Source organism: Haliotis rufescens, unplaced genomic scaffold (genome assembly GCF_023055435.1).
Source record: "Haliotis rufescens isolate VD_foot unplaced genomic scaffold, xgHalRufe1.0.p SCAF_6, whole genome shotgun sequence".
Classification (NCBI taxonomy): domain Eukaryota; kingdom Metazoa; phylum Mollusca; class Gastropoda; order Lepetellida; family Haliotidae; genus Haliotis; species Haliotis rufescens.
Genome location: NW_025964334.1, coordinates 32,307,100 through 32,374,889, shown reverse-complemented (window position 1 = coordinate 32,374,889; position 67,790 = coordinate 32,307,100). Strand labels below are relative to the sequence as shown.

Below are 67,790 nucleotides of genomic sequence, written 5' to 3'. Positions count from 1 at the left end.
TGTGGAAGTAGTATGTGTATGTTAGTGGTGTGGAAGTAGTATGTGTATGTAGTGGTGTGCAAGTAGTATGTGTATGTAGTGGTGTGGAAGTAGTATGTGTATGTAGTGGTGTGTAAGTAGTATGTGTATGTAGTGGTGTGACAAGTAGTATGTGTATGTAGAGGTGTGCAAGTAGAATGTGTATGTAGTGGTGTGACAAGTAGTACATGTATGTAGTGGTGTGGAAGTAGTATGTGTATGTTAGTGGTGTGGAAGTAGTATGTGTATGTAGTGGTGTGCAAGTAGTATGTGTATGTAGTGGTGTGCAAGTAGTATGTGTATGTAGTGGTGTGCAAGTAGTATGTGTATGTAGTGGTGTGACAAGTAGTACATGTATGTAGTGGTGTGGAAGTAGTATGTGTATGTAGTGGTGTGCAAGTAGTATGTGTATGTAGTGGTGTGACAAGTAGCATGTGTATGTAGCGGTGTGCAAGTAGTATGTGTATGTAGTGGTGTGCAAGTAGTATGTGTATGTAGTGGTGTGGCAAGTAGTATGTGTATGTAGTGGTGTGCAAGTAGTATGTGTATGTAGTGGTGTGACAAGTAGTATGTGTATGTAGTGGTGTGCAAGTAGTATGTGTATCTAGTGATGTGACAACTAGTATGTGTATATATTGGTGTGTGTGTGTGTGCGAGTTTGGTTTAACGCCGCTTTTAACAGTATTCCAGTTATATCGCGGCGTGTCAGCTTAATGTAGGAGGAAAGCCCGAAGTGATGCAGGTCTAAGACGTTTACCACTTCGGTGAAACCCACGAGCACGGGTATGGTGCTGACAAACCTAGAAACATAATTGGGGCGAACCGGGATTCGAACCCACAATCATAGGTTTCTGGCGTGCCCAAGGGACGCAACTCTGCACAGCGAATCGCGGCGCCTTAGACGACTGGGCCACCCGTGCCCCCATATATTGGTGTGACTAGTAGTATGTGTATATATTGGTGTGACTAGTAGTATGTGTATGTAGTGGTGTGCAAGTAGTATGACCAGCAAACTAACCCAGGATGCCCACCAGGTACACTTACTGTAAACGTATGGCCGTGTGGCAGTGATCGAAATAGGATGTAACAGAAGGATGTATAAGATGTAACTGAAGAATGAGATTGTTTGACTTCCCCTGGCATAAGTAATGGCAGCAATACATGTACAATTATATATCCCATTGTCAATGCATATATCCCTCGGTTGTGATTGTGTGTCCACAGTGGTGATAGTGTGTCCATAATGTGTGTGTCCATAGTGGTGATTTGTGTGTCCATAGTGGCGATTGTGTGTCCTTAGTGGTGATTGTGTGTCCATAGTGGTGATTGTGTGTCCATAATGTGTGTGTCCATAGTGGTGATTTGTGTGTCCATAGTGGCGATTGTGTGTCCATAGTGGTGATTGTGTGTCCATAATTATGATTGTGTGTCCATGGTGGTGATTGTGTCCATAATGATGATTGTGTGTCCATATTTGTGATTGTGTGTCAAATAATGATGATTGTGTGTCCATAGTGGTGATTGTGTGTCCATACTGGTGATTGTGTGTTCATAGTGGTGATTGTGTGTCCATAGTGGTGATTGTGTGTCCATAATGGTGATTGTGTGTCCATTGTGGTGATTGTGTGTCCATAGTGGTGATTGTGTGTCCATAGTGGTGATTGTGTGTCCATTGTGGTGATTGTGCATCCATAGTGGTGATTGTGTGTCCATTGTGGTGATTGTGTGTCCATTGTGGTGATTGTGTGTCCATAGTGGTGATTGTGTGTCCATTGTGGTGATTGTGTCCATAGTGGTGTATAACACATTTAATCACAAGGCTGTTTTTTTCTCTTGTTTAAGTCTGTATTCAGATTGATGAGTGAGTGAGTGAGTGGTTTTATGTCGCTTTTAGCAATATTCAAGCAAAATCACAGCAGGCGACACCAGGAATGGGCTTCACACATTGTACCCATGTGGAGAATCGAACCCGACAGTGTGACGAGGGAATGCTTTAACCACTAGGCTACTAATCTAGTCACAGACAAACCACTGACTGATGTAATGACCAACAACCCACAACGTCTGGGTATGATGACTACGTTAAGAGCCTGACCAACCTACCATTTAGTTGCCTTGTGTGACAAGGACAGGTTCCTGAGAACAAGGTCAGTGTATATTCCAGTTTTTATTCAGATGTTAACCAAACAGAAACAAGAACACATCTAGGAACAGAATCACATTTAATTATCTTTACCGTAAAGGCAGCACAGTGCATACAAATACACAAGTAATTTCGGGCTAGTACAAGGCTAGTACAAGGCTAGTACAAGGCTAGAACAAGGCTAGTACAAGGCTAGAACAAGTCTAGCACAAGGCTAGTACAAGGCTAGAACAAGGCTAGCACAAGGCTAGAACAAGTCTAGCACAAGTCTAGCACAAGGCTAGCACAATGCTAGCACAAGGCTAGTACAATGTTAGAACAAGGCTAGCACAAGGCTAGGACAAGGCTAGTACAAGGCTAGAACAAGGCAAGCGGCTTCAGTTGTTACTGATGGGAAGAAATAAGGGAACCCTTGGAACTGGAAGCAACTTTATCTGCAGAAGTAGGCCTGACATAACCATTCTTCTCAGAGTAACTGTGTTGATATAAAGCATGAATACTATAAACAGCAGTAATCAGTACTTTGGAATATTGCTCTGTTCTCTTATTTTCAACTATCAGTATACATGTATAATCAATAATATATCATGCTACACATCTCTGAACAGAATAATTGCAAAATAGCGTACTGTAGTCAATATATGACACACATATAGCTCCACAAAAAGCCAAACAGGCACCCAGTGATGGAAAACAAACAGAAAAAGATAGTCTTGTACCACACTTTTGATAATGTGCAGTAGACAATGTGTCTATCATTTTTGTTGTTTGTTTTACAAATTCTGTGACTGGTGCCATGGTAACAAGGAATATTCCTTACTTCTGATTCTGAGCATCTCAGACAGTGTCCTGTCTCTTCAATGCTCTTTGTAAATGCTCATTGTAAAAAAACACAAAGGAATTCAAACACATCAGAAGAAAAGATCACTGTGGATTTTCTTGTCAAAATCTATATACAGAGAAAGTCAAGAACCAACTGGTCGACATTCCTTAAAACACTCAGGATAAAGTTTGTTTGTTTGTTGTTTAACACCACACTCAGCAATATTCCATCTATATGACGGTGGTCTGTAAATAATCAAGTCTAGACCAGATATTCCACTGATTGACAACCTAAGCATCGATCCACACAACTGGAATGTGATGACATGCATCAACCAAGTCAGCGAGCCTGACCACCCGATCCCGTTTGTCGCCTCTTACGACAAGCATAGTCGCCTTTTACGGCAAGCATGGTGAGTGAGTGAGTTGGGTTTAACACCGCTTTTAACAGTATTCCAGTTATATCGCGGCGTGTCAGCTTAATGTGGGAGGAAAGCTCCAAGTTATGCAGGTCACAGACGTTTACCAGTTCGGTGAAACCCACGAGCACAGGTATGGAGCTGACAAACCTAGAAACATGATCAGGGCGAATCGGGATTCGAACCCACAATCATAGGTTTCTGGCGTGCCAAGGGACGCAACTCTGAACAGCGAATCGCGGCGCCTAAGACGACTGGGCCACCCGTGCCCCCTACGGCAAGCATGACTCAAATTTCCAACTTCATTGTCTTGTATACATTAGTCCTCCATCACTCATGATGTATGGTCCCTATCGGCAAAGCATTTGTACTTCTACGATATTTGTAACCTATGATAAACTATACACTTATACACTTTTGATGTTACGACAGGTCATAATGCTACGAACGCTTTGTGGATTGGGACCGTGATCAGAGATCATCCATGATCCTTTTGCAGAGAAGAAACCCTAATTCAAGGCAATTAGGACTATCTGGGATACTTTGGGTCTGAATTGGTACACTGTAATTAAAACAGCAATCATCATAAGCTCATATTCCTGAGACAAAAGTGTCCACTATATCAAAAGCCTAGTTTCTACCATTGCAATTCCAAGTCTACTTTCTTGGCTTGATCGTGGTACAACGTTTGATTTATGAGATTTATGAGACTACACACTATCAAGTAACACTGCACATCATGGCAACATCAAACACTCTAAATAGCACAGTATCAGTCGTTTGAAATAAAAAACAATGCAGTTTGCATTCAAATATATGAAACTACTTGGGCAAGTTGATTGAAAACTTTGAATCACTTTGATTTTTTTTGCCTCAGCTTAATTTTTGGAATAATTTCAACACAAATTCGACAAGCTGTGGCCATAGCAGCGAACACGATTTCAGAACACGGACATTGATTTTGTAAAACATTCTCTGATTGGACTATCAATATGTGCGTTAATCCATTCCTATTTGAGCACACAAAAGTAGGAAGGTGAGTGAGTGAGTGAGTAAGTTTGGTTTTACGCCGCTTTTAGCATTATTCCAGCAATATCACGGCTGGGGGACACCAGAAATGGGATTCACACATTGTACCCATGTCGGGAATCGCCCCCGGGTCTTCGGCGTGACGAGCGAACGCTTTAACCACCAGGCTACCCACCGCCCCAAAAGTAGGAAGGAAATGTCAAGGGTGGAAACTTTGAAATAGGCTTATGGACACAAGCCATAATCATGACTGTATTTTTGTGTCAAAAATAAATAAACAATGGATTGCCTGAACACATCCCTGTAAATGTGACATGCTCAAATGATGTGACAATGGCTGTGATAATTCACGGTCACCATAATTCAATGGCTGAGGACAAAATCATTTTGTGATAAAAGTATCATATAGCTGACTTACAGACAGTCAACAGGTGCTCTATCATTTTTGAAACCACCGTGACAGATACTGAAACCATGGTGAAAGATAGTGAAACCATTGTGAAAGATAATGAAACCAATGTGAAAGATAGTGAAACCATCGTGAAAGATACTGAAACCATTGTGATAGTGAAACCATTGTGAAAGATAGTGAAACCATCATGAAAGATAGTGAAACCATTGTGGAAGATAGCAAAACCATAGTGAAAGTTAGTGAAACCATTGTGATAGAGAAACCATCGTGAAAAATAGTGAAACCATTGTGAAAGACAGTGAAACCATCATGAAAGTTAGTGAAACCAATGTGAAAGTAAGTGAAACCATCGTGAAAGTTAGTGAAACCATTGTGAAAGATAATGAAACCACTGTGAAAGTTAGTGAAACCATTGTGAAAAATAGTGAAACCATTGTGAAAGATAGTGAAACCATTGTGAAAGACAGTGAAACCACCTTTACAGATAGGAAATCACTGACTTATCAAAATCTCTGGTTTTTGCCATTACCTTCACTTTATTGTATTGGCAGAATCTGGCGCAAAACATCTTAACCCTGTTTTGGTTTTCATTTCTTCAGAGTAGATTTGTTGGTTAAATACAGCTTGTATTCATGGGTGATGAAGGAACACAGCATACACCAAAGAGAATAACCCCTCTTTAAGACTGGACATGTTTTATCAGACACCTACATTCAGCAATAAAGTCAGTAATCATGAAGTTTGAAAGTACTTGATTCTGACTGGTCAAATAGAAGTCTCAAATCACAGTTACTACCTACATTCTGCAATAAACAATCAGTAATCATGAAGTTTGAAAGTACTTGATTCTGACTGGTCAAATAGAAGTCTCAAATCACAGTTACTACCTACATTCTGCAATAAACAATCAGTAATCATGAAGTTTGAAAGTACTTGATTCTGACTGGTCAAATAGAAGTCTCAAATCACAGTTACTACCTACATTCTGCAATAAACAATCAGTAATCATGAAGTTTGAAAGTACTTGATTCTGACTGGTCAAATAGAAATCTCAAATCACAGTTACTACCTACTTTCTGCAATAAACAATCAGTAATCATGAAGTTTGAAAGTACTTGATTCTGACTGGTCAAATAGAAGTCTCAAATCACAGTTACTACCTACTTTCTGCAATAAACAATCAGTAATTCTATCATGCAGTTGGAAAATACACGTACTCGATTCAGATTCGTCAGAGGTCTCAAATCACAATAACAACCTACATTCTACAATAAACAATCAGTAAATAGCTTTAAACATAACAAATCAAATAAGCATGGAAGACAATATAAATACAGAGTAAAATTGATGCACACCACCCTCAATTATTTTACAGGCTTTGTTTTAATAACTTTGTTTAGACTGACATCCCAAAATTTCATGAAACAAAAGGTCTTTATTCTGATTGAGTCTGTTTGCCATCTGGAATGTGGTTATTTCTTCTTACTTTTTAAAAAAGAAGAAGTTAATTTTGAATTAGAATGCCATAATAAAAAAATTTATTCACGCACTATGACCGATTTTTGAATGGGGCTCAGGTGAACTTGGGTACTCGGGTCTGGTGGGTACTGAGTAGGACCGGGGTACCCACAGGACTACCCAGACCCGTGGTTAATCATGTGATATATTGTTTAATGACAAAAACTATCTAGAACGCAATGGCTACACTATAAGTGTCTAATATTGCATTACTTCTGACATCATATGTTTGCATAAAGATAAAACTTCAGTCAACTTCAGTGTATGCATGACCAGATCGTTATATACGTGTATCTAAATACATTTTGCCAGGGCTACGGTCAAACTATTCTCAGTCAGACATTTGGGCCTATCTCTTGAGACCTACAGTGGGAACCCGGGTAGGGTCGGGTAATAGAGGGGTGGGTCCCCGGGTAGTAAATTTGTACTCGTCCCAGCCCTAGGCTCAGACCCTTCAAGTGACAATCGTTACTCCCATACCATAACATAAATTTATGACAAACGTAGCACTAAGATCGCCCAAGGCCCCTTTACACTAAGTGATCCGACGCAAAGCAATCCTCCTATAGTTTAATAGAGACTTACGACCACTGCAGCCCTTTGACATCTTTGTGAAACGGGGCCCAGGACATTGAACAGAAAAACATTACTGCTTCATTGTTATTAACCCTACTTACTAACAGGGCACTAATTACAATGTAACTTTCACACAGGGCACTAATTACAATGTAACTTTCACACAGGACACTAATTACAACCTCAGTTTCACACAGGACACACAGAGTGGAAACATGCACAGACTGTTCAGCCTAGTTTCTTCCCTTCTTTGTTTTATTTGTTGTTGCCGAATGGTGCCGGCAATATTCCAGCTGAATGATGGCAGTCCACAAAGAAAGGATACTGGTCCATACAATCCAGTGATCAATATGAGCTACAATTCTTGTCATCGGGGTACAGTGCCACGCAATCAACTAAGTCACTGAGCCTGACCACCCGATACATTAAGTTCTCTCTCCAGACATATACCCCGCTGAGAAATCAATCGGACCACACGTTAGGTAACTTGCTCATCTCGCATAAGTATCGTTGAGCTGACATGAACCGATTTTTATCAGAATGCATTGGGTAAAGGGATGTGACTCAGTTGTTTGTTCCGCTAGCTTTCAAAATGGCTGAATCAAAGCATTTTACTCAGTGAAACTTTGGGTCCATATGAATGAATGTGGGAGAGATAAATTTGTTGTCAACCGATCCCTCGGGGCATATGGATTGATGTACCCCTCCAGATCGGTTGACAACTTATAAGGTAGCTGGGAACCAACTGAACCCGGAATCGGCTATAATTGATATAACACCCCATACTTGCATTCAGCTGGTTGCACAATAGCACCACATAATATCAGAATACTGTTTCTGCACAGATGGAGATATCTTGATGTGACAAAATGTTTTGACCTCTCCCTGTCAGTGGTCTCAAGTCCATGATTTACAGCCTACACATCTTACACCAATGTATCACCAACAGATGCTACACAAATGTAGACTTGACCTGTACATTCCGGAAGTGAATATTACAACATAACTACATGAAAAGAACAGCAACACAAAGGAAAGTCTTACCTTCCAAACACAAGTCCAGACGTTTGTAAATTAAGGGATTGTCTTGCACTGATATCAAAACGTCTGTTTCGGCACATATCCTTAGCAACAGTTGTGTTGTCATTATCAACAGTTGAGTAATCAATAGCAACAGCTGAGTAGTCATTAGCAACAGCTGAGTAGTCATTAGCAACAGCTGAGTAGTCATTAACAACAGCTGAATAGTCATTAGCAACAGCTGAATAGTCATTAGCAACAGCTGAATAGTCATTAACAACAGCTGAGTAGTCATTAACAACAGCTGAATAGTCATTAACAACCACTGAATAGTCATTAGCAACAGCTGAATAGTCATTAGCAACAGCTGATTATCATGAGCAACAATTGCATAATCAGTAACAATAGTCATTAGCCACAGCCATCAGTAATGTGTATATCAGGATTTGTGTAACAAAATGTTATGGATTTGGGCACATTTGACTAAAAAGGGAAAGATAACTCTACACACACATTTTCTTGTAATTTTTTAAACAGATATTGATATTTTTTCTTCAAACTATGAAATGGTTCATAAATCCAAAGGTAATTTATTTGAGATCGCGGACAGATAAAGAGAATTCAAGGCCTTTCAAGGCTTCTTATCCATTTTCAAAGCAGAATTTAAATTCAGGGACTGTTCAAGCTTGTGCAAAGGTTGAGGGCAGACTCAAACTACCATGTTGCCAGTGTTACCCGACAGAATGAGTCTGACTACTCACAGAAGGAGCAGCCTCCCGGGTAAAGAGAGAATCATCTTTATTTCAGGAGGTCAACCTCATCTTACATCTCCACACAAAGAAAACAGATAGTTTTTCTTTTCAAACATTTTTTTAACAACATTTGTGTTTTTTCCCAAAATCCAAAATAATTTGCTTCAATTTTCACATAATTTGAAAATAACAAAAGTGTTCATTGGACATGCTGAATGTCATTACAAATATGAGTTATGATGTGAACACCCCCACAAAATGTTTTCTGATGTAAAAACACCACAAAAATATGTGCTGTCAAAAAGACATAAAGTCCGGTCTCTAACAAAAAGGCCAAGCAACCCCCTTCAAACCCCCGGAACATCAGCATGTTAACCCACACACACTTTGGGGATTAATGAATGAGGGTATGTCAACAGGCACAAATATATTTTGATTATGTAAGGAATCAAAATTAGAAAGTAAGAAGGTATAGAATTACTTTCAAATGAGATATCAGAGAGCATGGTCTGACTTTAGTGCCTCTTAGTCATTATTGGCCATTAGAAAGTTAGGAAGGCAGAATTCTCCATATCTCTCCGTCAAAAGTCTGATTAACAAATATGATTCCCATGACAATTGTTTTGCCAATACATAAAAGGAATATTCAAGACATATGATGGCGGCCCATAAATAACTGAATCTGTAGCAGGCAATCCAGTGATTGATATTGTGAGCAACAATCAATGCCGTCAGGGTACGTCAATATGCAACAACCAAGTCACTAAGTTCAATTTGGTTGCTCCTTCGACCAGCATAGGTTGCTGGTGACATATTCCAACCAGGATTTCCATCCATGAATAAACACGTAGCCATGTTACATCCACAGGTTGGTGTCGTATTGAAAACTGGTCTTGCAACAATTATTTCTCACAGGACACTTTGGAGAATAACGTTTTGCGAACTTGCTAATGACCAATGACCATATGTGAAATACCAGTGTTGTCAGAAATGCAAAGTGTAATAGATTTTGAGAAATACCAATTTTGAGGGTCTATACATACATACATGTACATCAACCTCCATAAAATACAATAAATAGTAATAATAATGATAATATTGAAAGGTGTTGCAACAATGGAAACAGACTACCGACCCTTTCATTCCGAAATCACAAAGTCCGTCCTGATTTGAGCATCTCATTTAGATAAACTGACCTGTAACTAGTGGTGACCATGACATTAGGAAGAAAACTGAAGTGACCTTGACCTTTGACAGATATTAATCAGTACCTGATCAAAATTACAATCCTACAACAAATATTCAGATTTCTTGGGTAGAAGATTTCTTATTTAAATGGAATCAATACTGACCTTGACATTGGCATGAGCCTAGGTCATGTCAGACCCTCAAGGCATCACAGGATTATCAAATCATAAACTAACCTTGAAGTGAATGACACTGAAAGCAACCCATGACATGAATATCAAACAGTGGTACTCAAACCCCATTATCTTGATACATTGTCTCAGACAATGTTAAGTTCTGGCCCCAGCAGAAACTTTACTAACCTATGGCTTAACACTGGCACTCTGCTTGTCGCAAACTATGACTAACTCAACAAAGAACTTCAAAGAACTTGAGTCAACAATGCTGTACTTGTTTTTGCAGTCATGTGTTTTGATGCCAATACACTTGCAGTGACCTTAACCTTCAAAATGAGCCAATCACATGCCTGGATAGCTATATTCAGGAGGAGGTCAAGTAAGGAATAGGCTTGAGGTTGTCAGAATGAAAGTCTGCAGCGTCATTCCTAATACAAAGGTATTATGCAACTCTCCATTCCTCATACAGAGCTGTGCTTATGAAAGTACTGAAATCAACTTAATCAACACTCAAGACAGTGAAGTCAAACACTTAAGGGGTGTTTATTTCAACTTTCTACAGACACAACTTCAGCGATACTTTTAAAAATTGGTTTAAGGATCTGTTAACCTTTAAAAAAAAGAAAAAAATGTTTTGAAAGCAGTCTTTTATTCCAACTGTAATTCAACATATTTGCCACAATCACACTATGTATAACATATGTTGAACAATATGACTAAGGAGATGAGCTTAAAAAATACAAAGAATTAAGTGAGTGAGTGAGTGAGTGAGTGAGTGAGTATGGTTTTACGCCACTTTTAGCAATATTCCAGCAATATCATAGCAGGGGACACCAGAAATGGGCTTCACGTATTGTGCCCATGTCTGGAATCGAACCCAGGTCTTCGGTGTGACGAGTGAACGCTTTAACCACTAGGCTACCCGACCACCCCTCAAAGAATCAAGAGAAAAAAATGCAGTAATCCCTAATGCAGTAATGCCAGAGCGTATGTACATATCATCAGAAAATCATCATGTTTTTTTTTTTTATATCCTGTGTGTCCTTGTATATAAAGAGATTAATATATGAGCATGTATCATACTGATTTTATGAAATGAGTGTCAGAATTCTTGTAATTCCCAAGCAAGAGCGAGGGATACAAATGAATTCTTACACAAGTTTCATAAAATCAGTATGACGCACATGTAAGGGTAATAATTTCTTTAATTACCTATTTTTTCCTAATCCTTTTGAGCTCCCCTTTAGAAAAATTCACAAACATCTCTGTTTTAGAAAACCACAATTGTAGAATGACAGAAACAATCTTCAGCTATGACGTCGTTTCTAGCATGATGTAATTTCGACCTTATATCACAATATATAAAGTGATATTTGCACTGGTGCACATACGATTTTTATGAACTGGGTTATTTCTAACCCAATGGTAATAAATAAATGTATCACTTGTATTGATACATGACCTGATGATACAATATTTGTTTTGAAGCAGAGTTAGTGGGTAACCGCTACAAGCAGTTAGAGATTATACATCTTGTGTGAATGAATGGTACAAGCATGGAGGACTGACCATCTAGCAGGGGATAAACATGTGATTTGTGTTTGCGATTGAATACGTTTTCAATCAGTGCTTCGAACTATGCACTCTTCTTCTCCAACAGGACTCAACATTTTTTCTAGACCCACACTTTACCCCGGAACATCATTTGAATTATTTTTGCGTGTGAACACCTGAGTAAATTAATTAAAAAACAACAACTTTCCAGCATTTTTTGGAACTGTTTTTTTCTCTCTCAGAATATCAAATGGTCAACCAATTACAGAATCTATTCACAAGTAAACAAATAGAAAATGACGAAAACCATATGAAATGTTAATCCTACAGAGCAACTGAACTCACAAGCTGCAATGTTATCACCACATGATATTGTTCACAACAATTGCTTCAAATGACTAACCAGCATTGAGAATATCTAAAAAGCAGAGGTGCAAACGTCAGATAGTTATTTGACTCACCTCTTCACTCTCACAGGCATATACCTCTCCACTTCTGATAGGGATATTGTTATCTTTCCATCATACACAAAATGGATCATCACCAAACTCTAAAATTGGCAATTCGGACAGAAACTAGCCTTAATTTTAAATCTAGTTTTGTAATAATTCCAAAACATGCAACTATTCACATGAACAAAGTCAAAATTATCATTAATATGAACATATGTGATAACTGTGACAGTGGTTTCCACTAGTTGTCTTCATTTCTAAATGATGCAGATCCGTGGGCCAAGAACGGCCATTCTCCTCCCTGGTCCTCTGGAGGCAAAGCTAAAAGCAAGACAGAGAGAGGAGACTGTAGTCTCGTGCTGTAGGGTAGGCGGTTATGAGGCAAGGAGCCCTAATTAAATTGATTATAGTAATAAAAACAAACAAAAACTACATAATCCTGGAAATGAATACCCAGTAAGCACAATACAAACATTTGCTATGGATTTCTATGCATTTCATTAACAATATTCCACACACACATAGTAAAACCTATGGACTGTTCTTTAACTCCGTTGTGGCAGAGTTATGCTTGTTCAAAAGCAACTTATTTACCCCTGCTCAGACAAGATAGCAAATAAATCTTGACTCTAAACAACATCCAAGTACACTGAGACCCTGCTACCCTAGACACTACTGTCTTCACTTATTAGATATATTCTTAGTACTGTAGCATACTCCCCAGGGAGCTGAGAATGAAAATGGAGTACAGACCGATCCAGTCGATAATAAGATCTATCACATATTTGGATGTCAGCCTTTTAAAAACAAAACAAAACATGTTTCCCTCCTCTGACTCCTGACTTTGACAAAAACATTATCACTGATCCAACAAATAAATGCATAATAGTCTAATCATCAGTGGTCACGTTTCATTTGACATATAGACTCCATGTCAGGTCTGGTCTTGTAATTTATGGTATTAACTTGAGTTACTAAAACTACCATGGTAACTTCCTGGAACCTCGTAATGTTATTGTAGCTAACATGGTCGATATGTTGAATCTAGTTTGGTCTCTTTATTATGTAATAAAACAATTACAGACTTTTATGAGCTCAATACCTTTTTTTATGAACTCGAAAATAGCAATATTGCTTTATGGGGTTCCATAAAAAGTAACATATGGCTTCCATGAAGTTTATAACTGTACATAATTTCAGATGAGAGAAATATATACCCGGTCCCGTATTCGACTTAATAAGCACCCAGGGCGCTCTCAAAATTAGAAATAGGGGGCTCTTATTGGATTCTTATTTTAGTGGGAAAAAAACAGAGTTGAAAGATAAATATCGTGGTTTATGCTGACAGCCTGAAATGTTTATGTATCACAGACATATTTTTCCAGAATTTAATTGCCCATAATTAAATGAGTGCATATTATACGCGAATAAATAAGTCTTGTGTACATTGATCAATCGGAAGGGGTGCTAATTGGGATTGTTCACTGGCCAATATATTAGCAAATATCGCCGTGGGCGCTTATTAGATCAGGCACTTATTACATCGAATACGGTAATAGACATATACATGACATTCACAGGGTCCGGCCCAGCAGGGTTTCACTGTACTTCCACTGCCTTCACAAATCAGGGGTTATGAGAAAATGACATATTCTCATAGTTTTGAATAAAATAAAAACATGTAATCATCAAAAGACTTTGTACCTTAGACATGATGCTCATTATATAATTAAAGCCGATGAGGGACAGTGATGAAGATTACTGCCTAGAGTGACCATGTGTCATCTTTTCCTCCACAACTTCATACACTTCCATACGTTTCATATCTTTCTGAGGCAAGGGAGTTAACTGACTTTATAAGTCCACTTTCAATCCTTTCCGAACTAGGCTGGAATATCTGGGCTTGATTGTCGTGCCACCAGTGGCTATTATGAGTTATGTCCCTTCTATGTTCCACCTACCAATCAAACCAAATGGCGGCGTTCAGTCAGGACAATTTCATTGTCACTAAATATCTTTACTGTGATAAAACAGGCTTTACCTGTGCATCAAATCTCTTGAGCACCTTGAACAAAAACATGAAAAGATTGGGAAAATATCTGTCGAAGCCCATTTGACAATACACATATGCTCTGCAAATAATCATGCAATAAAACAAAATCGGCAAGGCAGTTGCCATATTCATGAACCATATGTTGATTCGTTACAGGATTTTGATTGGACTATACATAAACTCGTTAATCCAGCCAAAATGTAACTCCATAATTCCAGCCTAGTTCAGCAAGGGTGTCATCTTATACATCATCAACTCATCAGCAAAAGTCTGAAACATCAGCACGAGTGTCCACAGTGTTCGAAATACCTGCCTGCCCCACCGTCCGAGACGGGTTGATTTCAACTCGGGCTGCCAGATTTTCAAATCCCCCTGCCCGACGGTCGGGTTGTATTTCAAATGTAAAAATATTCTAAATATTTCTAGATGATAAGCATTATTTACATGATGTATTCTAGGATATTAAATACAAATCTGACCTAAAAAGTGTTTGCTATTTCATTTCTTGCATTACTTCATGTTCAATGAATTCGATTTAAAGTTTTAATTAAATTATCCTGAGAAACATATGATTATAGTGGGCAGGCAGGTTTTGGTCAGGGCTGGCAATTATTTCAGCTAGCCAGTCCTGTGGTCTGGCTGAAAATTTTGGGAGTTTCATACCCTGGTGTCCACTGAAGTTTTGATAGAAGACTCAAAATTACCTTCAGGAATCATTGTTTAGAAAATGTTATTTTTTTGTCTTTCAAACATCTTAAAACGATATTGCTTACAAATATGGATGGCCAACAATTGTGAAACAAAATATTTAAGCCTAAAGTAATTGTCTTGTTTCAACTTTTAGTTTTTACATGGGTGTGCCTGGTATTTGGTCCGATTCACATTGAATGTGAAGCATGTGGGATTCTGTGGCAAATGTCAACTATCTGTGTCCCTTGTCTTTCTTCAACATGAAGCCATCACTCTGTGTACAAACTGACAACAAACCTATAACAGGCTCACTGACCAGTTCTGCTCTGGTGCTGTCTCAATCATCCAGTTCATCTGCTACTAAGCGTCTTAGAAAAGGCTGAAATCTAGTTCTATTACCTGAACAAGGAATCATTTCAAATCTGGGGTGAACCTACTACAGGTCCAGAATTGATCACATGTAATCATTGAACTCCTTAATACTGACAGATTATCTGCATATCAACAGTTCTCAAAGATAACGGGGGTCTTTGAGGTTTGCTGTGGGAGTATTTGAAACTAGACTCCAGTGTTTGAAGTGAGTGCCTTTCCATAGGCCCGTGGAAGGTTGATCTCAACCCCTGCCCCAAGTTTCAAATTTGTATGGGTCTTCATGGCCTGCAGTAAGCTTACGTGTCTATCTATTTGTCACAATAAGCTCATTTTTAAAATGTTTTTTGGTTCATTTTTCATTCAGAAATTGGACATAGTTACCAGAACGACAAATCTCTTCAATTAGCGAAGTTGAAAAAACCCAAACAATCAGAGATGAACTTGCAGAACACAAAATTGTCCCTGTAGGCTTCATTTATCTTTGACTCAAATATCCAAGGCCAGCAGTTTCAAAAGTCTATTGGTCCTGATGGCAGTCTGGTAGTTTTATTTATTTCAAACACTGCTAGAGTCCCCCTCATTCTTTTACATGTAACACAAAGGTTATGACAAGCTACAAGCTTGTACTCCAACCTCAGAAGCCTAAGATGGTAGTTCACATGAGAACTTACAAAAAGAAATCATTGGCACATCATTATAATGTTAAATCTAAGGAATTCTGAGGTGTCAACAACATTCTTGTCATCTTCATAAAATACAAATAACAAAGAAAATATAATAAAAAGAAAACAACCCCAAATCACATCAAGTGTTTTTCCTGGATCAGTACCATACAAACCATCAACCTCCTGGGTGTCGATACAATGGCTGCACAGAGAAGGATATGCAGCATCCGAACCAAAACACCAAATAAGTTTGACATCACTTTTAATATAGGAATCCTCATCAGGTTACGTTGCTGGGATAACTTGAGCTTTGATGATAAGAGTATCATTCCTAACAAAGTCTGCGTTATCCAGCACACTTAAGGCTACAAATTCCATGTAACCAAATCCTTTGTGGTTCCTTGGCGTGACCGGTTTTTGAAAAGCTGCCAAATTGGGTTTGGCAATAAGAGTCTCAGCGATATGATTTCGGAGCTCACATATGGGATTCTGGTCAATCACTGACAGAACAATCCGGCCAGAAAATGGCCAGTCGAGAATCTCGTCCCAATCTCCCTGCATGAAATGTATGAAGATTGAAAGATGGCTTCCTTTGGCTGCGTCCACACCATTGAGGTTAGCTCTAATACACAACTTGTAACCATAGCAGTTGGAATAAAATGAAGGGCTGTGCAGCGCGGTGTTGATGCCCTGTTCCGCCTCCTCACGGAGCTTGTGGTAATTTTTGATCCTCCAGTAGAACTGACCATTGCATGCCCGGCCTTCGAACTCCTGCACAGCATTGTCGAGGAAGCGCAGTTTGTACTTCAGTTCCTTGTTTGTTTTCTCCAACATCTCATTCTTTGCTTTGATTTCAACCAGTTGCTGGTCATGACGAGCCAGACTTTCATCTTGGTACATGTTCTGGTTTTTAAGACTCTGGAGGTCTAGTCCCGAAGCCCCCTGCAGTGAGGACAGGGCCCCCTTCACACCATCAGCATCAGATTGTTTGGAGGTGTGACTTACATGAACTCCTTCTGCAGTCTCGTTGGATGGCTGCAACAGTGTATCGGACACACTTCGGTGAAGCTTACGAGGGTCAAAGTCGGTTGTCAGGGGATCAAGGTTGAACTGTTTGACCGACTGTCCATCTGGGGTCCGTGAACCGGAGATGTTCGGGGCAAGACCGGGATCCTGCATGTTGAGGCCTTGGAACTGGCTGAGGTAACTGCCCATGGCTGACAGTGACGTGGACATCTCCATCGGGGTGAGTCTGCTTGATATGGCTGTGGCCGAGGCTGGAGAGAGGCTCTGGATGCCGAATTTGTGGAGGATGGTTACCACGCCATGACACAGCATGCGTTGATGGTCGACTGTGGCGTCCAGGTAGTGTTCCTGCTCCATCTTGCGTTTAAACTGAAGTAAGAAACAATCTTTCAGTCAGTAACATTTAGAGGATGAGACCATCACACGCTTTCAGACTTGTGTCTTGTATTGAGTATATCTAAATCTAGGAAATTCCAATTTGAGTGAAAATGTCTCAATAATACATGTGGTTTCAGTGAAATTCTTGAGTACTTGATGCCAAGATATTTCAGTTGGAAATGATGGGTGTTTGGTGGATGTTGAAAAGGTTAAAAGTCTGTATATTGAAATACTCACTAACACCTGTGAATTTGAAAACACATTGACATTACAAAGACATCACATCAATGCAGTCATTTTCAGCACTCCTCAAGATACTCTTGATAGGACTCACCTGAGCAAGATTTAAAGTCACAGACAGAAAAAGGAGTAGATATTCATGAACAGTACTGCACTACCATTCCAGGACTCACCTGAACAGAACATCCGAGAGGTCTAAAGTCACAGGCAATGGGATAGTCAAGACAGTCCTTCTCATGATGTCCGCTAAGCTGCAAAACAAACAGAACATGTCAATCAACAAAGTATTGAGATTCATCTTCCCGAGGCAAGGGAGTTAACTGACTATGAAAGTCTAGTTTCCATCCTTGCTGGACCAGGCTGGTATTATGGAGTTACATTTTGGCTGGACTAATGAGTCTATGCATAGTCCAATGACAATCACTCAAAGAAAATGAAATCCGGTTCGAGAACTGTCATGCATATTTCAGTCGATCGCAGTATTTACAAAGCATGTGCACCACCAACTCGTTGTCAACAGATATTTTCCAAATCTTTTCATGTTCTTAATCAAGGTGTTTACATGATTTGATGCACTTTGCAATGTAAGACCCGTTTTGTCACAATATAGATCTTGATTATCGATCAGATCATCATGACTGGGCGCCGCCATTTTGTTTGAAGCAAATGCAAGTGATACAAGAGGTGGAATCTGATTGGTCCATAGGAGAGGCATAGTAGGGCGCTACGATCGAGCCCAGGAATTCCAGCAGAGTTCAGCAAGGGTAGAAACTGGACTTTTAAAGTCAGCTGCCTCTCTTGATTCGGGAAGATGGTCAATTAAGGGAGCTTGCCCACAGAGGGGTTTCCAGGTCTGTTTAGGTCCCATGGATCCATGGTTTATGTATGTGGGATCCAAGTTTATTTGTTTGTGGTTTAACAGCAACACCACACTCAGCCATGACATCTGGCTGTGATGACATGCTATCAACCATGTCATCAAGGCTGGCAACCTTTGGGTAGTTTGCCTAAAACAACCCAAACATTACACTTACTCTGAGAGATCATCATCAGACATAGACCTCATCCTCCGTATCACCAGGGCTCACATTTCCGTAAACCTACACAAACCCCTAGTCCCATTCACAAGGTTTTTGTGATCTTAAATTACCTGCCCTTGATTTCCTTTAGCCAATTTAATTAGCTACGCTACTAGGTCTCACATACCAATCAGAATGCGAGTTACAAACCAACCTCAATGTTGGGTTGGTGATGTCAACAACATGGCGGCCAGTCCCACTGATTACACAAGAGTTGAGAGAAATTCAATGTTGAAAAACTGACTGACACGCAAAAGAAATAAACAAAATTTGTTTTGATGGAGAGGATGTCTTAATGTCTCTAAAAAGATGGTGGCTTTGTTTCAAAGCAATATGAGTTGCATCCTTTACCCATTTTCATTTCTCGACGTTCGATTGGTCGGTAAAATGTTAATGATAATCAAGGGCAATTACAACTGCGAAAACCTTGTGAATGGGTCCAGGGGTTATTTTAAGTTTACTGAAATGTGAGCCCTGGAGATAAGGAAGAAGGCTACATCCGTGAATATGGCCAGTGATGATTGCCAGTCAAACCACTTATTAGGGATATCCTGGTTTATGTGGTGCAGTATATGCATGTGGTGGTGCAGGAAGCAGTATATACAAGTGGTGGTATAAGAAGCAGTATATGAATGTGGTGGTATAAGAAGTGGTATAAGAAGCAGTATATGAATGTGGTGGTGCAGGAAGCAGTATATGAATGTGGTGGTGCAGGAAGCAGTATATGCATGTGGTGGTATAAGAAGCAGTATATGAATGTGGTGGTGCAGGAAGCAGTATATGAATGTGGTGGTGCAGAAAGCAGTATATACAAGTGGTGGTATAAGAAGCAGTATATGAATGTGGTGGTATAAGAAGCAGTATATGAATGTGGTGCTGCAGGAAGCAGTATATGCAAGTGGTGGTGCAGGAAGCAGTATATACATGTGGTGGTGCAGGAAGCAGTATATGCAAGTGGTGGTGCAGGAAGCAGTATATGCATGTGGTGGTGCAGGAAGCAGTATATACATGTGGTGGTATAAGAAGCAGTATATGCATGTGGTGGTGCAGGAAGCAGTATATACATGTGGTGGTATAAGAAGCAGTATATGAATGTGGTGGTATAAGAAGCAGTATATGAATGTGGTGGTGCAGGAAGCAGTATATGCAAGTGGTGGTGCAGGAAGCAGTATATGCATGTGGTGGTGCAGGAAGCAGTATATGCATGTGGTGGTGCAGGAAGCAGTATATGCATGTGGTGGTGCAAGAAGCAGTATATGCATGTGGTGGTATAAGAAGCAGTATATGCAAGTGGTGGTGCAGGAAGCAGTATATGCAAGTGGTGGTGCAGGAAGCAGTATATGCATGTGGTGGTGCAGGAAGCAGAATGTACATAGGATTAGATGGTTATAGCCCTCAGAGGAGTAAAAAATCCAATTCACACAACAGAATTATTCATACTTATTGCACACCAAATTTCTCAAAGATACATGCAGAAATGGCGGCAACCCTTACTTAGGGAATCAATGCTTACTGATTGCTTGATGAAGTCTCCACCACAGTACTGACAGAACACCTGCACCAATGGACACTCGGTCAGATGATGCTGCAACATAACACTGGAGGTGAAAACAGACATCGGAGCACCAGTCTTCATGTGACATTATCATACTTGATACATACTTTCTGTATCGGTACAAGACAATACACTTGCTAAAATAAATTATGTACTACTTGGCAAATGACCCTGAGTGTTTTTGTCAGTCAATTATTGAAAAAAATGTGTTTTAATTAGCATTTCAAGATCACTACTAAAGTAGCTGCTACAAACATGTGTCTACAGCAAGCTTTTCCTTAAACTGAGCCTACTCTGAAATATTTATTGTCAAGAAGTTTCCACATGGTTTGACATGCGTAACCACAACACCAGGGGGAGCTTAGCATGTTTTATCTTATGTTATGTTACGGTTTACAAAAACACATTCAGTCACAAAACAACATCGGTGGTCATGTTTTCAGAAATGGAGAAATCATGAAAATGTCAGACATTCTACTTCAGGAATCAACAGATTTGAGTGATTTCTTAAACCATGTTATGCTTGATATACAGTTTCTCTAAACTTTTGCTTAATGACCTGTAGTTGCTAAAGTTCCAACTTGTTTCAGAATGGCCAAATATCAACAACAACAACAACAACAACAACAACAACAACAACAACAACAACAGCATTACTGGGTAGCAGGGTCCATACTTGATTCAGGCTGCTGTGATATATCGGAGTGGATGCTCCGTCCAACGTAAAGAGGTGGACAATACAATTTAAGCGTGTCAAGGAGATCCTTGAAGATTCTGGCTATATGAGCCTATAAAACACAACAAAGTATGAAATATTTTGACCCACTAAAAAATCAGTCAGTATCTCCCTGGCATTGACATGAATGAAGAGTACAGAGACAGTGAATTAAAATTAAACGTCACTTTGAACACTGTTCCAATAAGGTCACAGCATGTGAGTTCAACTGGGAGGACAGCCCATAATGCCACAGGATGAAGAGGGTGAGGAGCATGAAAGAGCATGAAAACATCGCAGACAGGATCATAATCCTGGCCAGTCAATGGGCTGAACCCTGGACCAGCAGATCCCTTCATACACACAGGAGTGAGTTAGGATTAATGCCGCTTTAACAGTATTCCCGTTATATCGCGGCGTGTCAGCTTAATGTGAGAGGAAAGCCCGAAGTGATGCAGGTGTCAGACGTTTACCACTTCGGTGAAACCCATGAGCACGGGTATGGTGCTGACAAACCTAGAAACATAATTGGGTCGAACCGGGATTCGAACCCACAAACAGGGTTTCTGGCGTGCCCAAGGGACGCAAATCTGCACGGCAAATCAGGGCGCCTTAGACAACTGGGCCACCCGTGCCCCCTCATACACACAGGAATTATACTAACTACCAACATATTGTTTTCGAGGTCACAATAGCTTGACCGCATGCAATCTAGTACATTTGAAAGGGTAAATGATCATGTCTAGTGATGTTTAATCGCAAATTTCACATTTTCATTTACCAAGTTTGTTATTTCCTGTTCGTTCACCTGAATCAATATGATGTAGTTTTTTACTAGAGAAAATATTTTTATGAAAATACAACCTTTATATAATCCTATCCCTTTTTACAAAATTATTTCTTCTGGTCCTCAAAATCAGTCCTATCTACAGTAATATATGGTACATGTTCACATACTGACTCAGTCTGCTTCCATATCCGAACATTCGCCTGCTGGTTTCTGTGAAAGAACAATCAGGAGTCCAACATTCTATTCCCACCCAAATGCCAGCCTGTCAAACTCCCATTGTTGGCCAATTATATGTAGTTACCCAAATTATCCTCAATGATTTGTGCAGCAGTAACAGGAGCTGACTGCTTAGGAAGGTGAGTTCAGTGTGTTTGTTTCAGGACAAAATGACATTTTCTTTTGAATCATTTCGACTTGTGACAGGTATTTTCAGGGGGGAAATATTAACTACAGCAAAACTTTGAAGGAAGAGGGTGCTCCTACAGTACCAAAAATATCCATTAGATTTTAATAGGACCTACTCAGTAGCCTGGGGCTTCTAGAGGGTGAGTGAGTATGGATTTGTGCCACTTCTAGCGACAGAGGACCCCAGAAATGGCCTTCCCACAACATTGTACCCATGTGGGGAATCGAACCCGGGCCTTCACTGGACGAGCGGCTGTTTGAACTACAAGCTACCCCTATGCCACCCTGGGGCTACTGTCTCTTTTTTCTAGCTAAGGAAAATCAAATCTGGGTAGCCCCACTGGATAGCTTAATTTGTGAACTTTAATACATAAACCTCCCTCCCCATCTCAAAATGAAAATGTTCACTTAAAAAATAAGACCGATTTTACTGAAATAATTATATCGCTGTGGTTAATCAATTTGCTGGAAGAAGACAACTTTTTTCAAGCGGTATCCGAATGCATCATATTGTCATATTAAGTATCCCCAACTTGAAACAAAATTTCTTTTTCTGTTACCAGATTTTTCTGTGTATTTGGCTGGGAAAAAATATGGCGATTTGCAAATAAAAAATTGTCTAGCTAGCATGGCTGGCTAGTGCTGCTGAAAATTATTTCATTGTTAGCAATGCATAGCAGTTTTATCTTTGACTTGACTCGTTAGTTTCATGTAACTGTCCAGAATCTGAATATCGCACTTGCTGAAGTCCATCTGGAAGCAGATCTTGAACAACAGGATTCTTGGCATCTGCCGTATATACATCCTCTAGATCCGCCCATGTATCCATGAAACACGGCACAGTTCTAAGTCTGCATAAATTCCCACATCATCGGAATATCCATAATTTAGAACCTGATATTGCTCAAAACAATGGTACCTGACTTAACCAAAGAATTGGTGAGGCCTCCCTTGCAATTAGACTAATGTTCAGTCTCCGAAAACACGTTATTCTTGCAAATACCCTACCTTTATTACATCATGGCCATAATCCTGTATTGTTGCTATCAACAAAAAAAGAGTCCTCTTCACTGCCAGCTATACATAATGAGTCATTTTGATACTAGTGTTCCATTACCTAGTGCTCTTGCAGTGATATCCAACATGATTAAGAAAAATGATGATTAAATAATGATATCCAAATATCATTGAACAAGATCCTCCTGCAGCTTCAAAAGAAAAGCCAAAATACAACAGGGCTACAATTGACTTCCATGCAGTTGTGAACAGGAAGTGAACTTTGGCAACAGTAAATGAACTTTAGCAACAGGAAGTGAACTTGTCCTTGTATTCTGCACATCCTGGATCTATCATAACTATCATACATCCGTCTCCATCGACCAATATTAAAACAAGTTCATACAAGGTTGTTGGTTCATAATTCAAGACATGTGATTGGTAACAATATGGGCCATTCACAACGAACAACAAACACTGAGTGGAAAATCACCGGGAATCCTTATTCAAACAGGATCCTCTTTATTATTAATGCTAACTGATTTTATATGCTACAAATAAAGTGTATGTTGCTTTTGCATAATTGAAACCTGAAACAAGGATTATAACCACATCAGCAATGTTCTAGACTGCAAATACTTCAACTTCACAACAGCCTGAGACAAAATGGGCTGACAGTTCAAGTAATGTTCATGATTCTCTTTTCACCATGTCAAAATATTCATTGACAGTGGGGCTGTACTTAAATACATATATAACAAGTTGCCGGGGGATCATTCCAGCTATATCACAGCACCCTGTATACAATCGTGTCAGGATCAGATCGACAAACCAGTGATTGCTATAATTAGCAATGTCCAATGCTATTTCAAACAATATAAGTAAAAACTACAAGTGTCATGTTTCTTTCACTTACATCTGCCAACAAAGATAAAATTACTTTCTAACTGATTCAGCGATTATCTTAATGATTAGTAAGTGTGAAGTTTCCCACACAAACTGTTATCTCACCTCCATTCCTTCAGCACTGACGTCCTTCTGACAATTTTGGCACTGTAGAATTCTACGACGGCAGTTGAACTGTACATGATTTGGGATATCTCTGCGTAGCAGTATGTCCATACACCGATTGGGACATGGGACTAGGGCTAAGGCACACTGATCTGTATGTTCCTGAAAAACAATAATAATAACAATAACATACCAAGCCTCCAGCTCATGGTATGAAACCAAACGCGGGACGCATAAAAGCATATATACCCTGAGTGATCCCGCAACAAGGGATTTATCTTCCCGACATGTTTCAATCTGCAATTGTGAAAGAATTAAAGCAAATTGAAACTTGATTGAAAACAGCTATTCGATTGAGCGGAGGTTTAATTCATGGTGTCATGTGACTTTCATTAACTGTAAACATGAACCTTTTCGCTTCGTAATGGGGTATAAGGGATTCATTCTCATGATCAGAAATCTATCAGCAGCCTGTTTTCAACATGGTGGGGTATAAATTTATTCTCTTGCTCAGAATTTCTTATCTCTCCCAGGCAGGATTCATTGTATTTAATGAACCAATCAGACCTCAATATTCTGACATGAAGGTAACATAAGTCCATTTGTAGTTGGTTTGTTTGTTTGTTGTTTTACGTCGCACTCAGCAATATTTCAGCTATATGACGGCGGTCTGTAAATAATCAAGTCTGGACCAGACAATCCAGTGATTAATATCATGAGCATCGATCCACGCAATTGGGATCGATGACATGCTTCAACCAAGTCAGCGAGTCGGACCACCCGATCCCGTTAGTCGCCTCTTACGACAATCATAGTCGCCTTTTACTGCAAGCATGGGTTGCTGAAGACCTATTCTACCCCGGATCCATTTGTAGTACACAGTTCCTTACCCCAAGTAAGTGCTCATGGCACTACATAAAGATTATCCCGGTACATTGATCAGTGTGCATTTGAATCATATTACCACCTCCCTGTGGAGTATGCAAACCAAGCTGCCTTACAGGGTGCCAAAGGGTTTTTTCAATCATATTACCATCTCAATCTACTGGGTACCCATTTACTGCTGGGTCCACAGAAGCATATTTTACACAAAGTCATTTGCCTTAGAAAACACCACATATATAATCTCTCTTAAGTCAGGCCTGCTGAACACATCTCCCATCCACCTACTCTCCGTGACTAATGTTGCCGATTTGTGACTTTCTCACCATACACACAATTACCAACAGCCACAACAGCCGGATCGAGTTCAAACAAAAAAGGGAGATGATCTGATGTCGAATCTGGCAATATTCCAGGCAGTATGGACACAATGAGTGAGTGATACTGGTCAGCAGTATTGGCGCTGTCATGTCCACTTGTAAATCATGGTGAGGACAAGGCAACCCAGTGGTGGATAGCATGATGAATAGCAATGACACGAAACACAGACCTCAAACACCCTATCCAGGGTTTTACTTGGGGTCTATCCAAAGCTCGAAAAATTTCATTAAACCCAACTTACTGGGCAACCTGAAAACATTTTGTACTCATCCTTCAATATTTTCACTTGTATGTTGCAATGGTTGAAAATATTTCCATTTTCACCTCTAAATAGTTTTTGGTGTAACAGTTATTAAAGATGTTATGTGCAGTGAAAATCAATACTTTTCACTTTATGTGTGACTGTGACTGATATATCATGATATAACATTTATACAAAGTTACCTATAATAATTAGATCCACATCAAGTGCTTTTATGAATTATCATGGTGTAATATTTATACATCATTTCATATAATTATAGTTTAGCAAGTAATACTTATCATCAAGTAAAATGCACATAAAAAATATCAGTAGTTTCAGTTATACCTTTTTAGATAGATGCTAGCCTAAGGTAACGGGAGCACATCTATCTAAAAAGGTATAACAGAAAAAAAAGTTAACTGGCCCACCGTGGCCCCAACACAACATGCCCCCATCCTGTTTGAGACAGTCCGACCTACCTGAACATTCTTGAGTGTGGCCAGCACCTCACAGCCTTGCCTTGAGTTGGGACATTTGACTTTGAAGTTTAGGATTTCACGTTTGGCAAAGTTGTCTGCAAATAATTCCCGCTCATCGATTGCTTCATTGTCAACAGGACATCGAACATCACACTCCCTGTAAAGACAGCAGCAAATGAAAAATATTGCAATTTTCAAAAGAATTAATGTTTCCAGAATACAAGTAGGGATGACATCACATCAGCTCAATGTACTGAAAATAATGTTTAAACAGGAGATATATTTATTTGATAACCCAAAGCTATTCACATCCTTGAATTCTTCCAGAAGTCACTCATGCCCTCGTCCCTTTCTCGAGGAATTTGAGATTCTGCCCTGATGTCGAAGAGAAGCCATTTACGTCATGTAGATGAATTGAATTCTAATCAACCATGGCGACATACATTTCGTCATTGCAGAAAACACAAACTGAAGCCACACCTTTAAATAACTATTATTTCACAAGTGATATGGTTTTAATTTCTTTAGATCTTCCTGGCAAATACTGACCAGTTCATAGATCAATATTAATAACTAGTGAAAATATACTTGAGTTTTTCATGTCTGCTCACTACCAAATAAGAAACATCACTGTGGTGTTCCCTTCTTTAGTTAGTTGATGAAACACAACTTATACATAGTCCAAGCATCAATGGTTGTTGTGAGAGTCAACCGTCAACAGTTAATGTGGCCCTGAACAGTCTGTTATAAAGGATACATATACCTTCACACTTTGAAAACGAAAATTCAATATTCAGATCTGTGTTTATAGGCATGATATAATCAAACACAACAATGTTGTCATACAGGTTCAGATGTCACTTAATGTGTTTCAAGAACGACTTGAGCACAAAAACACATCTTGTCATTTCAAGCTAAAATGGATTACGAGGTTTTATTGTGTGCCAATATATATAGAAAATAAAATGCCTCCTGCTATAAGTTTAATCTTTTTTTTTAAATTTTGTGTGTGGAAAGCCCTATAATAAATTTATTGTGGCCTTAATAAAAGTGATGGGGCGGAGTGGGCACGCTGAATACAGTGCCAGGCTAGAAAATGTCAGGTGCTCAGATCGTATCCCGCTAGTGACCAGGTTCTATATTATTCTGCAACATAGTTCAAATGTGCTCCCCAGCAGGGAATGGGTACCCGATCTCGCATGTGAGCTGCATGTAAAAGCCCTCTAGTGCAAAAGGCAGCGTGGGCTATATACTCCCCAGGGAGTTGAGAATGATAACTGGAAAGCTTACTGATCCACTGTTCGGAGAACAAATAAACTGCCTTTTAGCAGATACTAATACCTAGATAACTGCTATATAATAATAATGATCATAATGATGATAATAATAATAATAATAATAATAATAATAATAATAATAATAATAGCAGCTGTTGTTGAGAATGAACAAAGACTCTGCAGTAATGTCCATGGTTTCCATGGTTTCAACAAGAGTGTATACTGCATGCGAAATGTCCATAGCTCCCCTCCAACCAGGACCTGACTACTTCTCATTCTGTTGTCAACACTTGATCTATGTCCTGACACACAGAGTTAACATGAAGTGTCACATACCTTCATTGAATGCTTCTACATGTAATTACTTACTTCAACCAAGGACATTAATAACTATTTTTAGTTGTTCATGAAAACTGGGTAATAGGTCAACCTGCAACTAAACGTAATCATTGTTTGTTGGAACACTATTTTGTACAAAGAAAAGCTCCCACTGAGAGCTTCACAATGAAGACATCTCTTTATAGACTGGACAGAAGGACAGACTTTATTTGGTGGTGAAGTGAGGTTCAATAACGCGTTCAAGATTAATTTATTTCTGCACGTGTGTGACTGCTAGTTCTAGTTTGGGCTTAAAATGGCCTGATCAGGATTTATCTTGGCCTTCTTAGAGGCTATTATTCAGCTTCAAGACCGCAGCAAATGTCAGCAAACATTCTCGGACATAAGTTGCCACTCATTGTCTACCCATGGCGATTTCCCATGCCTGTTGTGCCGACCGAACTGTTGCTCTTGCTGTCAACCACTTGTCCGGCACATATTTGATTATCACTGTGATCTAATGCCACACACAAACAAAATCTACGAAAGTAAAAACTATTCATCTAATATTTCCTGCCCAAACATTCTGAAGTGATGAAGTCTTGATGACAAACAGGGAAATATTAACCTACTAGAGGAGGCAAAATATTCTGTTTGCCTTCATGTTATCACAAGCTGGGAAACACAAATTAAGGAAAATCAAACAGTTTCACAAAGAATAATATATCCCCTTTTCACCATATTATTCAAAATTAGATATCAGTCTATATGCTGGCAAAATACAATCAACAACATCAAATATTTCCTTCATACTCACATTGCCTCAGCCATGAAAGTCAGAACTCCGAATTGATTTCAACTCGCTTCTTTTGCGCACACATGTAAATAAGATACTGCATTGTCTCCAGCGAGGCTATGACCTATTCCATTCAGATGTCTCATACATAGTCTTGGATAAATGTTGTAAGTTTCCTGATTTGTTCCATATACCACTGACTGAACACCAATGGTAGGCAGGATGAAAAAGTGAAGAAATAACTCATCACCTCCAATAACAAGCACAATTTGAATCCAGGAAGTAGCATGGAGACCGTGGGCTCTGCAAGATACACAACCATATGACGGGGACCATTCAGCTACTCATAGCTTGTAATAAAGACTTTCCAGGTACAGGGTTCATTCTCTGACAAAGGACAGTTTAATGTGTATATCCCTCCGTTGACAAAACCCCACTGTGTTATAGGTGACTATATTTGTATGTTTGGTGTTCAAAGCCGCACTCAGCAATACCGTAAAACAGGAAATTAATGCAAGCAGAATATTAATGCGAAAAATGCGAGTGACGGAAGGTCGTATAATTTTATGCGCATTAATTTTGTACCATCAAAATAAGGAAACAATCAACAAACGAAATAAATCACTTCAGTATTATTTACTTGTATTACATCAAAAACAATGATATCAGATCATTACAAGTTGATAGCAGCCACTGACAACAATCAGTCACCAAGGTAATAGATAAATAAATTACTAGACAAAATAACAAAGTCACCTACACAAAGTGAAGTTGAGTAGTGGTCAGTTCACATCCTGTCAAGCAGCCCAGATTGGCGGCAGCATAATCCCCTTATTTGATACACTGATCTGTTTTCTACTTCTTTTCATCAAAGGGACGAACGTATATACTAGTACCAACAGACTGTCAACTAATACAACACTAACACAATGATAGCTGCAAGGAAACCTCTCTCTTCTCACGCTTGGCCATCAAACATACGGGCAATTAGCTTAAATAATATTAAAATAAGGAAGGAATCGCACACTGAAAAAACATGGACAGGGGATATAATGTGGACAGTTATTTTATTTATCTCTGTCTACTCACAGTTCCTGCTCAATTGAAACAAACGAAGCGTTTTCAGGTAAGGCTTTTATTTACGTAGGTTACATTAATTAAAATAACACAGAACATAAATCCAGCACATAAATTTTTAGGAAAGGGTATGGGCACTCGCATTTTTAAAATGCGCCTTTATGTCTAAAATCAAGAGCTCGCATTATTTTCATGTCGCATTAAATTCCTGTTGCATTAAATTCCTGTTTTACAGTATTCCAACTTTATGAAGGCGGTCTGTAAATAATCATTTGGACCAGACAATCCCGTGATTGATATCATGAGCATCTATCTACAATATTGGGATGCAATGACATGCATCAACCAGGTCAGAAAGCCTGACCCCCGATCCTGTTGTCTTTTACGACAAGCATCAGTTGCTGAAGACTATACTAAATGTTAATTGGATTCATAATTTAGGGGTGCATAATTTATTGATGTTAGAACCCCATGAAGATCTGGGTGAGACTTGGTCTTCTGCCACCCATATTTGTCATTAGAGAATATTAATAAGTGTGGCATATAATAACAAACAAACTAATATTTAGTTGATCTTTTCATTTCAGTGTTTGAAATAATCATAGTAGTCAAGGGTCACTTGTGTAATCCTGAAGTAATAAGTTGTATTTGAAGGGGGTATTAGTGTCCTCTATATTCTGTCTGCATTATTTCAACAATAGTGTCTACATTACTTCAACAAGTGTCTGCATTACTTCAACAATGGTGTCTGCATTACTTCAACAATGGTGTCTGCATTACTTCAACAATGGTGTCTGCATTACTTCAATAGTGTCTGCATTTCCTCAACAATGGTGTCTGCATTACTTCAACAATGGTGTTCTGCATTTCTTCAACAATGGTGTCTGCATTATGCCAGTAATGGTGTCTGCATTACTTCAACAATGGTGTCTGCATGACTTCAACAATGGTGTCTGCATGACTTCAACAATGGTGTTCTTCATTACTTCAACAATGGTTTCTGCATTACTTCAACAATGGTGTCTGTATTACTTCAACAATGGTGTCTGCATTATGTCAGTAATGCTGTCTGCATTACTTCAACAATGGTGTCTGCATTACTTCAACACGTGTCTGCATTACTTCAACAATGGTGTCTGCATGACTTCAACAATGGTGTTCTTCATTACTTCAACAATGGTTTCTGCATTACTTCAACAATGGTGTCTGTATTACTTCAACAATGGTGTCTGCATGACTTCAACAATGGTGTCTGCATGACTTCAACAATGGTGTCTGCATTACTTCAACAATAGTGTCTGCATTTCCTCAACAATGGTGTCTGCATTACTTCAACAATGGTGTCTGCATTATGCCAGTAATGGTGTCTGCATTACTTCAACAATGGTGTCTGCATGACTTCAACAATGGTGTCTGCATGACTTCAACAATGGTGTTCTTCATTACTTCAACAATGGTTTCTGCATTACTTCAACAATGGTGTCTGTATTACTTCAACAATGGTGTCTGCATTATGCCAGTAATGCTGTCTGCATTACTTCAACAATGGTGTCTGCATTACTTCAACATGTGTCTGCATTACTTCAACAATGGTGTCTGCATGACTTCAACAATGGTGTTCTGCATTACTTCAACAATGGTGTCTGCATTACTTCATTAATGGTGTCTGCATTATGCCAGTAATGGTGTCTGTATTACCTTCACAAAGGTGACTGTTTTTCATCAGTAATATTCTTTGTATTATACCAATATTGGTGTCTACATTATGTCAACATTATAGCTCAGCAAATACAATCATTATTACCGAAGTGAGTTGTATGAATTTTCAGATGAAGTCTTTGGATAAACTATGTAGCATCAGCATGACATACTTGCATCATCACCTAGTCTGCCTTGACATCTTGGCCATCTATATCTGCAAGCAATCACTTCCTCGTTGAGGTACAAGATAAGAGCAGGCAACTAAACCAGGAAGTGCTGCCTCACTGGAGGCAGTCAACGTCATGTACAGACATGGCTACCAAGGCTTTTTGAGGCAAAGAACAACACATTTTACCATCTTTTTCCATTGGCATTTCACATCCAAGAGAGCCAATTTCAAAGATTTCCAAATATAGTCTCATGACATATACAACATGTACTGAATCATTTTATATTTTATTTGTTTCATAAAATTTTGTTTTGTTCACTGCATGCTTTTTGTCGTTGATTACTGTTATAACTAATCATTCATAGACCAGAACTTTATTTTAATTGTATTAAGAATTTGTTGGACCAAATTGGCTGGATGGTGATGGTTTAAAAAAGAAAGATTTTTTTATACTAAATCAATAAGAAAATGTTTATATTATGGATTAAGTGGGTCCAAATTGGATGGAAATAAAAATGTTACATGTTGTCTGACGTTTTGGTTAACAACCATATTCCTTGTGAATATGAAGAGAGTTGATGACAGGGACAATGATGGAGACAGTTGATGACAGGGACAATGAAGGAGACAGTTGATGACAGGGACAATGAAGGAGAGAGTTGATGACAGGGACAATGAAGGAGAGAGTTGATGACAGGGACAGTGACGGAGACAGTAGATGACAGGGACAATGAAGGAGAGAGTTGATGACAGGGACAGTGACGGAGACAGTAGATGACAGGGACAGTGACGGAGACAGTTGATGACAGGGACAATGACGGAGACAGTTGATGACAGGGACAATGAAGGAGACAGTTTATGACAGGGACAATGATGGAGACCGTTGATGACAGGGACAATGAAGGAGAGAGTTGATGACAGGGACAATGAAGGAGAGAGTTGATGACAAGGACAATGACGGAGACAGTAGATGACAGGGACAATGAAGGAGAATATTCTGCTGGCCTCCATGTCATACACATTCTAATGGGATCCATGCACTCTCACAATAAAGTAGGAACAGTACAAACTACCGGCATGTCACTTTACTTCCTGAATAGCTCCCTGGCTTCCAATTGGCCCAGGCAGCTCGGCCAATCAGGGCATTAATCAAGTATGAAGCTACTGAACATAATCTTTGGATGAACAGAAGGGTTCATTGTGTAAACCTGAATTACAGCAATCAACATGTGTCAACAATAGGTTCACCAAACTGTCGCCAGGTTAGAAGCAGTTGGGCTGGGATGTGACAAGTAATGCCTTCACCACTTTTAACCTCCTTTAACCAGATTTTGTGTGTTTGTTTGTATGATGAGTGTATGTAAATAATCGAGTCTGGTCCAGCTATACCAGTGATTGCTATTATGAGCAACAATCCATGTTGCCTCCAAGTAAAAGCTTGGTCCCTGCATACTTCTTCCATAGTTATCATGTTCAGTTCTATCAAACCTCGTATTTACGTAGGTCTCTTCAACTTCTAAACGTGGGGCACAGGTGGCCGTGACGTCTAAGGCGCCGCGATTCGCTGTGCAGAGTTGCATCCCTTGGGCATGCCAGAAGCCTATGATTGTGGGTTCGTATCCCGATTCGCCCTGATTTTGTTTCTAGGTTTGTCAGCACCATACCCGTGCTCGTTGGTTTTACCGAAGTGGTAAACGTCTGAGACATGCATCACTTTGGGCTTTCCTCCCACATTAAGCTGACACAACGCAATTTAACTGGAATTACTGTTAAAAGCTGGGTAAAAACCCAACTCACTCAATCGACTTCTACACAACAGTGTTTGATTGGGTTTTTTTCAAAGTTTGACATTCACACTAGCAGAGACTCCCCTCCCCCCAAAAAAACAAATAAAACAAACCATAATTCTAATCTGCACCATAAGAACATTGTCAAGTTAAAGTTTGTATGGTCTGGGATGATACACCAACTGTGAGATATGATACAAATCACAATACTTTGCTCGCGATCCGACACGTATCACGATACTTGCATGGGCTCTTATCTGTGATGTGTAAGCCATCTTACACAATCCAGTTAGGCAATCTTTATTTATTCAGTTTACAAATTTGACTGACGGATACCAAAATCCAAATTGAAAAAATATAATAGAAATGGATTATTTTACAACTAAACAACTACAAAATTCTGTTAACTTTCATAAATATTAGAAAAAGAGTTATACCCAATGTTACACCAAAACTCTGCTGCACAGCAATAGTCCTTCGAAGTGATATATTGTAGACAAAGCTTAGTCTCTGAAAATATATCATTGTTACAGAAACAAGCAAATACATTTAAATTGAAAAGGAGCCCCAGTGAGATGGGAGATTGAGAACCTGAACCTGGGGAAAATCTAGACTTGCTTCATTTGGCATTACAGTAAGGGCTGGGCGGAAGGAAAATAATATGGTTCAGGGACTGTGCGACAGACTAGAACTATTGTGATAAATGACAATACGAAGAACATATTTGTTTTGACAGTTATGAGTAAATGTTTTTAGACTAAGTGTTAATGTAAGTGACTTCATATTTTCTGTAAAATGTCAAAAGCTTTTCATTTTGTGTTTTTATTCTGGCATATCAGGAGACAGAGGTGGCCCAGTCATCTAATGTGCCACAATTCATTGTGCAGAGTTGTGCCCCTTGGGCATCTATAGGATTATAGAAACCTATAATCGTGGGTTCAAATCCCGGTTTGCCCCAATGATGTTTCAAGGTTTGTCAGCACCATACCTGTTCTCGTGTTTCACCAAAGTGGTAAACGTCTAAGACCTGCATCACTTCGGGATTCCCCCCCCTCATCAAGCTGACATGCCGTGATACAACTGGAATACTGTCCTAAGTGGTGTTAAACCCAACCCACTAACACTAGCACACTGACATATGTATCAAATCCCAGTGAATCAAGATACGTATTGTATCCTGTCTTATCTGTATCAGTGCACTCCTAGTACCGTAATACATCAGTTTCAAACACTATGACATGTTTCTGTAAACAGAAATTTAATTTTGTATAATTTTATGCCAAATAAATTACACAAACTTGTGTTCTAATACCAACTATTTTCAATATAATTTACCTCTAACTTTGACTTCCCAAACAAATGAAGGCCACCATAACAAGAGGTATCTTGAGGCAAGGTGAACTTCGGAAAAGTAAAAAATGTATTTGAGAGGAACACTACCCTTGTGTTCTACCAGCTCTTCTGATCACGCTGTATAGGATTAATGCTGATGAACCATTTGGTGTATCATCAACTGTCCATAAAATATACCAGGAAGTTCAAAGACCTAGCTCCTTCTCAACCACTGACTTGTCAAAAACATATTCATGTAAAAGAGCACCTGTACAAATTCAGTCCAGATCCTGTGCTGGGGAGGTGAAGAAGAGAGGCTGCAGGGGGAAGAGAAGGAGTGTTGTGTTTCACACATTTGACAAGGCTTTGAGCAGAGAACTGGATGAGAGTTTGGGAAATTTAACATGGGTTGCTAACTGTAGTTTCAATAGACACAACACATGCAAAAAAACTGAACATACCTGGCTTGAATAAGCATGTGTATCCATTCAGAAAAATACTTTGTTGGTTTGTTGTTTAACGCTGCACTCAGCAATATTCCAGCTACCGGCATATGATGGTGGCTTGTAAGTAATCGAGCCCGGACCATATACACCAGTAATTGATGCTGTGAGCAATGATCCACACCATCAGGGTATAATGACACACTATCAACCACCTGGCCACATGAAAACTGTATGTCACCGTAAACATATACTGTAAATCATGAAATTAATGCGTCTCCAAAAGAGGGCGACCACTGGTCCCAGCCAAAGATGCAACTCAATATGAATGCGACATCCTCTCTCAAGCATCAGTAGATTTCTATCTAAAGAAAATGTCCTCTGTCGGGTTTACAGGAGAATACTCACCTTAATCCAATCTTACATTTATCCAATCACACACCAAATAGCACCGCTTATTAGCGCTGAGTAGAGTACTTCTGCTAAAACAATACATGCGCGCTGGCTCGTGTCTGTCTTTGACGCAGTCGGAAAGAACAAAGACATCGTGTTGCGTGGGTGGCGTCTGGACTTGCAGGTGTGATCAGTGATGACATAAGTGAGTAGAAATCTTGTCTTGACCCCAACAGTGACAATTCACTGGATGTAATTAGTGTTTGAATGACATCATCGACAGTATATACTTGTTACAAGTGCTGCTCAATAAACAGTGGTGCTGAATACATAATTGTTTGTTTTCAGCATATGTCTACAGGCATCTTCTTAGACTTCTCCAAAGCTTTCGACATGGTATGGCACGACGGGCTAATAAAAAAACTACAAAAAATAGGACTCAAAGGTCAAATAATAAACTACATCCAGGACTTCCTAAACAATCGTAAAATAACCGTGGGTATAGACCAAACGCTATCGGACCAATGTCCCCTAGAAAATGGCACTCCCCAGGGCAGTATCCTCAGCCCCACACTCTTCAATATAATGATAAATGATCTATTCGAGGGCCTATCCCCTAAAATAAACACATCTAAATTCGCGGATGATGGAGCCCTCTGGATCCGCACAAAAAGCATTAAAATGGCCCAAAACCTACTTCAAAAATCTCTAAACAAAATACAGCAATGGGCTGACAAATGGGGCTTCTCCCTTAACTCGGAAAAAAACTACAGGAATAGTATTTAAACACAAAAACATGAAACCCGCCTCCCCAAAACTCCAGCTAAACAACAAACCAATCCAATTCCTAAAACAAACCAAATTCTTAGGACTAATTTTCGATGAACATCTCTCCTGGGACGCTCACATAAATAATCTAATAACTAAATGTAGCAAAGATCTAAATACGCTAAGGTGCCTTACTGGCTCAAACTGGGGGGCCTCCAAAGACACCCTCCTCTCACTCTATATATCACTAATTAGATCTAAAATAGACTACGGATGTGCCATATACGACACCCTAAACCAATCCCTAAGCAAAAAACTAGACTCAATCCAATATCAGGCTCTAAAACTAATAACACGCACTCAACATGGCACCTCCTACACTTCACTCCAGGCCTTAACAGAAGAAATGCCACTAAATCTACGTAAGGAACAATTAACTCTAAATTTCTGGGCCGCGTCTCAATCCAACCCCCTAATTCAAAACCTAATAAACAAAAATATCAGCCCCAAAAACCAAGCCCTAGCTCGAAAACACCCTCTACTTACTCCAATATCCCAAAGAATAACCAATTACTTAAATGAACACCAAATAAACAATCTTAAACAAAACTGTAAAAAATCAAATATCTTCACCCCAAAACTTAAAACACCCAAAATAGACACAACACTAGCTAGCACAATAAATAAACAAACCGACCCAAACATAGCCAAAACCACCACACTAGCATACATACATGAAAATTGGCCAAATTGGTGTCACATTTACACAGACGGATCCTCAGATCCGATCTCCAAACACACAGGTTTCGGAGTCCACATCACACAACCGACTAAAGCCACACAATCCTACCGACTCCCAAACAATCAATCAATATTCACGGCCGAACTAATGGGCATGGCCTCAGCCCTTCATAATCAACAATCTAAAAAACAACAAAATATCCTAATACTTACCGACTCGCTCAGTGGACTACAAGCCCTCCAAAATAAAAAAAACAAAAACCGCCCTGAACTAATAAATCAAATACTAAAAAGCTCAAACAATTTAACTAAGACAGGCAAACAAATAGTATTCATTTGGATCATCGCCCACGTAGGAATATACGGCAATGAAAACGCTGATAAAGCAGCTAAACTATCCCTTAAAATCCCAGAAATAAGCTTAAACCTACCCATCTCCAAATCAGAAATTAAAAGTGTCAACAAACAAAAAATCACCAAAAAATGGCATAATCTATATCAAAACTCAAATAGCCAAATCTAAAAGGTTCTAAAAAAACCCCTAACCAAACCAAAAATTCTACATCCGTCCAAAAAAATCGACAGAGTAATTACTAAACTCCAAACAGGACATACCAACCTAAATAGCAACCTCAAAATAATAAGAAAACACGCAACAGGAACCTGCCCACATTGCAAACAACAAGAAACCCCAGAACACGCACTCATACACTGCACCCACTATCTAACACACTGAACTACACTACAAACCACCCTAAATCTAAATAAGGCTCTTACTCTAGAAGCAATCCTAAACCCACAAAATAAAATAGAAAAATTCAAAGCCTAAGGCGTATATACATACTTAATCAAAACAGGACTAATAAATCGCATTTAAAACCCCAGAAACTACCAATACAAAACCACATAATCAAACTAACAAACTTCCATACTCAGGTCCCTTTGTTCGCTCCCCAAACCCTCTTGGCATTTTTTCCAAATCTCAAAATTTCCAAAATTCTATATAAGCAACCACTAAAACACCCCTACTGGATTGCCAAACAACTTTTTCCCCTTTTTTGGAAACACATAAAATGGCTTGGCCGGGCCCGTGTGCGAAATACGCTGCAGTCGGAAAGCGCACGTAAAATCTCTAATATAAGTAAGTAAGTAAGCATATGTCTAAGTTGGTATTCCTGTTATCCTTAATGTCTTATTTTTTATATAAATGCGATGTTTAATAATGCGTGCAAAGGCTGTTTGCATTTTTCGCATGTAATACACGCTCACGTTAATTTTAAGATTTACAGTACCCATACACTTGAGGTGAGGTGAGGTGAGGTAAAAGGGGGTTTAAAGTTGCGTCCAAGATTATTGCACTTATATAGCGTGTGTGTGTGTGTGATTGTGTGTGTGTGATTGTGTGTGTGTGATCGTGTGTGTGTGATCATGTGTGTGTGTGTGTGTGTGCGTGCGTGCGTGCGTGCGTGCGTGCGTACTTGCGTACTTGCGTGTACTAGACTGGCCTGATGCCGATTTATAGTGCTAGCACAATGAGATACCATACTGCAGTTTGGTTTAAACATATTTTTATTTCAAATGAAATCTGGATCGGTAAACAAGCAAAACTTGCTTATGTAAATACCTCTCCAGGTAATAACTTTACAACAGCTGGTTATATATCAGATTATATGTAAGATAGTGCTAAACATAAACATACTAAATGCACAAATGAAATATATGAAGCCAATACAAGTGGTGTCTGTGAAATAAGATGTAGCCGTTTTCCATTACTACATGCATAAAATTAAGCTATGCGGTTTTTTTGCTTTTGACAATGAAATCGTGAACTGATTTAAGAATAGTCATGTTTGTAGAACTGCTAACTGAACTACTGCCATGTAATAACGTTTTTAAAGCATACCCATGTGTGTAGAAATACATAGTGTTTCTGATATTATGGTATTTTTGACAGGTATAGAAAAAGTGAATTGCGTCTTCAAAGTGATACCCACAAGTGCAGTCTGATATGTCTGATACATGTCGTCTAAACTTATCAGCGTTAAGGTCACTGCAGCCGAGCCTAAGGCGACAGTGGACAATTTGGCATGATCTATGACCTTATTTTAGGTCAAAGGTATTAATAATTGTATCAGAACGATTAATTAAGGATTTGAATTCTTTTAATGAGCAAGAATTTGTAACTTCATTGGGTAGAGCGTTCCACAGGTTAATCGTATCTGGAAGAAATGATTTAGCATAGGTCTGGGTTCTATATTTGATTGTTTGTATGTTAGATCTATTTCTAAGGTTATAATTGCTATTATCAGAGACTGGACTTGGAATGAGATCGTTGAGATATACAGGTGAAATACTGTTTTTCATTTTATAAAATGTAATCAATTTGAAGCGGTGTCATCGTTCTTTTAAGGACTGAAAGTTTGTTTCGTTATAAATTTTAACATGACTGGTACCCCGAACCGCCCCACAAATAGTTCTCAATGCGTCCAAATGTAAATTCTCGAGTAACAATGATTGTTCGTTTGTACAGTTGTCCCAAATATGACAGCAGTAGTCGAAGTTTGGTAGGATAAAAGATGTGTACATAGTTTCAAGCGTTTTACTGCAGTTTAACATGAATACCCACTCAGATACAGTATACTGACTCTGAGCTGACTTTAAGCCCCTTAATGCTGAGCGCCAGACAGGGTAACAACAAATACCATCTTTTAACGTCTTTTTATATGACGTGGCCGGGGATTGAACCCTGGACCTTCAGCTCTCCGGGCAGACACTCTACAACTTGACCACAGAGGTAGTCCCTATGCACATGAGACTATAAGAGGCAGGAAACACTTAAATCGCCTGCCAGTGGTATATTCTATTGAGTGCAAGGCTCAAGCTCCTGGCCACAAACGCTGCTTGGGAATTGCTCTGAAGAGTCAATGACATTGAATTAAGAACTTATCAAAATGTTTCTAGCTGACTGGCTCCTTTCGCCATCTTAGTAGGGCAGTGTTTAATGTGACAGTGGTTATCATTGAATACACTGGGGTTTTGTTTCAGAGTTTCAATGAAATTAGAAAAGAGTGAGGCACCAAATCGCCAGCACACAACCACAGTGATCTAACCCAACGCCAGTGATCTGAATTGCATTGTGTGTTCTTAGCTTTCGGCCATGGGAGTCGTGCCAATTGTCAGAGGGGAACCCAAAATATGTGATCTAGACTACCAGTTGTCAAACTTTATTTATTTGTGGAAGCCTCTGTGGCTGAGTGGGTTAGATCGCTGTCTTCGTGTGCTGGCGATTAGGTGCTTCTCTCTGGCAGTGTGGGGTCGAATCCAGGATGTGACTCAACCCCAAAAAGTACTTGAATCTGTTATTTACTAAGAAAGTGTTATCCCAAATATAACATTTGTTACATTTGACCACTTTAAAAATGGCATTGTGCGTTCAAAATACACAAGTTCATCAATCAGTCATTGAGAATTTGCTGTCAGGGAAAACAGAAGGCACCAGTTCATGGCAGCATTGATATTTGACGTATAATATGTTGTCATGAAAACTGGAAAAGTTTCATTTCCAAAATTCCTAAATTGAAAAAGAGCACTAGTTCATGGCTACACTGATATCTGTGCAAAAACTGGTTTAGAACCATTGAACGGTATACGCAAACAACAGAATGACAGAAGGACAGAACCCATTTGTATATCCCCCTCCCACAAGAAGTCCAAAGACCAAATCTTGTAGAATTACTTCTGGCCTATTAAGACAAGCTCATACAATCCAAATACAAAGACAAAAATCTACTAATAATGATGCAAAAAGCTAATAGTTTTTCATGCTACGTGCCTCATTTGATAAATAGACAACACAATGTTTAACAATGTAGGTAACAGTAGACATCCAAGGGTCATCTGTTTATGTGTTCCCTATGGAGATTCCGGGTTAGAAAAGCTATATGAAACCATTGTGACCACGCAGTCACCAGACAGCCATTGTGTCCACACAATCACCAGGCAGCTATTGCGACTGCACAATCACCAGGCAGCCATTGTGACCATACAATCACCATGCAGCCATTGTATCCACACAATCACCAGGCAGCTGTTGCGACTGCACAATCACCAGGCAGCCATTGTGACCATACAATCACCATGCAGCCATTGTATCCACACAATCACCAGGCAGCTGTTGCGACTGCACAATCACCAGGCAGCCATTGTGACCACACAATCACTAGGCAGCCATTGTAAGCACACAATCACCAGGAGTCTTTCTTTCATATTGCTTTCTGAACAATGTGTTTTTAAATTTGTAAATCTAGTTGGTCAAAAAGGTACTTATTCCTTCTTCTTTGGTTGCGACTAAAAACTTACCTCAGCCATTTTGTGATGCAGCCACGGCAGAACCTGTGACCACATTTGGTCTGTCGAGGTTCTCGCAGGATAAGCAGGCAGATGGCGCACTCGTATTTGGGGTCAGGGGTTGGTACAAAGTCATAGTCAAAGCCCTCTGTCCGCTCTTGATAGCAATACCCTGCCCCCGACGATGTCACCTCTCCAAAAGACGCGCTATCGCTCCCACTCGGGAATGACGGCTGCCCAAGATTAGCCTCATTTTCATCCATTATCTTCACGAACAAAACGTCTTTGGTGCAGACTCATGACACACGGCACTCCGAGCAACCACACGATTGGATGAGGCAACATTGAGAGTTCTTGCTGAGCATGTAGAGTGCCTGAAACACAACACTGAGTTCGTGAACACACAAATACCAAAGTGTTCCCCTTATGGTTATTAATTCATTTTAAATATATTAAGTAAAGCTGCAACTAAACATGCTAAAATAACATGATATTGGAATAAAATATTCCTGATAAAATCATAGTTTCAGATACAATGAGATGTGAGTACAGCTGATTGCTATTTCTGGCTTAGTTTACGAGAAAATACACATGGTAATCTTAATCTCTGCATATAAAACAATGCCTCTCAGAACAGGAAATACAATTCAAACAGTAAATCATCATGTCTGGTGTAGTTTTATCTAAAATTTCAAAATTGCATTGACCAAGTTTAATTGTTATGATCTGTTCGTTTCTCTGAATTCGCTGAAGGCATACGATGTAATATTTTTGGGCGGAAGACAAACATATTTTTATTGCAAATGTAGGGATTGTGTATACGCTGGTAAGATGCTTCATTCCGATTCACTTTACAGACGGGGGATATAAATAAGCATCAATTTTGAAGGCTTGTACAGGGGGGTTGCCTCATATGTGGGGTCGCTATATAGTGAGTGGTTTGACAAGGACTGTGAGATTCTTAAGAAATTAAAATATGATACTTTACAGACATTTAGAAAATATAGATATGATGAAAATTTGCAGTCGTATACTGATGCAAAAATGCCATTTAAAAAATTATGTACAAGGAAAATGAATGAATATAAAAGAAATATAGAAGTTGAGGTGAAGGCTGCTGTGGAGTCGCATGATTGTAAACTTTTTTGGAGAAAGATTAGACAGTTGCTTTCGTCAAATAGCGTTGATAGCGGTGGTATTTCAGCCTATATATGGTTTCAGTACTTTGTTTATTAAATCCACAGAGTGAGTCGGGAGATCCAGAATTTGATGATTTAGTTAAGACTTATGTAGAAGGTCATAATGTTGATAGAGCATCCATCGAGAGCACCCATTTCAGTGTAGATGTCAATGCATTCAGAAACAAAAGGATGCATAAAATATCATTATTATTATTATTATTATTATTACACCGCAGGTATCCAGATACTAGTATCTGCCCAATGCAGTTTTATTTGGTCCCCGACCAGTGGATCTGTTTAAATTCCTGTTATCATTCTCAACTCCCTGGGGAGTATACAAGCCAAGCTGCCTAGGGGCACTAGAAGGTTTTTACATACACCACACATATCAGGTACCCATTTACTGCTGGGTGAACAGAGGCACATTTGAACTAAGTCACTTGCCCAGGGTGACAACACAAGTTTTGACACTTGTGTTTCGGGTGTATGTACGTATTCGTGTTTCCACCATGTGGCCTCTACCATCGGACGAGTGGGTTCTTTTGAATGCATATGATGATGGCCTGTAAACACCATATTTTATTGTGTATCATATGCACTTGAGTTTGGGGGCAAAATAAGAAAACTGCAATGAATGTCATCTAAAGGAATGATCAATAACCTTGATAAACAAACTGCCAACTAACATACTCTCATATCAAAGGGGCACAGTCTGTTGCCCTCCTTTTAAGACACAAACAAAGAAGAAGTCTTTACGCTCTAGATTTTCACAATTGGGACAACACACACATATTTTCTCTGACAAAGGAAATCATCCTTGCTTCAAGGCAGTACTGAATGCTATATAAGAACAAAAGTAATAAAATTCCACCTTTTGTTATCTTATTGCTTTTGTTGTTCTTACATGTACAAACACATGCCCTCTGATGAAGGAGTAAGCATACTGTGAAATGTTGGGTTCCACTTAATAAAGAAGTTGACATCAATAAATTATCTTCCTTAGCCTTAGTTTGAAAAAGCCCCCCCCCCCCCCCAAATAAAACAAAAAAACAAAAAAACATCGCAAGCCTGCACTATATTTTCAAAAGTCATGAGAATCAAATCTTTTATTTGTTTAAGCCTCAGGAAAAGTAACCTTTCTATTTGTGGGGGCTGCAGTGGGCTGAAGTCTAGAGAAGACATAGGAAATAACCTACAACCTAAGAGGTATTATAGACTGTCACGTGTGAATTAATTTTGTAAATGTCAAGCTTTGGCAAGGGTCTTGTAATTTCAAACATTGTTTAATGACGGACATATGATTTGTAATTCAAAAATTGTGAGTAGTTTATTTTGTATATTACCCATAGTTTTTTTTCTGAAAAATTGTAGAAAATGTGTTTTCTGACCACAAGTTTGTTTGTTTGTTGTTTAACGTCACACTCAGCAATATTCTAGCTATATGATGGCAGTCTTTAAATAATCAAATTAGGACCGGACAGTCCAGTGATTGACATAATGATTATCAATCTACGCAATAGTCAGTGAGCCTGACCATCTGATCCCATTAGTCGCCTAACATGGCATGGGTTGCTGAAGACCTACTCTAACAAGTGGAGACATCAATTCAATCAATATATTGTTGAAATGACGTCACACGACTTTCTGTGACATCATTGACAATGGATGACTTCATCATTAATTATTTGCATAAACATCTGAATTTTTAAAAAAAATGCCAAATATGGGTTTCTTGATGGCTTTTTCCAGCTGTGATAAAAAACATTTGGGTCACAAACATAACGGTTGCCATTTTGTCAATCACTATAGCAGGTTGCATTTAGATGGTACGTAAGTTGGATAAAACACTCCTCCTCGGTACTGGTCGAAAATGTAAAACTTTTATAAAGCTAAGGAAAAGCCCTCGCTAACTGTTTTACGTTTTCAACCAAAACCTTGGAGTCATGTTTTATCTTTAACATTTAACTATAGTCATACCATGACAGATTAACTACAGAAATAGGAAACATTTTGATTAGGATATCAGCCATGTCAGCAGCAACATCAGATTATTTAATACTGAAATACTTGCATATATCATTGAGTGTATGTATCATGGCTCAATTTAATGAACTTGATTTAGTTGGTTGGTTTGTTGTTTAACGCCGCACTCAGCAATATTCCAACTATATGACGGCGGTCTGTAAATAATTGAGTCTGGACCAGACAATCCAGTGATTGACATCATGAGCATCCATCCACGCAACTGGGATCGATGACATCCATCAACCAAGTCAGCGAGCCTGACCACCCAATCCCCTTAGTCGCCTTTTACGACAAGCATAGTCGCCTTTTACGGCAAGCATGGGTTGCTGAAGACCTATTCTTCCCCGGAATCTTTACGGGTCAGAACTTGATTTAACTTGCACCAGGTGCATGTTGACATGAAAACCCAGTTGCACCAGACAAAATCAGGTTGCACCCTTGTCCCATGAATGTATCAAAGTTGAAACATGGCCAGTCTGCTGCCTGTGTCACATTAATTAATGACATATTGCTGTATCCATAGTTTCCAGTACCCACAGTTTGATGATGTCAAGCCCACAAAAGTATGACAAACTACAAGAAAACACAGAGATTAGAGATGTAGTGTGGTAAATAAGCCTCAATGGTATTAAATGTGTTCAAAGATTGATGTGTGTCAAGTAGACCCAAAAATTTAAAGTTTTTTTACTCACACTTGGTGTATGTCGACATAAATATCCGGGTGCATTTATTAATAAATGGTTGCACTGAAGCATGTTCTATACATAGTAAAATCGAGCCTTGTATATACACATACATGTATTTTGAAAACCTAGACATGAGAGACATATATATATATATATAAAAAAAAATTCCTTTTGATTAGCAAAATACCTATTTCCTCCAATATGTATTGAAATTCACCCATTAACAATTAAAATAATGATAAATTAATTATCAATATTGCAATTATTCTTCAACACAAATGTCACAACCTTTCCAACCAGGAAACAAATTAACTTTGAACACTTAAAAAACCCTTGTATCTCTTATATAAATTGATTCCAAGGAAACATGAGCCCCAACTCACCAAACCAGGAGAAAAGGTCTTTCTCAAAGTGTTTCACATGCTGCCAAGTGGATAAATCCAGTAAAAGAAATAAAATCGATCCGAAGATGAAAGAGAGAGAGTGATGTAGAATGAAGCCTGGCTGCAAGTGTGTCAGACAGCATATCACTACTTCCTGGTACAGGCAATCTGTAGCTTAGCAGGTAACACTCACTGACGTGAGGTGAGGTGAGGTGAGGTGACATGGAGTATACTGTTTAAGATTATGAGTGGCTTCTTCTCCTAGTCTTTTCTTATACCAGTTTTATAGTACAGTAAACTATGGTTATAACGAACTCAAAGGGACCACTAACTTGAGTTTGTTATAACCGTAGTTCGTTATAAGCATATATACAGTATTACAATAGCAAATAGTCGGGACAAAAAAATCAGTTCGTTATATCCATCAGTTCTTTATAATCGTGTTCGTTATAAACATACTTTACTGTACTAGCCCACTAAGCATGCTAAGATACCATGACACAGTTTAACATGGATAATATTTTATTGTTATTGAACTGTCCCCTTACTTACCAGGTAGAGTAAAAACAAATACCATTTTTTAACGTTTTTTTGTAAGACAAGGCGAGGGGAGCGTACGGGCAAACGTCCATTGTCCGGACAGACACTACACCACTATGCCATAAAGGTGGGAAACACTGATTAAGTCTCACACAACCAAAGCAGGATACAAAACATTTATGATAGTCTGCATAGAAAATACATCAATCACAACTTGTTACAAAATAATTATACTCCTTTTTATAATCTGAAATATTTGGTAGGACTGAACAGCCTTACTGGTATACTGCAATATGTTTTGGTGTTCCGGTGTATTGGGTGAAAAAATAAAACAACTTTTTTATTTGTACCGTTTAATCTAAATTCTACACAGAAATTAATTCACAAAGAATGTTTTGGTTCCAATTACCCAACCTGCCCATTAAAATGCTTCCAACCCGAACGTTTATTCACTATTTATTAACTTGACGTCTGCTTTGCCTTATTCTTGATTGCCAGTTTCCCAGTTGTAATGAAACTTGTACAACCACATTTATCGTCTGTGTCAGTGAAGACTTTGATAGTTTCATGCACCGGTGCGAGGACTAGGCTATGCTAAATGATTATACACTGTAAAGTGCATTGAGTTTACAAACTATTGACATGCGAGGACTGTTCTGCTTTTCTCGACAACATTAGGCGAAGTACTGTTCCATCTGAGCACAGTAAAAAAGTTGGGAGTGAAAACAATGATGATTACCATATGATGGTGGAACTAATAATAGTGATGGTGGACACGATTCCAAGCCAATGGACGCAAATGAAAACAGGAGAAACAGTCCACAACGGCCGCAGTCGAAAGTAAATAAATAATGGTTCTCATGAAAAGAAAATTAAAAAACAAAGGGCTAAAAAAGTATGTGTGGGTAAAATATGATTCCAAGACTAATGCTATGACTTGCACAGATTGTTCTTCACAACCTGCATATACCCACAACTACAAATATACAGCTTTAAAATATAAATTTGAAATGCAAAATTTGGAAAAGAAATTTATTATGAAAGAGTTGTTCTGTCACTTGAACCTTTAAGTGAGTGGGTGAGTATGGTTTTACACCGCTTTTAGCAATATTCCAGCAATATCACGGCCGGGGACACCAGAAATGGGCTTCACACATTGTACCCATGTCGGGAATCAAACACCAGGTCTTCGGCGTGACAATCGAAGGCTTTAACCACTAGGCTACCCGACCACCCCTGAACCTATAAGACACAAAACAAATGAAGACATGTACCTGAGGATATTTGGTTTTTAAAAAACCATTAATTTCCCAGAAGATACAGAACATGTCATGAAATGATACATCACATGATTTTAGGGTGACACAGAGCATAGCATTCAGTAATTATTGGAACTATATATTTTGGGGAAAAAAATATTCTTACCTACCTACCCTCATTTTGAGAGTTTGTAACCACAACATTCATGTTTGTTCTCCTTAGTATGTTGAAAATAGGATCTGCATGTACAACCAGTGTGAATCACTTTGGCTCCTAATATACTAGTATCTCAATACACATCAGAATATGAATACCTGTATCGCAATATATTGCAATTCAAATCTTTTTGGCAATACACGGCCTTAATAATTGGACTGCACGTATAAGTTTATGGAAGCTTACAAAATAAATATAAAAAATGTGTTTTGGGCTTTTTCTTTGACTATCTCATCAGCGTTTAAATATTAAGGGGCCCTTGGGTCCTTGAAACTTGGTGCTATAGCCAGAGCTCCAGATAACTTTTTGAGCAATTGAGTTTTTACCCAAAGGTTTCTATCTTAATTAGGACATACATTTTTCATTGGGTTTTTCCCAATATGAGTAAACATTCAGAGATTAAAAAAAAAAAAAAATAATGTTTAAGATGTATACCGTATATCGCTGTGTATAAGGCGAGTTTTTCGTACCTAAAATGAGGGGGCTAAGAAAGGGGGTCGTCTTATACACGGAGTCGAAGATCTCACATTTTTTCCAGTGGCGATGTCGACCGGCGTCCGATAGCCAGCTCAGCATTTGACAATAAAACTTCGCATTTCGTCCTAAATAACTGTTCCAATAACTAATTCCATACATAAACATGATTTGTATCTCTTTTCCTTGAATAAAGTTTAATAATTTCTGCAAATAAAGTTGAAATGACCCTCTCCTCGATGCAGATTATCAAACCAGCTGACACGGTAAAACAATCAACATCCGTGAGTAGAGAGCCGGAAGTACCGGTAATCATTTGCATATTGCACATGTGACCTAACATGTGATAACCGGTGAAGCTGAAATCAATTCCCGCTGTTTTTACAGTTGTATTAACAAGTGTTGGAGACGGTGTGTACAAGTGATTGTGGAATAAACACGCTGAATGTGAAGCAAACATAAGCCTAGTTAGTTAGTTAGTTAGTATAACAATGGGCTTGACTTAGAAAAGCTCGTAATTGTGTTTCGGAAATAAACTCCATTGTACGCATGCTGAAAAAGTTTCATTGGGTATTTACACGTGCTGTTTTTATACGTTTGAGTTTTTCATTTAATGCATACATTTCTGTGTGCAAGTTAATTGAAGGTTGTTGTTTGTTTGTTTTTGGGGGGGGGGGGGGGGGTATTTTACGCAATACGCAGCTTATCTGTAGCTCTGTATTGCATTTAAATTCAAGGACCTCCTAAATTTTTAACTTTTAACATATGGTTTATGATTGTCATGAATGCTTTTGAACACCAGTCATGCTACGGAAGGAATGTCTTGTTTTAATATAGATCAACTGATATCAGAATAACACTGCAGGAAGATTCAAGCTCTGTCACAACAGAGAAATTGATCTTGTATCAACCTCTCCAATAAAGGTCAATAACTCGTACAACAAGGACACAGAAATATTTTACTCCGTGTAATAAATCTCAAATACCCCGTCTCTTAAAATCCCGACCTGTCTAGGATCAGGTACAATATCACAGCGTATTGGGTCGTCGACCACAATCAAGATGAGCACAGTATTTATAAAGGCATGGTGTCTCGTCTCTTCACAGGCACCCAGCTAAAGAATATTCAGCAACCAGGAAGTATTGGGTACTAGGTGTACACAATATCTTAAGGACTCTCTATCCGTTTTCAGGTATCTATTAAATTGTCTGAGTAAGCTGACGCCATGTGATTCAACAAGCTAAACAAGGATCCCCCATTCACCATGTTCTTGAGTTCAATGTCATCGTAACACTTGCCATGTAATCCGGATCTTATCTTAATCCTGATGGTTAATTGCACTTTAATTTCATACATCACAGCCAATCGTTTGTGAATGCATGTTTGTCATGTCATCCTAGTTCCTGAAGTGTAACTAACTGCAATGTGATTTACACATCTCATCCAATTGTGAGCGAATGAACATTTGCCAACTTTTCAAGATCTGAATTAAATTCTAGAAAATGTGTGTGGTACTGAGCACGTAATGATCTATGATCCATACCATCCGGTTACGATGACACACAATCAGCCAGGTCACACATTGTAAACGTCACATGAAGATCTGGGATAGAATTGGCTTTAGCAACCCATTTAAGAGGTGACTAACAGGTTGAGACTCGCTAAATTGGTTGATTCATGTCATCGTATCCGAACTTGTGTTGTTCAATGCTCATGATATCAATCACTGGACTGTCTGGTCCAGATTCGATCATTTACAGACCACAGTCATATAGCTGGAATATTGCTGAGTGTAAACATTGTAAACATGTCATGAGGATGGGTAGGATGGGGTAGGATTCAGAATTTCCACATGGACCCAAGAGACATGACAGCAAAACCACCCTTTCTGATTGGCTGTTGAAAAGTCCAAGTTATTATTACATCTCTGCATAGTTGAATGTACAGAATAACTAATTCAAGAATAACGAACCTCTCGGATAAAGGTTACATGTAATTATCGGATTAGTAATCTCTTTAAATGCATCACGGGCTAAATGTTATTTATATTATAAAGTAAACTGGGAAGGTCGGGTAGCCTAGTGGTTAAAGCGTTTGCTCGTCCCGCCGAAGATCCGGGTTTGCTTCCCGACATGGTGTCGCCCGCCGTGATATTGCTGGAATATTGCTAAAAGCGACATAAAACCATACTCACTCACTCACTATAAAGTAAACTACCGTAAATATTCTAAAATGATGACACTTTTGTTAAATACAGTATATTATGTGTCAGTGACCAGGTTAAGTAACCATTTGTGTGTATATTTCTTACAGCCCTTCATGAAAACCTCCATCTCCAGAATAAACACCTTCAAATCTGATGTCACTTGTACTATCATTCTTGAATGGAAGAGGTTTGAGGTTATCCGACTTGTAGCTCGCAAGGGTGATACAAGTACGTAATGTCTTGAGGTTGTATTAAAGCCATGTGTTAGACTGGGGCATTGTCTCTGGGTTGTTAGGAAAGTCATAAACTAATACACTGATATACCAGGGAATATCTAGGATTCTAAACAAAGTGCCCTGTTTGTTTAAAATTGGGACTTTCTTAAACATGTTAAAAGCCCTTATTTTATCAAATTCAGGGGTACTTTAATACATCATTCAATGCAAAAATGCAAAACTACATAAAAACCTCTTCTTGTCAATTGCTCCTGTTGTCATAGAAATGAAATGCCATAATGTTAGTTATTACCATTAAAACATATCTTGGCAATATTGTATTCCAATATGGAAATATTCACTGACAATTGCTCCGAACTAGGTCCAGAAAGAGCATAAAAGTATAGCTATAAGGTGGTGGTTGATGGCCATGAATCAAATGCTAATTTCTGAGAAGATAATCAGTGTTACATAAAACTTTCTGCTTCCAGTCATAAACACATTTATAGTACCTAATACATGTGCCACTCAATGCCAATTCCTCCACTATTTCTATAGACATCAGATAACATGACAGGGCAATACTAACATACAACAAACCTCATTGGATTCCCAGTGTGGAGCTGAAGGGGTGAGCACTGGCTTGTATTGACCTACTTCGTCAGACCAGGAAGTAAGGGGGCACCTGTTTACTATAAGAATGGGGCAACTGTGTAAACACATATCCTGGTCACAATGGTTCTCAGTCTGCATTTGGAGAGATTGGAAAACCTATCCACTGTCCACTTTGTCATAACCCCTTACTGGGTTATTGGGCTGGGACGGGTACCTCGGGTTCTTGGGCAGGGTGGGTACTGAGTAGGACCCAGGTACCCAAAGGACTACCCGGACCTGTGGTTAGTCACGTGATACTGTTGAAAAGCTGCGTTAAACTCACTCACCTGTTCCACAAAGTGATCCTGGAGCTAAGAGGATCCTAACTACCACAATTTAACATACATTTACAACAGTCGTAGCAGTAAGATTTCTTTTCGAAACGAGGAACAGATGCCTACTGAGGTCAAGTATAAAGAAATAATAGTGAAACAGCACTGTAGCTCACCTGGATACGAAGTCAATACTTTAAAAAACAAAGACAGACGCTGAACTAAGGTTGCTGTCAGTATTGACATTAAAATATTTTCTGCATAAATACTAAAAACTAACACTAAAATCTAATGAACAAGGTATGACGTCATCATGAGGAGATATATGCCAAAGTTAACCTGTGAAGATCCATGTTAAAATAGGTCTTCAGCAACCTATACTTGTCATAAAAGGCGACTATGATTGTAAGAGGCGACTAACGGGATCAGGTTGTCAGGCTCGCTGACTTGGTCGACAGGACACTGGGAAGAGGGTGTGTTGTGTGTGGGTGGGGTTGCAGTTGGTGTTGGTGTAGTTGGTGTGTGGTGTGTGGTGTGTGGTGTGTGGTGTGTGGGAGGTGGGAGGTGGGAGGTGGGAGGTGTGGGAGTATCAGGTGTATTTTTCTGTGATCAGTAAGTCCATGTGAATAACCTGCTGTGAATACAAACAGACATTCTGTGAAACAAGTTGTATTCACAGGTGACAGAACATAGAGCATACAAGGCCGGGAAGCATTGTCTCATCACTGACATGTCGATGACTTAAACTATTGTTCATCATGCTCTGATGCTCATGAGGCTCTGTTCTCGTATCATATGGCTTCATATCAGGCAAATCAAAACACAAATAAACCACCTCAGAATATTAGGCGCATCTTAAAAATCTCAACTTCTTAGGTGAGGTGAGAATAATTGCACTTATATAGCGACGTACATGCATGTGTGTGTGTGTGTGTGTGTGTGTGTGTGTGTGTGTGTGTGTGTGTGTGTGTGTGTGTGTGTGTGTGTGTGTGTGTGTGTGTGTATTATCACCAATTAGGTTATGCTGCATTTCAGTACAGCGGCTACAAGTGATGGTACATGTACGTGAATTGTAAAGGTCTTATGCAGCACGTAAAGTTGGTCATAATATTGTGAATTTTGACAGCAACACTAGTATTTAAAAGGTACTTATTTCCCGAAAGAGATGAGAAATTTTTTCAGGAAAAGGTGAAAGAAAGAGGAACGATCAGATTATGTCATCAAATATATGTACATCATTGTACATATCAAAATACAAGAGATGGCGATCAATAAAATCGTTTTGACATTACCACACATTTTCCACTCATGCAAAATAAAAATAACTTACAGTGACTAAATTCAGTTTGCTTTGACAACAATCTGATGAATAAAACAGATAAAATCACCTCCAGATCAGATAACCTTCAGAGAAATGTCTGTGCAAAGTTCAAGTAGGAGAATTTAACCATTAACCAAATTTTTAAATAACCATGCTAAGGGATTGCACAGTTGAATTCAAGGTTCTCATTACCCCTAAAAGTTTACATATTACTACTGTGAGATCAGTTCAGTTCCAATGTCTTATTTGTTATATCTAACCCTTGGATCTGTTTCATTCTTAGAAAGTGAGAGATAGTGAGTTTGGGTTTAACACCACTTTTAACAGTATTCCAGCTATATCACGGCATGTTAGCTTGTCGTGGGAAGAAAGCCCAAAGCGATGCAGGTCTCAGACATTTTCCACTTTGGTGAAACCCACGAGCATGGGTATGGTGTTGACTAACCTAGAATTTTAATCGGGTTGAACCTGGATTCTAACCAACAATCATAGGTTTCTTGCGTGCCCAAGGGACGCAACTCTGCACAGAGAATCGTTGCACCTTAGACGACTGGGCCATCTGTGTCCCCTATATATCAATGAACTTCCAAGACAATCCTTCTACCAACAAATCTGAAACAATATTTAGCATTTCCAACCAGCAAACATTAGAACACATGCACACACACGATTCTGTAGTTCACCTGCTTTTTGGCATAACAATCAAGTTTAATTTCAATTGAGTATTTGAAATAGGCATAAAGATCGTCAACCACAGACTTATCAAACTACCACAGTCTTATAAATTCCCCACAACAAGGTACATAAAGAATTGAAAGACATTTTTTCAAAACCTTTTCTAATATCATGATACACTTTGTTTACCAACCCACTTTAGAAACATTGTTCCCAATTCAAACATATCCCCTCTACACCTCTAATGTCACAACAACTGTCTAGTTGTCTCACAGATTGGAATCGAACAGTCCTTATTACACTCAGACCCCAGTTTGCCTCCATTAAGTTTCTAGGTTTGTCAGCAGTGGCAGCGATAGAAATTGCCATTAGTCCTATAGTCCTTGCACCCGTGAAGATCCGGGGTAGAATAGGTCTTCAGCAACCCATGCTTGCCGTAAAAGGTGACTATGCTTGTCGCAAAAGGCGACTAACGGGACCGGGTGGTCAGGCTCGCTGACTTGGTTGATGCATGTCATCAATCCCAATTGCGTGGATCGATGTTCATGATGTCAATCACTGGATTGTCTGGTCCAGACTCGATTATTTACAGACCACCGTCATATAGCTTGAGTGCTGCGTTAAACAACAAACCAACCAACCTATAGTCCTTGCCAAATTGCCCAATGTTAAGGTGTCATAAGGACTAGTACATTTTAAAGTGTCTTATCCTATCATATCATCATAAGGACCACTGTACTAAAAATGTTAGTTTCTAATGCTGTTTGGGAGTGTATTTACTCAATGATAGTGCACACATTTTGAGAGCTTTAAGATTCTGACTTAATTTGTGCTGAATGGGTTCCGAGTTTTAAGCATAAATTTTATGTTTCACTGATTTATTCCAACTTTTCCACACAATGTCGGTCTAAAAAAAATAAAATAATAAGAATAAATAGTAACTTCATTTCTTTCTTTCTTTAGTCATGTGCAATGCATGGTGGGTAGGGTTAGTGTAAAACAAGTACAACACAATGACATAATGTGGTCCAAATTTAGTATTGATATTAGTTTGTCACATGTACTATAAACACTTAAATCTAAAGTGTCTTAATGAATGATTGGTTTTCATTTGTTCGATTTTGATATGGTACAGTTTGACCTGTTTATGCTCTAAAATTTGTACCTTATTTATAATCAATTTGAAGTTGGCATACAATATAGAATAATTGGTCTCACATGTATTTTCAGTGGATGAAGGCATATAAAATCAGGTCTAGAGTGGAAGATCTGTCCTGAGGAAATATATACATAAAATAAAGACAGAAGCACGCAAATATAATATGCAAGCCCCCTGGGGATGCAGTATTTTGGAAAAAAAGATCTTTTGAATATTATTCCGGTCAAAAACAAACATCGCCAATAAATATGTGGAATTTGCAATAAAGCATAATTAAACATGATGATTTACCATTTCAAGTATATTTCCTGTTCTGCTAGGCATTTCTTTATTTGCATATATTAAGATTACCATATATATTTTCTCGTAAATAATGCTGGAAAAAGCAATCAGCTGTACACACATTTTCTCCATGATCTACTGGTGATTTAGTAAAACAAATACTCAATGACATAACTTCACAAAATTTTAATGCAATGGTTGCAAGAAATTATAGCTGAAACTAGTATTTTACCAGGAATAATATATTCGAATATCGTCTTATTTTAGTTGCTGCATTTACTGTAAATATTTAAAATGATAATATCCGTAAGTGGAGCACTTACATACAGCTGACTGCTATTGCCGGATACTTTTAACGTATGGAACACTTTGACCAATCACCATTGAATCTTTCCACGAAAACATGTTGACATATAACAGTCTAACCACAACAAATACGGCTTTTAACAAGTCAAAATGAGGCAATAATGATATGTGTACAGTGTATCCATCTTCTGTCCACCGAGGTTCGCTTCAAGTCATCATTAGTGGTAATCAGATCCTGACTGCTGTAAATAACGGTGAGTCAGTGAGAGCCAGCGTTTAGTCAACACATGACTTTGCCAAAATTAGTGTAAACAATACTGAATGAAATTTTGAATAAAATTAATAAATTAGATTACAAACATAAGTCCGGATATACAAGGAACACTTTTTATAACCAGATAATGAAACAAAAGGACTAACTTGCATACTTCAGTACACAATTTATTGTCATGGTATTTCCTATGTTATGTGCTCACGGTAATGCTTTTGTTTTTGGGGGAAATCATGAGAATTCATTGTAAGTGTATTATGCATACTTCCCTCTACACAACTGTATTTTCTAAAAATAAAGTGTCCTCTCCACTCAAGAAAATACGGTAACATGTTTCATTATTATAGAGGGACTACGTACTAGCAGGAAGCATAATAAAAATAAATGTTTTTATGTTTAATACTGTAAATCTGGAAATTCATGCATCACAAAATTAATACGAATGCTGACCCCTAGCCAAAACAGCGACTCAATATCAATGCGACTCCCCTCCACCCCACCCCCAGTGGAATGATACATACCTTACCTTAATCCAATCAAACAGCAAATAGCACCACTTATAAGCAGTGAGTAGAGCACTTCCGTAAAAACAATAAACAGTTTATATGTTTACTCTTTTGACTGGCATAAAGAAAGTTCAAAGACAATAAAATAATTGAACCAACAACAGTTCACTGATTGGTATGCGGAGAAGGTGTCAACAAGTTTGACACGAGTGGGTAGACCTCATGACCCCAGCAGTGATAACTCACCAGAACCCCATTGTGCAATTCCTATTCTCTGAATGACATTGTTATATACTTGTTACATACCATGCTTGTGTTTATATTCTAAGTAAGGATAAGATTTATCATGTTTATGGATGAACAACTTCTTTATTACAATTAGAGTGACGTTTCAGTGTTGGTTCTAACACCTTTATCAAGCACGGGTGGCCCAGTCGTCTAAGGCGCCGCGATTCACTGTGCAGAGTTGTGTCCCTTCGGCACACCAGAAACCTATGATTGTGGGTTCGAATCCCTGTTCGCCCAGAATATGTTTCTAGGTTTGTCAGCACCATACCCGTGCTTGTGGGTTTCACCGAAGTGGTAAACGTTTGAGACCTGCATCACTTCGGGCTTTCCTCCCACATTAAGCTGACACGCCGCAATATAACTGGAATAATGTTAAAAGCGGCGTTAAACCCAACTCACTCACTACCAGTAGGGGTTGCAGGCCAATGAAACGAAAAATAAAAATGAGTGGCCTTATACATCATGATTCTACCTGATCAATGGTTAGGAAAACATTGGACTTTTTCACAATAGTAGGATGAGAATGTGTTTGTTGTTTTACGCTGAAAAACTTTCAGCAGTAAATAACTGAATCTAGTGATGAAATTGTGAGAAACAATTCACACCATTTGGCTATGCTGACATGCAATCAAGCAAGTCACAAAGTCTGACCACCCGACCCACTGAATCCTAGGACAAGCATAACACTGCTTCCCTATTGGTAGGCAGGAAGAGAGACAGTCTTGCATCTTTCTGTTTCCAATTCTGGACAGAGATAGTGGAATTCATCACCAATGTAGTTTTAGTTTTAGATAACAGATTCATATACAATGTGGTATACTTTCCAATCGTCCATTTTAATAGGAATATAATTAAACATTAAAAAAGTTAAGAGATTAAGTTTTATCAGGGATAAAGTTAAAGAGATTGCTGTCTTTAAAAGATTCATATGAGGCCCATTTGGGAGTTTTATGCCTTAATGTTTGAAATAACGTCCACTGAGTAAACTGTTCCAATATTACTGGATACATACCATCTGGCTCTTTTGTCCTTACACTATGATGTGGGTTATAACACTAGCAGTCATCACTCAAACTGACCTACATCAGCGCGGGATAATAGCTCCTATTTACCATGCGTGCAGATATTAGCCATTTATGCATATTAGGCCAAGGAAAGTAAACAATTCCTGGAAAGCTACAGCGACTTTTAAAGGGTGTGCCATAAAAGTGTCACACAGGGGTATAATTGAGGACCAAATCATATTCTGGAGTAGAGGGCTAGGATATTTGAGAGATAATATTTTCTTCAGTAAGTGCTTCAAGATCTACAAGTTTATGAATGGCCAACAAGCATTACAGCTTCTACGTTCTTGGTCAGAGTTAGCAAGCATACAGACAACCATGTCTGATTCTGTATTTTTTAAATGAATTTAAATGTCTAGTTCCAAATGTAAATAAGAAAGGCCATGTCATTATTCTGTTGAGGATATTAATACACCCTGACATTTCTGAACAAGATGGCATCTACACAAAGAGTCATCAGGAGATGACATATCCCCCCGGTCTTGTGCAATCCGGAAATGGAGTTTGGCTACTTATACCCCATTTTTTGTTCACTGCCACTGGATACCTTCAGTACAATGAAGAAATAAATAATGCTGATTAGTATTTTTCAAACATCATATGAAAGTTGGAGCTTGGATATAAGAGGTAATTATAAAAAATAGTTAGATGCAGGGAAATTAATAATCATACTCGCCCCAATAACATGACTGAACAAGCTGAGGTGTACTGAACTTGCAAAAACCCTATCCAAATAAAAGAAATTCTACTTGGCAACAGCATAGCAGGACTAACTTCTAACACAGACTCTAACTGAAAAAGTCTGAAACTGAGAGTTTTCAGAACACATTGATTAAATCAGGAACGCCTAGTTCTATCCCTGCTGCCCACACACACCCTCTTCCCTCCAGACACACACACGTCTGTGACACATCAATACCTATCACACAACTAAATATGGGTTTACGTAACCCCAAACAATCCCCACCAGTCCTGCTGCCCACAGACACCCTCTTCCCTCCACACACAAGTCTGTGACATATCAATACCTTTCACACAACTAAATATGGGTTTACGTAACCCCAAACAATCCCCACCAGTCCTGCTGCCCACAGACACCCTCTTCCCTCCACACACAAGTCTGTGACATATCAATACCTATCACACAACTAAATATGGGTTTATGTAACTCCCAACAATCCCCACCAGTCCTGCTGCCCACAGACACCCTCTTCCCTCCACACACAAATCTGTGACATATCAATACCTTTCACACAACTAAATATGGGTTTACAAAACCCCAAACAATCCCCACCAGTCCTGCTGCCCACAGACACCCTCTTCCCTCCACACACACGTCTGTGACACATCAATACCTATCACACAACTAAATATGGGTTTATGTAACTCCTAACACTCCCCACCAGTCCTGCTGCCCACAGACACCCTCTTCCCTCCACACACACAAGTCTGTGACATATCAATACCTTTCACACAACTAAATATGGGTTTACGTAGCTCCCAACAATCCCCACCAGTCCTGCTGCCCACAGACACCCTCTTCCCTCCAGACACACACGTCTGTGACATATCAATATCTTTCACACAACTAAATATGGGTTTATGTAACTCCCAACAATCCCCACCAGTCCAAACTGAACATGAAGCAAACAACCAATCACATTTATTCATAATTAATTCAGTATACCCCAAGCCTTCGCAGTAAGGAATTTGTTTAAATCAAACTTCTACTTCCTGGATTCAAATAATCAACTGAATAGGAAAGTCATGCTTCTTCAACCAATGACAAAGCTTCTTGTTCGACTGTGAAAACCACCCGAGTCTGATCAAAGAAATCCTTTTATTATAAAGTCTAAAGGACAAGGTTCAGTAAGGTTTGATTTTCTCCAATATGAAATTACAGAAAAGACTGTTGTGACGATTCAGGCATATCTTTTTTCTGTCAAATCATGTTGCTGAATGCCCAGGGTCTTACGCGATGCACAAATGTGTGTCAAGTACACACAAGTGATGATAATAGAGCAGAAAAAAGATACATTGCATCCCGAAGGACGCACAATGATATTCATTTTACTAACAGCGCATCAAGAGCAGTTATGGGCGTCATTTCATCCATCAATTATGACCACTGTCCATATGATCATTGATTCATTCCAGGCTCTAAAGTACAGTACACTACACACATTTCATTACAGGACCCTCAAATTGCCTTCAAGGACCCTTAAAATTAATTATTGGAGGTAAAACCCTGATGTCAGTGAGTGAGTTGGGTTTTATGCTGCTTTTAGTGACATTCCAACAATATCACAGTGGGGTACACCAACATTCAGCATGACCATGACAAGCTAATGCTTTAACCACTAGGCTACCCTAGACAACCCTATCCATTCCAACATGTGTAAATCCGGATGACCCCTACTGTCAGTGAGCTAAACAGAATGTCGAAGAGGGAGTTGATGACAACGCAGACTTGCATCGTCTTGGATTGACCATTTGTTTGTGGGAGGAAAAAAATGGATATACAAAAACTGTTTAAAAAATAACAGGCCATTAAACACTGTGAATATGAAAAAGAAAAGTAAGCTGGCATTTCAGAAACACTGGCTTTGAGACTTCCAGTGGCCACATTCAGACAAAAAACCCACTAACTGCTCATTCTTTTATTTGTGATAAAACACCAATTTTGGACAATAAACTGGGCCTTTTCATAGGATTAATAAGAAAACAGCTTTATCACTATCCTACACCTCTGGGGACATTAGAATTTTGTTTGTTCATATAGTAGTGAATAATATGGGTGAGTGAGTGAGTGAGTTAAGATTTATAGTCACATCGGCAATATTTCAGCCATATCGTGACTAAATCAAGTTGTACAGTAATAATACATAAATATAGACTATAAAATCTTTCGTCAATGGACAGTAAAAGAACTAGAGTATCACAGCTATAAATATAAAACTAGTAAGTTACTATAAAATTTTGACTAATCTGTACAATACATTATAAGTGAGTGACTGAGTATGGTTTTACGCCATTTTTAGCAATATTCCAGCAATATCACGGCAGGGGACACCACAAATGGGCTTCACACATTGTACCCATGTCGGGAATCGAACTCGGGTCTTCGGCGTGACGAGCGAACGCTTTAACCACAAGGCTACCTGACCACCCCACAATATATTATAAAAGTTGGCTAGAGATCACCAGCAACCAAAATTAAGCCACCATACAAAGTGAATAATATGGAACTTAATGTTAGCTATATAGCAAATATAAGATAAAATATCTTATAAGCATGCAAACTTACACATAGTTTCTCAGGAAACTTGTCCCCATTGAAAACAGGATGCACAAAATCTAAAAACATGTTGCAAGGGAAGTGACTCTACAAAAAATAATCAATGTGCACCAATTGATCAGTATATCTAAGATAAGCTTGCAAAGTTTTATTCATGTAACTTCAGTAGCTTCTGAGAAAACTTGTCCCCATTTCACCCAGTATGCATTCAGTTGAAAGCATGGAGCAAGGGCCATAACTTTGTAAAAAAATGGAATTTAAGACACCAATTTTTGAACTCATTTGACATCATGACCAGTATTAGATGAGTGTCTTAAATTTGATTTCTTAAACAAAAAACAGTTTTTTAAATTCTTTTATCCCCACTGAGAAGTGGACGGATGGCAAGTTAAATCTGACTAGTCATGGCTGGTTTATCGTGGTATACAACTACTCCTTCAAGATTTTCACTATATGTTTGTTTGTGAGTGAGTGAGTGAGTTGGGTTTAACACCGCTTTTAACAGTTCTCCAGTCATACCACGGCGTGTCAGCTTAATGTGGGAGGAAAGCCCCAAGTGATGCAGGTCTTAAACGTTTACCACTTCAGTGAAGCCCACGAGCACGGGTATGGTGCTGACAAACCTAGAAACATAATTCGGGTGAACCGGGATTCGAACCCACAATCATAGGTTTCTGGCATGCCCAAGGGACGCAACTCTGCACAGCGAATTGCGGCGCCTTAGACGACTGGGCCACCCGTGCCCCCGTTTGTTGTTAAAAGCTACACTCAGGAATATTTCAGCTATGTGACTTAATCAAGTCTGGACCAGACAATCAAGTGACCGATATGAGCAATGATCCACGCAGTCAGGGTACGATGACACACCATCAACGAAATCACCGACCCTCGGATCCATTAATTCATGTCTTAGGACCAGCAAAAGTTACTAGGGGCCAATTCTAACCCATCTTCCTGTGGCAAGAGTGTTAACTGACTATAAAAGTCCAGTTTCCATCCTTGCCGAACTTGGCTGCTATTATGGAGTTACAATTTGGCTGGACTAACGAGTCTATGCATAGTCCAATCAAAATCGCAGCCCGAAATCGAAATCCAGTTCGTAAAACTGTCGTGCAGATTTCGGTCGATTGCAGGATTTGCAAAGCATGTGCACCACCAACTCTTTGTCAGCAGATATTTTCTAAATATTTTCATGTTTTTAATCAAGGTGCTCATGTGATTTGATGCATTTCGCAATGTAAGACCCATTTTATCACAATATAGATTTTGATTATCGATCAGGTCGTACTGACTGGGCGCTACCATTTTGTGTGAAGCAAACGCAAGAGACACGACAGGTGGAGTCTGATTGGTCCATAGGAGAGGCTTAGAAGGGACATAACTGGTAATAGCCACTTAGTGGCGCTACGATGGAGCCCAGTAATTCCAGTCTAGTTTGGCAAGGGTGGAAACTGGACTTTTAAAGTCAGTTAACTCTTTTGCCACGGGAAGATGATTCTAACCTGGAATCCCAAATGTGGTGGACTTCTGGACAAGTGGAATGTCCAACCCCAAATACAGCACACACGGTATAAACAGTAAGCTCAGCTAATAGTCTAGTAAGCTCAGCTAATAGTAGTCCATACCATCACAGCGAAACCTACTAAAATGATATCAAGAGCCAAAGTTGAGGCGAGTACTCAAATTGGTTTGGCAAAGATTGTTTGAAGGGATTTATCTAGCACTCAAAACTATACATGAGCCCAATGCAGGCAAATCGGGGGGGGAAACATTATTTTTAAGTTCAAAACAGGAATTAAGTTCTTCATTCTTTATTTCAGAAATATTTTAACATTGCATTCAATGAATTATTCAATCAATAAATAACTAAGCATTAAAGCCACTTCCTCTCTAATGGTCCTGTTTTCAGTAATCAGTAAGCTAATGTGAATTGGGAAATCGTATATCTGTGACTTTTTAATTACATTTACTGCAGACTTGGAGCCTAAAGTCAGCCACAGAGCTGGTCTAGGTTAATCAGTGTACATTGTCATATATGCTGTCTTAGTCACACTAGCAATGAAAACCTATCAATAAAAGGGTCTAGACTCAAGCTGGGTTATGCTGGGTCAATGCATGACTGACAAAAACAAAACCAGCTGTTATATTATTTAACAGACTCAGAGATAGTGTGTCTAACAATACTCAAATCATGACAAAACTTGGCCAAGGGCTAAGTTAACTTGTAAGGGGGTGTGTGAGGCTGATCTGTCATGTCAGTTGATATAGTTCTGCATGTGTAATATTCATATTAACATTGATTAGTGATTACATATACTGCTTCAAGTGCTCAGATATGTGGTTAGACATATTAGCTATTAGAAATACATGTACAGGCCATAAAATATCCTATTCCTGTCATGGGATTCAAACCACAGAAATCCTCATCCCAATCTCATAAAAATCAGATCTTAGTTCTTGCTACCACTAAACAAAGATCTCAAGATATCCCATTACAGGTCACATCAGAAAGACCTTTGCAATCTCTGACTGACCAATGAAATGACTAACAAGAAGTCGACAATAGCCAATCAGAAAGCAGCTTTCTTGATCTATACAGCACTAGTTTCAAACAGGAGATCCAGTGAGCGATGTTCTGATTGGTCATATAAAAGGTCGTTCTGAGGTGACCCATAATGGGATGTCCTCAGATCGTTGTTAAGGGGAAGCAAAAACTAAGATATGATTATAAAAATAATTGTCGACATGACCTAAGAGTTTAACCCTGAAAAGTGTTAACATATACTGCTTAGGGTGCTCAGATGTGTGGATAGACATGTAAGGTATTACGAATATATGTACAGGCCGCATAGGCCACCACGATACGGACGTCATCTGTTGGTTGTTTGTTTGTTGTTAATGCTGCATTCAGCAATATTCCAGCTACATGTCAGCGTTCTGTAAATAATCAAGTCTTGACCAGACAATCCAGTGATTGACATCTTGGGCATCGATCCACGCAATTGGGATGACATGGATCGGATGACATGCATCAAACAAGTCAGCGAGTCTGACAACCCGATACCGTTAGTCGCCTCTTCCGACAAGCATAGTAGCCTTTTACAACAACCAGGGGTTGGTGAAGACCTATTCTACCCCAGATCTTCACAGGTCTCCAAATTTTTTAACTGCTTTCTTACAGAGATTAATATTGGATAAAAAATTGTTTGGCATTATAATAATAATAATAATAATAATAATAATAATAATAATAATTCCATAAGAACGAATATGATTCCATTCACCAGGTGATTGCTGATGGTGCTACATTATTATTACCCTGATAAAATGAATCAGTGTGCACTTGATTTTCATTCTCAGCTCCCTGGGAGGTATACAACCCAAGATGCCTGGGAGGTGCAAGGTCATTATACCATCTCATCCTTCTGGGTACCCATTCACTGATGGGTGAACAGAGCCATATTTTGAACAAAGGCACATGCCTATGGACATGATGGAGACATCACACATGCAACATGTGATTCAGTGCGTGGCAGGACTGAAACCCTAAAAACTCTCTGGAGGCAAGCTTCCAAAAACAGTCACCTATGCAACTACTCACCTGATTTATGACCTGTGTGCGTAACTTTGAATATTACAAAGTGTAAACAGGTCAATCTGATCATTACTTTGATACGATACCTTGTTGTGTCAAGATCTGAGGACATAGGAGGTTGTGTCAGGTGTTCCTGTAGTGATCTTTAATTGCTTAATCTAAATGAAGGATGTGTGGGTTCTTGAACCAGTCAGTTTTCTAACTTGATTCCGCTTCATTTATCACGTTGAGTTTTGATTTTTGAAAACGAAAACCCAAATAGAAAACAAATGTCCTTTAGTTAGTTTTCCCTTTTGGGTGTCATGTCATTTTTCTCGGAAACAACAGGGCGTATAATATATCCAAATCAATATCATAGCAGGGCTTTTCTTTGTTACATTAGGAACTGACGGTTCAACTTCATGTTTGAGATACAGAAATGTGATACCATGTGCTTGTCAGAATGTTTCGCTCATTCATACCAACAAGTTAGAATCCTCTACTCTTATTGGCTGATTATAAAGATCACCTGACCAAGCTCTTACGGAGGTGTCCACAGATCTTTACTCAAGATGTATCATATCGGAGTAAAAGGTCTGATTTCAATAAAATTGTGAACAGTCAGTGATATGACAAGTTGATGACATCACACATTAATCAGACGTCAGGATGACACAGCATCTTATCATCAAAGAACTCAATTGTTGAATGGGATCTTTCATTTGAATGGCATTTGACAAAACAGACCACTGTAATAAACTTGCATTTGATGTATATCCCCGTAGCTTTACTTCTAACAAGTTATTTGACGTCCTAATGTCCACACGAAGTAATATGGAAACAAAGTGAAAACCGAAAATGCTAAAATAAAGCTGTAACTTACAAATAAACAAAATTAATTTTAAATGAAAACTGATACGTAATTGTTTGTTTTCAAAAGACAACTCCAAGCATATACACCGCCATACATAAAGCCAATTATATGACGATAGTGAATTGAAAGCAGTATTTACAGTTCCGTGAATTTAACACGTTCGCAGACACATGCCTTGGCGGTAAGGTACACACCTGCTATGGTGAGAAGAACTTGCTTGTCATCTTTCGTATAGAGACGACATCAGGGTCGGGCCTTCGGTTCTGTAATTTCTGTTATTCCCCCCTTGTCCATTTATGAACGGGGGGGACGATGCCGGGGAAGTCCATTTAAATACACCTTGGGAAAATGTCAAATAAACACTTATCCCACTAGGCTACATCGAAGTTCCTGGTTATAAAAACCCACACGCTCCTTTTCGACTAGTTTTAAGGGGACATAACTCTCATACATTCTAGTTACTTACGTACGCGATTTCTATTTTTAGAAACAGAATATTGGCGCGTTTCTGGTTCGTATTTTCGGATTCAAACCTTTTGCCGAATACATTTGCAATTAATTAAACACATATTGGTGTACTTACAGATAAATCATTTGGAACGTTTTCAAAGAAACGGTTATGGTTGTATATAAAAAACATATATGAGAATACAATCTTCATTGAAAGAAGGGGGCACGGGTGGCCAAGTCGTCTAAGGCGCCGCGATTCGCTGTGCAGTGTTGCGTCCCTTGGGCACGCCAGAAACCTATGATTGTGGGTTCGAATTCCGGTTCGCCCCGATTATGTTTCTAGGTTTGTCAGCACCATACCCGTGCTCGTGGGTTTCACCGAAGTGGTAAGTGTTTGAGACCTGCATCACTTGGGGCTTTCATCCCACATTAAGCTGACACGCCGTGATATAACTGGAATACTGTTAAACGCGGCGTAAACCCAACTCACTCACTCATTGAAAGTGGGTGAGTTCGGATCACGTCTAGTCAACCCTGGGACACCAACAACGGACGTCACACATTTTAGCAACTTAAGGAACCGAGTGGGGATTCCTGGAAGAATATGCAGTACCCCAGCAGAACGGTCAGGATGGGTGATTGGGCTGCTTGCGTGTTACCCAAATAGCGCTCGGAGCATGTCCCTGTGTGGTGTGGAAACATGCGCAATATAAATAATCTGTTATTCTTTTGTTGTTGTTCCCCGATTGCGTTGATTGGTGCTCATGTTATCAGTCACTGGTTTGTCCGGTCCAGATTCGATTCCTTCGAACTAGTAGGGGCAGATGAGCCAATGATGCTGAGAAGTAAAGTGTCTTCTCAATTGATAGCGAAATTAGTGTCAGTTGAGGAGTAAATTCTCATCTCATCCTTGTGTTAAGAGGTGTTGATGGCCTAACTATGGTGGAGTGCGTTGCTAATTCTTATATTGCTGAATGGGGAAATATACAACATCCACTTACTCTGTTTCCTGACCACCCGATCCCGTTAGTCGCCTCTTACCACAAAATATAGCAGATACAGGATAGATTGTCACACCCAGTGTCAGTATACTATATGAGGTGAGGTGAGGTGAGGTGAAGTGAAATGGGGTTTAACGTTGGGGTTTGCACTTATATAGCGACGTGCATGCACGTGTGTGTGTGTGTGTGTGTGGCTGCTTGTACTAGTCCGGACTGATGCCGATTTATAGTGCTAGCCCACTGAGATACCATGCCGCAGTTTAACATGAATACCCCACTCAGACACTGTATACTGACTCCAAGCCGACCAGTCCTTGTTTTAGCCCCTAAATGCCGAGTGCCAGACAGGGTAACAACAAGTACCATCTTTTACCGTCTTTTGGTATGACGCGGCCGGGGATCGAACCCCGGACATTCCGCTCTCCGGGTGGACGCTCTACCACTAGACCACGGAGGCGGTCTGTATACTATATGAAAGAATAGTAGGTCTATACTGGTTGGTTTGTTGTTTAACGCCGCACTCAGCAATATTCCGACTATATGACGGCGGTCTGCAAATAATCGAGTCTGGACCAGACAATCCAGTGATTAATATCATGAGCATCGATCCACGCAACTGGGATCGATGACATGCACCAACCAAGTCAGCGAGCCTGACCACCCAATCCCAGTCGCCTTTTACGACAAGCATAGTCGCCTTTTACGGCAAGCGTGGGTTGCTGAAGACCTATTCTACCCCGGAATCTTCACGGGCAGGTCTATACTGACACTTGGTGTGACCATATATTTTGGGGCTGCTATGTTTTGCGTTAGAAACCCCTGTGCCTCTAACGACAAGCATTGTCGCATTTTACGGCAAGACTGGATTGTTGAAGACCTTTCTACCCCTGATCTTCACGAGTAGGAAATCGTAGTGATACGACTATCGTAATCCGGATAGTTTCACACAGCTTTAGACAGTCGTAGCGCTGCCGTCTCATACATTATCTTGCCTGTGTAAGCTCTGTTTTATAGCTGTTCTTGTAAACAATCAATCACAGTAGGGTCGCTCCTGTAATTGTTTCATAAATACATTTTGTCATTAAAAAAATAAAGTGACAGCTACCATTTGTGTAAGAATAGTATTTCGAACACTGCGTCAAGACATACAGTTGCTTTCTCTGTGAGGAGTCAAACAATTTGGGGGACCAAAAACAGATATTCTCACCTCATCAAGCATGTTCAGTGAACAATCTTAGTTGTTTTGGTAAAACATGACGCTAAATTATTTGTACCAGTATTTTCTGGATTAAAAACAAAACAACTTTTACGAAACAAAATTCCAGGTGCCCTCCGTCCCTTATAAAAACAAGCTCAGAATATCCTACGTTGTTAGTGTAGGTGTAGATACGGGAGTCATTTTTACTTATATTGGGGTCT

The 67,790-nt window shown here is 39.1% G+C and overlaps 1 protein-coding gene across 5 annotated transcripts; it reads right to left on the bottom strand.

The window, feature by feature from the left end:
* Positions 1 to 14,963: 14,963 nt before the first annotated feature.
* LOC124115067 (TNF receptor-associated factor 6-like) lies at positions 14,964 to 65,345 on the bottom strand. Of its 5 annotated transcripts, none has more exons than XM_046475903.2 (7): positions 65,115 to 65,345; positions 41,202 to 41,563; positions 26,041 to 26,197; positions 24,055 to 24,216; positions 20,096 to 20,167; positions 17,677 to 17,754; positions 14,964 to 17,254 (listed from the first exon to the last, which is right to left on the bottom strand). In XM_046475903.2, exons 2-7 carry the CDS (start codon positions 41,450 to 41,452, stop codon positions 16,145 to 16,147), a joined length of 1,830 nt encoding a protein of 609 aa, XP_046331859.1. In that variant the 5' UTR covers positions 41,453 to 41,563; positions 65,115 to 65,345; the 3' UTR covers positions 14,964 to 16,144. The 5 variants fall into 5 exon arrangements, with proteins under 5 accessions (XP_046331859.1, XP_048241931.1, XP_046331861.1 ...); XM_048385974.1 differs by lacking the exon at positions 65,115 to 65,345 and adding an exon at positions 51,318 to 51,338; XM_046475905.2 differs by lacking the exon at positions 65,115 to 65,345 and adding an exon at positions 50,977 to 51,000.
* Between the last annotated feature and the right edge of the window lie 2,445 nt (positions 65,346 to 67,790).

What these genes read in the sequence shown, in the direction of transcription:
- LOC124115067 (XM_046475903.2), bottom strand. Translation starts at nt 41,452, where the DNA reads ATGGATGAAAATGAGGCTAATCTTGGGCAGCCGTCATTCCCGAGTGGG. An exon ending in TCAGTGCTGAAGGAATGGAG is followed by an intron (nt 20,168 to 24,054) that starts GTGAGATAACAG and finishes GTTATGTTGCAG; the next exon opens with CATCATCTGACCGAGTGTCC. An exon ending in CTCTCGGATGTTCTGTTCAG is followed by an intron (nt 17,255 to 17,676) that starts GTGAGTCCTGGA and finishes TTCTTACTTCAG; the next exon opens with TTTAAACGCAAGATGGAGCA.